Source organism: Oncorhynchus tshawytscha, linkage group LG10 (assembly GCF_018296145.1).
Source record: "Oncorhynchus tshawytscha isolate Ot180627B linkage group LG10, Otsh_v2.0, whole genome shotgun sequence".
Classification (NCBI taxonomy): Eukaryota; Metazoa; Chordata; class Actinopteri; order Salmoniformes; family Salmonidae; genus Oncorhynchus; species Oncorhynchus tshawytscha.
This window is the reverse complement of record NC_056438.1, coordinates 42,111,951-42,184,039: the sequence shown is the minus strand read 5'-3', so window position 1 is coordinate 42,184,039 and position 72,089 is coordinate 42,111,951. Positions and strand designations below refer to the sequence as shown.

General features: G+C 41.5%; 2 protein-coding genes across 4 annotated transcripts; one reads left to right on the top strand and one right to left on the bottom strand.

Annotated features, from left to right (window-relative positions):
- Positions 1–16,215: 16,215 nt before the first annotated feature.
- On the bottom strand, positions 16,216–65,798 carry LOC112260243 (ATP-dependent zinc metalloprotease YME1L1). Of its 3 annotated transcripts, none has more exons than XM_024435181.2 (18): positions 65,505–65,798; positions 50,250–50,381; positions 49,807–49,987; positions 40,475–40,573; positions 36,170–36,276; positions 35,825–35,975; positions 35,324–35,407; positions 34,430–34,600; positions 30,337–30,489; positions 29,995–30,127; positions 28,833–28,895; positions 28,584–28,696; positions 27,488–27,643; positions 23,979–24,130; positions 23,550–23,676; positions 22,149–22,222; positions 20,408–20,494; positions 16,216–18,237 (listed from the first exon to the last, which is right to left on the bottom strand). In XM_024435181.2, exons 1-18 carry the CDS (start codon positions 65,535–65,537, stop codon positions 18,094–18,096), a joined length of 2,160 nt encoding a protein of 719 aa, XP_024290949.1. In that variant the 5' UTR covers positions 65,538–65,798; the 3' UTR covers positions 16,216–18,093. The 3 variants fall into 3 exon arrangements, with proteins under 3 accessions (XP_024290949.1, XP_024290950.1, XP_024290951.1); XM_024435182.2 differs by having other exon boundaries at positions 34,430–34,579; XM_024435183.2 differs by lacking the exon at positions 65,505–65,798 and adding an exon at positions 50,668–50,765.
- On the top strand, positions 52,344–57,310 carry LOC112260244 (early nodulin-11). Its single transcript, XM_024435184.2, has 2 exons — positions 52,344–52,490; positions 53,440–57,310. The coding sequence occupies exon 2, from the start codon at positions 53,497–53,499 to the stop codon at positions 54,373–54,375; it is 879 nt and encodes a 292-aa protein (XP_024290952.1). The 5' UTR covers positions 52,344–52,490; positions 53,440–53,496; the 3' UTR covers positions 54,376–57,310.
- Positions 65,799–72,089: the final 6,291 nt, after the last annotated feature.

Genomic DNA, 72,089 nt, shown 5'->3' with positions numbered 1-72,089 from the left:
AAGGCACCACAACAAACCTGCCAAGAGAGGGCTGCCCACCAAAACTCACGGACCAGGCAAGGAGGGAATTAATCAGACAGGCAACAAAGAGACCAAAGATAACCCTGAAGGAGCTGCAAAGCTCCACAGCGGAGATTGGAGTATCTGTCCATAGGACCACTTTAAGCCGTACACTCCACAGAGCTGGGCTTTATGGAAGAGTGTCCAGAAAAAAAGCCATTGCTTAAAGAAAAAATAAGCAAACACGTTTGGTGTTCGCCGAAAGACATGTGGGAGACTCCCCAAACATATGGAAAAGGATACTCTGGCCAGATGTGACTGAAATTGAGAGTTTTGGCCATCAAGGAAAACACTATGTCTGGCGCATACTCAACACCTTCCATCACCCGAGAACACCATCCCCCCAGTGAAGCATGGTGGTGGCAGCATCATGTTGTGCGGATGTTTTTCATCGGCAGGACTGGGACACTGGTCAGAATTGAAGGAATGATGGATGGAGCTAAATACAGGGCCATTCTTGAGGAAAGCCTGTTTCAGTCTTCCAGAGATTTGAGACTGGGATGGGGGTTCACCTTCCAGCAGAACAATGACCCTAAGCATACTGCTAAAGCAACACTTGAGTGGTTTAAGGGGAAAGATGTAAATGTCTTGGAATGGCCTAGTCAAAGCCAGACCTCAATCCAACTGTGAATCTGTGGTATGATTTAAAGATTGCTGTACACCAGCGGAACCCATCCAACTTGAAAGAGCTGGAGCAGTTTTGCCTTGAAGAATGAGGAAAAATCCCAGTGGCTAGATGTGCCAAGCTTATAGCGACACTTGCAACTGTAATTGCTGCAAAAAGTGGCTCTACAAAGTATTGAATTTGGGGGCGGGCGGGGGAGGTGAAAACTTGAGCGTGCATAACTAATCTTATTTTTTGTTTGTTTCACAATAAAACATATTTTGCATCTTCAAAGTGGTAGGTATGTTGTGTAGATCAAATGATACAAACGCCCCCCCAAAATCGATTTTAATTCCAGGTTGTAAGGCACAAAAATGCCATACTTACCCACCCTCCTCTCCGTTGTAACTATTCCCCAGGTTGCTGCTGTGATCTCAGTCAACTTACCTGGTAAAATAAGGGTTAAAAAATACCTAAACTTAGCTTTCAGTTGAACTAACTTTGATTTTGGGGTAAACTGTCACTTTTTAAGGGTTCTATCAACCAGTGATCAATGCAGAAAATATAAGTGTTCATTGAAACACATACTTTGCTTAACAACAACAGCTAAGATAATATCACAGTGTGTCTTTATCAGTTAAATATTTACCTAGAGTCCATAAACCAATGTCCAAATGCCCACGTTGTAACAAACATATCAATTGCTAGTATACTGCTTAAAAATATCACCTCCTATCCACATTCATCTTAAGTATCAGTCAGTTATTGGATGTTTATATTACCTGTGTGTGTGTGTATATATATATATATATATATATATATATATATATATATATAGTGGTCTCTCTAGCTCCCTACTCTTTTACGATCCTATGTTATTTATTCTGGCGAAATGTTCACATGCTATATGAAAAAGCAATCATTTCTTGTATTTTTCTGTTTGCTTTTGTATATAATCTAGATCATACATTCGATTGTACTAGGTACTGATTTATTGATTTTCTGATGTATTTTCTTGCTTGACAAATCTAATTGTTCTTGAAATAGAAGCCAGGTGTGTGTGCTGACCATTTACACTGAGGATGGCCTGAGATCTTTTATTTATGCACTGTCTTGCACTATGATTCTTTGGGCCCCATGATGTCCAAATAAGCATCTTTATTTTGCATTCAAGCCTCAGTTATAGATGTATTCTTTTTTTCCTCTCCATCTTCGCCTGTATATATAAACACGCAATAAATGGCTTATGCTTAGAATTAAGCAGTTTTACACACAAAAGGTAATACACACACAACGATATACACACAAAATAACCTGAAGCTCCACTGACCTAGCATGGCTGATTACACAGACAAAACAAAGCTACCTTAATCCCATAAAGATAAGAGACTCATTCCAAGATGTGGGGATGATGATATATTGATGAAATACTCACAACAGACATAATAGGGATCAATTCTTCAAAGATAGAGGGATCTGTCAAGGCAAAGTGGTGACTGGTGAAGCAGAAGGGAGAAGAAGAGATCATGTATGAATAAATAGGTATTACATGACACAATAATAATAAACATCTATTAATTTATCGCTGTAACTAGATATAAGGGAGAGGAGGGGAGAACAAATAGACCATATGTGATTGAAACTTCTTCTTCTTCTTTTTGGATTCTAACTGCCATTGTGTGGCTTTTTCTACATGACTGACTTATGACTGACTGCATTCTTGACGGGGGCATCATGTGAGTCATGTGACCAGTATCATGTGACTCACCAGTGTTCAGTACTTTGGGGAGGATGGAGAAAGGCAGAAAGCAGAGGAATTCACTCCAGCACACACACAGTAAGTAAACAAACATTCATTGCTTCTCTATTAGAAAAAATTTGAATTGTAATTTCAGTTTACTTCCTTGATTGACCTAATTGAAATGCAATGACCTTACCCTGATACACAGTAATTAAACTGGCATTAGAGTAGTCCATGGCATGGACTAAATCTGGAATTGTATAGAGAAGAGGTACAAATGTATTTGACAGGGACTCCAATGGTAGAGCATGGCGCTTGCTACACCAGGATAGTGGGTTTGATTCCCGGGACCACCCATACTTAATGTATGCATGCATGACTTTAAGTTGCTTTGGATAAAAACATCTGCTAAATTGCATATATTATATTATACAGTATATTACTATATATTTTAACATACATGGCACCAGATGTTAACTAAAAAGGTTGTTTTCATCTGCAACATTGTCCAATAACGTTCTCTTTCATAATTTGCTCATATTCCCTCTTTACTGTTTTGCAGCGTGCCTGAGGAATTTCAGAAGAAACAATGATGAATCAATAGGATTGACAAAACTGTGTGTGTAGTAGACTAAGATTAAGCTAAACCTTGTGAAAATGAATAATTAACATGGTAACACACACTGACATGTTGACAATCTTAACACATACTATTGTTTTAAAGATACGGATTTGGAGTTGAGTGCTTGACAATAGCGAAATTGCTGGGATCTGGCTTCTGTTTGGTTAAGATTTAGACTTAAAAATAAATAAAAGACAGAAAATATGTGAATTTCCCTGGAGTGTGTGCCACCGTTCTTATCATAAATAAAGCTTAAAGATACACACACAATTCATACGTTACGAGATATGCAGTGCCTTGCATAAGTATTTAGAGCCCTTGCATTTCTTCACATTTTATTGTGTTACAAAGTGGGATTAAAATAGATTTAATTTCAATCTTAATTAAAATAGGCTTGCCACCTGGAAGCACTTATTTCTGGACATGAAGTACAAACAACAACAAATACAAATCAATGTTTTAACGTAATGTTATTTGCTTTGGTAGTTACAACATTTTTGGGGGCTTAGCACATTTAGTTTGGGTTAGCAAAATCAAAGAAAGTCTATTTATTGTTATCATTACTAATAATCAAAGTCCAAAGATAGAGGCCACTCAACTGTATTATCATAATTAGAGCTAGGGTCTGCTAAACTACTGTATGACCCCAGTGACCCCAGACCGACCCATCATGGTGCAGTTGTTCCAGGACCTCATCAGTTCTGCTGCGCTCAGCTTCTGCCAGCTGATGAAGTTGTGAAAGGGAACTCCCGTTTTCGTGTGTGTGTGTGTGTGTGTGTAAGAGAGATGTAGAAAAAGAAAGAGAGAGGTGTGGGGTGGGATATCAACAGGTACACGCATACTGTAATTATTCAGTCCTGGTGATCAACAAGGGCCTGTGTGAGTGCAGGCTTTTTTTCCAGCCAAGCAGTAGCACACTTGATTCTACTACTCAACTAACTGTAGTCTGGGTATTGCCTGTGCTGGAACACTACTAAATACTGCATATAATACTCATAAACCAGCCCTTGCAGGGTGAGACAGCCCACCACTGCTGTACAGTACATGCAAAGTGTACATCTTCTGTACTACCTACATTGTACATTATTCTCAGCCTACCTGTCCCATGTGGTGAAGGTGCATCTCTAGGTGCGTCTCCACGACTGCGTGGCCATGCACACCTCCAGCTCAATCATCAAGTTTGCGGACGACACTACAGTGGAAGGCTTGATTACCAACAACGACGAGACGGCCTACAGGGAGGAGGTGAGGGCCCTCGGAGTGTGGTGTCAGGAAAATAAACTCACACTCAAAGTCAACAAAACTAAGGAGATGATTGTGAACTTCAGGAAACAGCAGAGGGAGCACCCCTCTATCCACATCAATGGGACAGTAGTGGAGAGGGTAGTACAGTTAAGTTCCTCGGCGTACACATCACAGACAAACTGAATAGGTCCACCCACACAGACAGCATCGTAAAGAAGGCGCAGCAGCGCCTCTTCAACCTCAGGAGGCTGAAGAAATTCGGCTTGTCACCAAAAGCACTCACAAACTTCTACAGATGCACAATCGAGAGCATCCTGTCGGGCTGTATCACCGCCTGGTACGGCAACTACTCCGCCCACAACTGTAAGGCTCTCCAGAGGGTAGTGAGGTCTGCACAACGCATCACCGGGGGCAAACTACCTGCCCTCCAGGACACCTGCACCACCCGATGTCACAGGAAGGCCATAAAGATCATCAAGGACAACAACCACCCGAGCCACTGCCTGTTCACCCCGCTATCATCCAGAAGGCGAGGTCCGTACAAGTGCATCAAAGCAGGGACCAAGAGACTGAAAAACAGCTTCTATCTCAAGGCCATCAGACTGTTAAACAGCCACCACTAACATTGAGTGGCTGCTGCCAACACACTGACTCAACTCCAGCCACTTTAATAATGGGAATTGATGGAAATTGATGTAAAAATGTATCACTAGCCACTTTAAACAATGCTACTTAATGTAATGTTTACATACCCTACATTACTCATCTCATATGTATATACTGTACTCTATATCATCTCATGCATTTTTATGTAATACATGTATCACTAGCCACTTTAAACTATGCCACTTTGTTTACATACCCTACATTACTCATCTCATATGTAGAAACTGTACTCGATACCATCTACTGCATCTTGCCTATGCCGTTCTGTACCATCACTCATTCATATATCTTTACGTACATATTCTTTATCCCTTTACACTTGTGTGTATAAGGTAGTAGTTTTGGAATTGTTAGGTTAGATTACTCGTTGGTTATTACTGCATTGTCGGAACTAGAAGCACAACCATTTCGCTACACTCGCATTAACATATGCTAACCATGTGTATGTGACAAATAAATTTGATTTGAAGGTGCATCTCTAGGTGGAGATGCACAGGGCCTCCATCTGACACATATTTAAACCTGAAACAACAACAACAACCAGGGAGAGACAGAGAGAGAGAACATACACATTATTTACATCAGTAAGTGTGCATTTATGTGTTTATGGCAGAAGTGACACAGAGAAATAGGGATTCCCAGCCCAAAATCAACCCCTGGCCCACCAACCTCAACAAAAATCTGTACACCTTGCAACTCTCCAGAGCCCGAATTGGCTACCCTGCCCTAGCCCAACCTCCACAGAAACACACACATAAACACCCCAAGGGTTTGGAAGCCACGGTCAACCACATTGCGGTGCCCCTGGAGCAATTTTAGGGGCCTAGCTCAAGGGTAAACATGAGTACAACGTCTAGAATCCCACCAAATTTGTTTCTGTCAGAACTGATAAACTGGTTGCTTTCATATCCAATGCAGTGACCCTGCCTATAGAAATACTGTACCTATCTGGTTCCTTGTCACCACCGAAAAGGGTATAGAACCTAGGATGATTTTAGGACCAGGGCCAGGCCATAAATAGGATTAGGAAAATCGTCCCATCAGCAGTGCTTGAATTCACACCGGAACTGAGTTCCGAAACCTCACATTTTCTACTGCTTGAGTTCCTAAATATAAAACGGTACCGGCACCCAATATGAGAACTGGCACCTATTTCAGTCCACTGCCTATCAGCAGTGTGTGTGAGAGACTGAAACACTAACTGACATTTGTATGTCTAAATGGTCAGTATTGAAGAGAAAAGATTAGGCTTAGTTCTCTTTTACGGGCCCTTTATCACAGTTGAACAACTTCAATCCATGTTTCTTCCTCACTCTTATACCGGACTTACACTGTAAAGCCTACCCAAACCAAACTGTCCTGGCTCAGATGTTTTCTTTTTTACGTTGTTGTTTCTAGTACGGTTCCAGCAACTATGGTGGATCTGTAACCTGGCCAGCCCAGTAGAGCTCGACTTGTCTCCATTTGGCCCAGTAGTGTAAAAAGGGTGTAGTTGATCATTTAATGTCAACGATTGGCTAGGGAGATCTCAAACACCTCTATAACTCAGTGTCTCATTCGCCTATTAGCCAAGAAAAAACAGAGACAGTGCAGCCCTAGAGGACTGGAACTATATCAGTCAGTGCATTCAGAAAGTATTCAGACACCTTGACTTTTTCCACATTTTGTTACATTACAGCCTTATTCTAAAATGGATTCAATTGGATTAATACCCACAATAGCCCATTTTTTGGTTGTCCTTCTGGAACGTTTTCCCATTCCCACAGAGGAACTCTGGAGCTCTGTCAGAGTGACTATCGGGTTCTTGGTCACCTCCCTGACCAAGGCCCTTCTCCCTCGATTGCTCAGTTTGGCTGGGCGGCCAGCTCTAGGAAGAGTCTTGGTGGTTCAAAACTTCTTAAATTTAAGAATGATGGAGGCCACTGTGTTCTTGAGGACCTTCAATGCTGCAGACATTTTTTGGGAGCTCATTAGTACACCCTTGTGGTTGAATATCTTATGATACAACAATTAATAATGTTGAACAAATACCATCAAGGGATATGTAACAATTTACAATAACGAACACCTTATGAAACATCTGTGAAAACCAATCCAGCAATATTTTAGATTGAAATACATTAAACATATATATTGTTGGTACATGTGTGTCAACATACTTTCTGATTTTCTTGTACACTCACATGGCAATCAAAGACTGAAATACTGAATTCTGGTGTGTGGAATAGAGAGGAGGTGGGTGCTGTGCGGATGGGAGCCTGTCACTTGTTTTCAACATGTAGTCAGTCTTGGAAGGTGGACTCGAAGAGGGAAACTGCAAAGTCCAGGCGCTGCTGCCCTCTTTGTTCTGAGGGTTTACAGTGCTAGTGTTTTTATCTAATCTGTGCAGCTCACATTATGTGGCCAGTATGATATTTGTCTTGCTCTTTCTTAGCCGATATTGACAACATGACAATAACAGTAGCTGATGTAATGAAAAGTTGGAGGGTGGTTGGTAATGGAGGACATCAGGTGGATCCAGGTCTGGGTGTTAGGCAGAACCCCTAGGTGCTGGAAAACAGGAGCAGAGTAAAGGGAACCGGATAGGAGACAGACGTAAACAAGCAAACACACAGGTTAAAGGATTATCAGGTATGTAAAAATACAGTTATTGAATGATTAAATTTAAATGTTTGATTAGACATGAAATAATGTTAATGGAAGACAGAAAAGAAAGGATACCCGTCAAATTGTTTATGTCAGTGGGGTTGGTAAGGGATGGTCCTTACCAATCCAGGGTGGTGTCATGACGACTGGAGTCCTACACCTTAAAAGTACCTACCTGGAAGTGGCGGTTACTTAATGTGACCCAGTGGTTAGCCTTGAGATTGACTATTTGGAGAAACCACTGGGCCACTGTTGGTACTGCTGACAGCATGGTGATGCCACCCACCATGAGGCAGCAAATACAAATAGTAATCATCTGAGATTTTATATTCACCTTAACGGATGGTGACCCCAGCGAGGAGCAAAAGAGCATCAAGCTTTCCCAGGTATCGTCTTCCTTTCTTCCAAGCCAAGTAATTCGCCTGGATGTCAAAGCACTTGGTCCCCTTGATTCTCCTCGGGTGGCTCTCCTTTTTCTCAAGAGCCTTGTCCATGTTCAGTCTCACCTTGATTGATAAAATAAATAAATGCAATTTTATTTCATGTTATTACAAATACATCTCTTATATATCTCTTGGAAGGCCAGAAAATAAACAGCAGACAATAATTTTGACCTGGTCAAAAACCTCCACATCCTTCTCAGTCCGTGCCTGAAGGTGGTCCTCGAAGGCGTTCTGATCTGGTTCGACAACTTCCATCACACCAGGTGGAGTAGCTGCGGCTCCCGTCCGTACAGCAGGCGATAGAGTGAGTACTCTGGAGGCCTGGACGATGCTGTTGTGTACAAAGATAATTACCTTCAGGTTGTCCTCCCACCATTCCTATAACCCGTCAAGGGACTTGCCCATGGCAGTCTTGAGCAGTCTTGAGGGTGTGGTTGGTCCTTTCATCCAAACCTGGAGGAGGGGGTAGGAAAGGGATGTCTATTGACAATGGAACATATTGACAAGTCTGATTATGTACCATGGAAAAACAAAAACTAATTGTAAAAAAAACTCCAAACTATTGGTGACAGAATATAACCTATTACATCCGTACCTTGTTCCAGAGTTCACAACCTCGGTCACTCAAGATGACCTCAGGAGGTGGCGGGCCGGGCGCAGTGCACGCTAACCAAGGTTGCCAGGTGCACAGTGTTTCCTCCGACACATTGGTGCGGCTGGCTTCCGGGTTGGATAGCGCTGTGTTAAGAAGCAGTGCGGCTTGGTTGGGTTGTGTATCGGAGGACGCATGACTTTCAACCTTCGTCTCTCCAGAGCCCGTACGGGAGTTGTAGCGATGAGACAAGATAGTAGCTATTAAAACAATTGGATACCATGAAATTGGGGAGAAAAAGGGGAAGAAAAAAAGGAGAAAAAAAAGATGAACTCAGGAGAACCATGGGTGTTGAAGATGTCCATCATCGCCTTGGAGGTGGCCTTGCCAGTCTGGTCATTGATGGGTATCATACAAAATAAAATACATTTTTGGTTCCAAGCATCCTTTTCATATGGGTTACAGAAGGGAATTTAGAGTTAAGCACTTTATCTTCCTTTACAGACCTTAATGAGTATTGCCTCCACCCACTTGGTAAAATAATCGGTCACCATCAGGCTAGACAGGTATTCACCTTCAAGCACAATGTGACAAATTGAAACATTGTTTTCTCTCTGATATGACATTCATTGAAATCATAATAATTTCAGATATAATAGAATGTGATCGATAAACAAACTGTTATTTCACTTGCACAGCTGTCCATATCCTTGACAATCCCATGCTAAAAGAAGTGTATGTTGATTTTGGCAATCATGTGCTTCACTCTGAAATGGCCAACATGCATCTCGGCATGGTCAGCATGGTCTCCTTCTCCTCAGTGAAAATCCCCTTCCTGTGTGGCTGACAATCCTTCCCCCGGAGGTACATGTGATTGCCTGACAAGTTTGAAGACAAGAGTTGTTGAAATACTCAAGTCTAAGTCATTTTGCACTAATGACTTTCTATGTTTCTCTCCTCCATGTCTCTCGGTCTTTCACGCTTTTCCCACCTCTCTCTTTCACTCTCACCTTTTATTTCTCCCTCTTCCCCCCTCTTTCTTTGTCTGTGTGTCTGTCTAGCAAAGATACCTAGTTAAGGGCAGTTGGAATGACCATAATTGCTTAGACCTATCCATTTGATTGATCAGAGTTAACTTATAGCTAGATACCTCAAAATGACAGACATATAACTAAATGTATAACTAGCAACTTATAGATGACCAACTACCTAGATGGAAAACTGTTGTTGAAAAATGGTTGTTCATGCGGTGCCTTCATAGTACTTCACCTGGTTGGAAAGATAAAATAGCATCTCCTCAAGGAGATTGAAGTGCAGCTAACGTTACATACAAACTGAATTGCTACAAAAACAATTAGCTAGCTAGCTAATGTTAGCTAAACAAAACTTTATGGCTAGCTAGCTGATGTAAGCAAACAAGTAACGTTAGCTAGCAATTTAAATCCCAAAACATCTTTGGATAGTGTTCTTTGCAATGTTTCGGTAGTCCTGGGAACCCCAAAAACTTTTTTTGCAGGGGGACACTATTTGACATGACAGGCTCTTTGATTTTTCATTTGTTATCCATAAATGACTGCTGTAGTGGAAGGATGAGACGGTGATAATACTCCTCACTGGCTGGCGTTCCCATAGAAGTCCTGGGGTCACTGACGCCAGGAGAGGTGTGAAGACAGATTAAATTAATGTTACTGTGTGAATAAAATTGCCGTGTTTTGATTGTTCAAGAGTTTGTAAAGAGCTATGAATTTTGATATATTTTATTGCACTGTTCAGAGGGAGAGACACAAGGGTGCACTCCTATCATTTAAATATAGTTGATTAGATTATAATCTGGTTGTGTTTTCCAGGCATCGGTAAAAACAGCAACAACAAAAAGTTTTGATGCTCTGCATAGGCCCTTTGATTTTTAATTTGTTTTCCATGAATGACGGCTGTAGTGTAAGAATGAGAGAAGGTGACTGGCTGGCATGCAAAGCCCAGTATGATGACTGAATGACAATTTATTACATTGTCTGGATGGCAGACAATCTGTGGGCTATCACAAGGTTCAAACATACCATATCTGTGGCAATCTCTAAGAAGATGATGTTCTCATGGAAGTCCAAAATTAATGTTACTGTGTGAATAAAATTGCCGTGTTTTGATTGTTCAAGAGTTTGTAAAGAGTTATGAATTTTGATATATTTTATTGTAAAAACAGCAACAACAAAAAGTTTTGATGCTCTGCATAGGCCCTTTGATTTTTAATTTGTTTTCCATGAATGACGGCTGTAGTGTAAGAATGAGAGAAGGTGACTGGCTGGCATGCAAAGCCCAGTATGATGACTGAATGACAATTTATTACATTGTCTGGATGGCAGACAATCTGTGGGCTATCACAAGGTTCAAACATACCATATCTGTGGCAATCTCTAAGAAGAGATGTTCTCATGGAAGTCCTTAAGTCACTGACGCCAGGGGAGGTGTGAAGACAGATGAAAACGTGAATAAACAAAATTAATGTTACTGTGTGAATTAAATTGTCATATTTTAATTTTTCAAGAGTTCACAAAGAGCTGTGAATTTGTATATATTTTATTGTGCTGTAAGTGCTATGGATTTATTGTTACACAGAATGTTATTTTGTTAATCGGGCAGCCGATAGTTCAAAGAGGGAGCGACACAAGGATGCACTCCTATCATTTACAGTTGAAGTCGGAAGTTTACATACACTTAGGTTGGAGACATTAAAACTCCTTTTTCAACCACTCCACAAATTTCTTGTTAAACAAACTATAGCTTTGGCAAGTCGGTTAGGACATCTACCTTGTGCATGACACAAGTCATGTTTCCAATAATTGATTACAGACAGATTATTTCACTTATAATTCACTGTTGGTCCGAAGTTTACATACACTAAATTGACTGTACCTTTAAACAGCTTTGGCGACACGTGTTGACAATCAAAAGACACATTGTGATCTGAATGTTTCCACACAGACTTACATGCAGTCTGTGAGGAAATATTCCTCTCCTACCTGGGAATGTGCTGCCAGTTCACAGATCAGCCCAACATGAAAGTGGCTCTCAAACATGTAGTATTTAGATAACAGCTCCCATCGGGTGGTAGTTGGTCTGACACAGATTGTCTATCCTGTCAGACAGAGGACTGATTTTCCTTTACAAGACACTCAAGCCTATCCAAAAGGCAATAGGATTGCATCTGTCAGTTACTGTGTCATGACCAGGTTCAACAACGATGTATGGTTAATAATGAAGTACCACAATTACAACTGGTTAATAAGGGAGATCCCCTTGTGATCTGATTTAAGTAGTTTATATATCCTCATTGTTATTGTCTTGATAACTCCTAACTCCTCTGGGAAGTTATTGTAAGTCTAGCATGCACGTTCTGCATGTGTAGTCTACATTATACAAATACCTTGCATTAACTACAGTTGATGTCGGAAGTTTACATACACTTAGGTTGGAATCATTAAAACTCGTTTTTCAACCACTCCACAAATGTATTGTTAGCAAACTATAGTTTTGGCAAGTCGGTTAGGACATCTACTTTGTGCATGACACAAGTCATTTTTCCAACAATTGTTTACATACAGTGAGTTATAAGTGAAATAATCTGTATCACAATTGCAGTGAGTCAGAAGTTTACATTACACTAAATTGACAGTGCAGTTAAACAGCTTGGAAAATTCCAGAAAATGATGTCATGGCTTTAAAAGCTTCTGATAGGCTAACTGACATCATTTGAGTCAATTGGAGGTGTACCTGTGGATGTATTTCAAGGCCTACCTTCAAACTCAGTGACTCTTTGCTTGACATCATGGGAAAATCAAAAGAAATCAGCCAAAACCTCAGAAAAACAATTGTAGACCTCCACAAGTCTAGTTCATCCTTGGGAGCAATTTCCAAATACCTGAAGGTACCACGTTCATCTGTACAAACAATAGTACGCAAGTATAAACACCATGGGACCACGCAGCCGTCATACCGCTCAGGAAGGAGATGCGTTCTGTTTCCTAGAGATTAGCGTACTTTGGTGAGAAAAGTGCAAATCAATCCCAGAACAACAGCAAAGGACCTTGTGAAGATGCAGGAGGAAACAGGTACAAAGGTATCTATATCCACAGTAAAACGAGTCATATATCGACATAACCTGAAAGGCCGCTCAGCAAGGAAGAAGCCACTATTCCAAAACCGCCAGAAAAAAGACAGACTACAGTTTGCAACTGCACATGGGGACAAAGATTGTACTTTTTTGAGAAATGTCCTCTGGTATGATGAAACAAAAACAGAACTGTTTGGCCATAATGACCATCGTTAAGTTTGGAGGAAAAAGGGAGTCTTGCAGGAAGTTAAAGCTTGGTTGCAAATGGGTCTTCCAAATGAACAATGACCCCAAGCATACTTCCAAAGTTGTGGCATAATGGCTTCCCTGACCTCAATCCTATAGAACATTTGTGGGCAGAAATGAAAAAGCATGTGCGAGCAAGGAGGCCTACAAACCTGACTCATTTACACCAGCTCTGTCAGGAGGAATGGGCCAAAATCCACCTAACTTATTGTGGGAAGGTTGTGGAAGGCTACCCGAAATGTTTGACCCAAGTTAAACAATGTAAAGGCAATGCTCCCAAATACTAATTGAGTGTATGTACATTTCTGACCCAATGGGAATGTGATGAAAGAAATAATAGCTGAAATAAATCAATCATTCTCTCTACTATTATTCTGACCTAAAACAGGGAATTTTTACTCAGATTAAATGTCAGGAATTGTGAAAAACAGAGTTTAATGTATTTGGCTAAGGTGTATGTAAACTTCCGACTTCACATGTATATATCTCCAAAATAAGTTGCCGGTAGTAAGATTCTCTTTAAAAAGTTTTTTGTTTAGGAAACAAACACCACTTAACTGCCATTTAAATATATCAACATTAAAAAGAGTAGAGGGGTATATTATTGTCCCCTAGGGGCAATTAATTTTGCAGCAAGTAATAAAAACATGAACACATGACAAAAAAAAAACGTTTTTTACAGCTATATGTAGACAGCACACATTGCTACTACAGGTTATTGACAAAGATGGTAGCATCTGTAGTGAAGGACAGTATAGACCTGTTCATTTTAAACTTGGGGAGTGTGTATCTGTGCTCTGAGGGAAGTATGATAAATTCAATAAACAAGGCTGCTGGGAGTCTCTCAGAATGGATTACACCTTGTGTATAAATCGTGTTGATATTATCCAATATAAATTAAAATGTAAATAATGAACTGTGTCATTTGAGTCAAAGGTGATATTCTGCCTAATATAAAAAATTTGATTACAAATCCATAATGCTGGAGTATACTGTAGAGCCAAATTAAATGTTTTTGTTTCACTATCCAAATAAACATTAAACAAAAAATAATGGGCATACTGTATTAAAAATACAGAGGCTACGTTACCTAAAATTCTGATTCTATCAGTTTATTTACACCGGTGCAAATGTTTGCACTGACTAGTTAGTACATTGGGACATTTAGTTAAAGTTATGCTCATTTTCAGAATTTTTATTTTAATATAAAGTTAAAAAGAAAATCTAGTTTAGCTGATTTCCGACTTACCTTGGGTGCTGTCGTTTTACTTAAACCGTTAGTTAGCTGGTTATGTATCAACGTTCAGAATCTCCTGGCAAGCATTTTTTGAGCATGTAGCAACTACACTGAAGTTGAACATGCATAATTCTGGTGTCAGGAAAGGTGTGTAAATCAAACAGATAACCAACCACAAACCACAGTTAATATTATAGTAGGGTTTTGTTTATTACATTTCTGTTCATTTATTTATTTGAGCTGCACAAAAAATTCCTCCAACGTCTGTCATATCATTGAGAGCTCGAAATGTGTTACTTTGGCAAGAAAAACTAAAAATGTACGTATTGGCCTACACATAATGATACTGGTTATACACTTGGGAATGGGGTACACAGTAGATACAGTGCCTTGCAAAAGTTAAGACCCCTCTGATTTCTTCACATTTTTGGTGGGGTGTAAAATAAATTGGAATTTCTGCTCAACAATCTACTCTGTAATGTCAAAGTGGAAGATTTTATATATATGTCATTTTTTTTAAAGATAAATAAAAATGAGAACAAAAATATATTCATTGCATCAGCCCCTTTGTTTAGGCAAGCCTAAATTAGTTCAGGAGTAAAATGTGGCTTAACAAATCACATAATAAAGTTACATGGACTCACTGTGTGAAATAAAAGGAGTTGACCAGATTTTTGGATGACTAACCCTTCCATTGTACCCGATACATACAACATCTGTAAGGTCCCTAAGTCAAGTATTGAATTTCAAGCAACAGATTCAACTTCAAAGACCAGGGAGCTTTTTGAAAGCTTCATAAAGAAGGGCAGCGATTGGAAGATGGGTAACAATAACAAATCAGACATTGAATATCTCTGTCCTTTGCCTGCCTCCTGTGGTTTAATAAACTACTCTGTGTATTGTACCTTCCGTCTCCTTTGTCTGCATCTGGGTCATATCCTGAGCCGAGATAATTGGTGATTTTAAAACAGTTACAGAGTTCAATGGCTGTGATGGGAGAAAACTGAGGATGGATCAGCAACATTGTAATGACTTAAACGACAGAGTCAAAAGAAGAATACAAATATACAGAATAAAGTATGACTGAAAAGAAAAAAAAACGGCAAAGGAACACACTTTTTGGCCTAAATGCAAAGCCTTATGTTCGGGGCAAATCCAACACATCACTGAGTTAACTGCCTTCTTATTTTCCAGCATGGTGGTGGCTGCATCATGGTATGGCTCATCATGGTAAGCTTGACGTCGGCAAATCGTTTTTTTCAGGATAAAAAGAAATGGGATGGTGCTAAGCACAGGTAAAATCCTAGAGGAAAACCTGCTCCAGTCTGCTTTACAGCAGTCACTGGGAGAAGAAGTCACCATTAAGCAGGAAAATAACCTACAACACAAATCTACACTGGAGTTGCCTACCAAGAAGACAGGGAATGTACCTGAGTGGCCAAGTTACAGTTTTCAATTAAATCTGATTTCAAATCTATGGCAAGACTAACATTTTTGTCTAGCCATGAGTCCCAACATCTTGACAGAGCTTTAAGAATTATAAAAATAATTGGCGAATATTGCACAATCCAGATGTGTAAAGCTCTTAGAGACTTACCCAAGAAGGCTCACAGCTGTAGTCACTGCCAAATGTGTTTCTAACATACACCGAGTGTACAAATTATTAAGGACACCTTTGAACAAATGTCAATTCGTCGGGGCATGGACTCTACAAGGTGTCGAAAGCGTTCCACAGGGATGCTGGCCAATGTTGGCTCAAATGCTTCCAACAGTTGTGTCAAGTTAGCTGGATGTCCTTTGGGTGGTGGACCATTCTTGGTACCACGGGAAACTGTTGAGTGTAAAAACCCAGCAGTGGTGCAGTTCTTGACACAAACCAGTGTGCCTGGCACCTACTACCATACCCCGTTCAACGGAAATATTTTGTCTTGCCCATTCACCCTCTGAATAGCACACATGCTTAAAAATCCTTCTTTAACCAGTCTCCTCCACTTCATCTACACTGACTGAAGTGGATTTAACAACTGACATCAATAAGGGATCATATCTTTCACCTGGTCAGTCTGTCATGGAAAGAGCCGGTGTCCTTAATGTTTGGTATACTCAATGTGTATATTGACTGAATACATTTTAGTTATTTAATTTCTATCAATCTTAAATATATATTCTTCCACTTGACATTTTACTATTTCGTGTAGATTGTTGACAAAAAATTACAATTAAAAACATTTTAATCCCACTTTGTAACACAAAATGTGAAGAAAACCAAGGAGTATGAATACTTTTGCAAGACATTGTAATAAACTTTGCCTCTAAAAGAACATTATTACATCCTAAAAGGTATGGCTTTCAACCTCCATTGTATCACAATCTTAACGCTTCCAACTCAACATTATTTCAAAAAGAGTTCAATATTCTTGCCTAAAGCATTCTGTAAAAACTGTTAATTCTCACCAAAGATGGAGATACTGCATTGTTGAAGCGATTGAGTCGATTGTCTACAGATGCATTTGACCGTTTTCCTTATAGGCCTACACGTCAGCAAATTAGTACGACGGTCCTTGCTTACACTGTGAGGTTCTGAGCTACTGTGCTTAAAACCATTCAAAGTGAGGAAATGTAAAAAAAAAAAAACAGATTCACAGATCTACTCAAGTAATGCTAGAGAGACAGCTGTGCTCAGATGTGAATAGAGAGTACACAGCAGTAGTGGGGAGTGAACCAGGATATGAGGAGTTGTAGGGTCTCTTAGGTTTAACTGTTACAATTGTTTAGACCTAGAAACCAGATAACTTTAAGGTATTTCATAGTAAATAGATGGACTAATCTGATCCAAAAACAGAGAATCCAATGGCCTGTCGCAGCTTAATTTGCCAACGTTGAGTATGAAGTGAATAAAAGCATAATTTCAAAGCACAGCAGCACTCCCTTCCATCTATATATACACACAGCATTGACATATTTGATAACATAAATACATAGAGTAAGTGTTCAGACTGACCAAAGTGCTAAGACACATTTGAATTGTGGCTCAAGTCCATAAGAGTCCCTACTCCGGGTACATGTACATTCCCAAAAGGCCATCTTCGAAACGGCAACTAGCACACACGGCTCAGACAAACCTGGGAATATTGGTAAACCTGGGAAAAGTTGTTCGACTATTTAGGGGGAATCAGATTCCTTACTACAAATACATGATCGACAGTCTCAGGTAGAGACAATTCTGAGGAGCCAGGGCATGGACTCACTGGACTTGGACTTACTAGCCATAGAACATTCAACACACACACACACACACACACGACAGGGTACATTGAATAAGAGGTCATATGACAATGGGATACATTCAAACTAAAAACTAAATGTGTAAATCTGGCAATTTTTAGGCTTTACAGTGTTTGTTTACATTTAGTTTGTTTACAAACATTGGACGTAATACAAGCTTATATTTTGGGTTCTGATGGGGTACGACAGTTGAACTAAACTCATGAGGCATTTACAAGTTATTTTCTTCAAGAATCAAATGGGTACATATCATTAATTTATAAATCCAAAAATGGATGCAGCAACTGCTGATTGCCCCTACCAATTTGAAGGGAAATCCCACAATCCTCCTTTTTATCAACAATAAGGATCCTAACAACTATCCAGACATAACAGGAAGATAAGACTGTGTGCGTAGTTTGCGTACATATTTTACATCAAAAAATGATCCTATCTTGAAACCTTGATTTTCATATATTTACGTTCCAACACCTTCCAAAAAGCCAGTCCCAACAGTTCCTACGCTTCCCTACCCTAATCCACAGCCATATTTTGTCTCCACTCCCCACCCCATCCCGATCTGCCCAATAAACAGAGTGACGCCTCCACCCTTGAGGTCTCATCTGATCTCTAGGGCCTTGCCCTCCAGTACCATCTTGATCTCTTTGGCATCCAGCGTCTCGTACTGCAGCAGGGCGGTGGCCAGGTTCTTGTGCTCCTTGGCGTGAGACTTGAGGAGCGCCCTGGCCCGCTCGTACGAATCCTGGAGGACCACACAAACCACCAGAAAAGTCAGGAAATTATTTTGACACAGCTAGGGGCATTGTCTCACATCAGCTGTCTGCACTAATAGTTCACAAACATTCATGGGACAGCTAAAAATACATTTGACCACAATATGCTGCTCTAACATTCGAAAATGTTACCAAGGTGACATCGTCCACTGAACCTCCTTTCATCCTCAAATGAGTCAGAGTTAAAACACTATAAACCTGTATCTAATATTTAAGCGATAAGGCATAAGAGGCTGTACTATGTGATTAATAGTCACAGGTAAATGGCGCCCGACACAAAACGAAGAGCCAGTCAACCCATTTACCTGTGACTGTATTCATCACATAGCGATCTTGCATGCCTTGTTGGTTTTATAAAACAGTTAACATATTAAACTAACAATGAATTACATATTTTAATTGATTTTGATAAGAAAATTCTTACAATTCCATTCTTCTACCAATATCATTCTACCACCAGTCTGGTCAAATATCGGTTTGTTCTTTTGGGCATGTTGCCACAGATGCAACCAGTTGTTAATTCTGTTGTTATGCAAAAGGTCTGTTCGTCCGTTCTAACAAAAATGTTTGCTATGCAGGCTGACTAACCTTCTTGTCACTTGCTAGCTAGCCAACTTCAGCTAACAGTCACGTCAAACATAGCACATGGAATAACAGTAAACTAGCCACATTTTAGTTTGCTTTCTATTGGCATTTACTTGGATATGCAAATGATAATGACACTGATGAGTGATTTTGCCTGGCTCAGAAATAGTGAATTCCTCATCTGGACACCGTTCATTCTGTAGGGTACAGGAGAGATGCCATTCCAAAAGTTTAAAAAAAATTGAATCTGATTTCAGACAGGCATATTAACCCCTGCTGTTAAAGCCAACCAGCCAGCAAGCTCTGTCAGGAGGAATGGGCCAAAATTCACCCAACTTATTGTGGGAAGCTTGTGGAAGGCTACCCAAAACGTTTGACCCAAGTTCAACAATTTAAAGGCAATGCTACCAAATACTAATTGAGTGTATGTAAACTTTTGACCCACTGGGAATGTGATGAAAGAAATAAAAGCTGAAATAAAATCACTTATTATTATTATTCTGACATTTCACATTCTTAAAATAAAGTGGTGATCCTAAATGACCTAAGACAGGGAATTTTTATTAGGATTAAATGTCAGGAATTGTGAAAAACTGAGTTGAAATGAATTTGGCTAAGGTGTATGTAAAATTCCGACTTCAAATGTATGTTATGTTAGCTGTGATTAGTGCGCCGAGTTCTTCAGCACAGCTGACTGCTCTAGCTGCAATGTTATTGCGCTGGCCAAATGTTACAAAGTACTAGCAAGGCACAGTGCCAGCTGTCATAGTCCAATACATACTTATTTATGAGAAAAGACCCATAACTTTATCAACAACCTGTCAAACTCGCTACCGTAAAGGCCATTCAAACAAGCTAGCACTAGGATGCTAGCTGGAGCACGTTTGCGCATCTGATCGAGCATGGTTTACTGTAATAACCAGTGCGTCATAGCTACGAAGAGCAGAATGATTTTCAGAATTAGGAACTAGTGTTAAGCGGGTAAGCAACATCTACATTTTTAGAGATGAGTTCCACTATAGATGTCTCATGGCAACTGCGTGTCCTGTTAGAATGATGCCATCTGACAGAAGATAATGGACGTGGGATTGAATTAATTTCTGTAAATCAAATCAGTGACTATGCATAGATAATAAACAGCGAGTAGCAGCATCATGAAAAGAGGGAGGGGGGTGTCAATGAAAATAGTCTGGGTAGCCATTTGATTAACTGTTCAGCAGTCTTATGGCTTGAGGGAAGACGCTGTTAAGGAGCCTTTTGGACCTAGACTTTTACGCTCCAGTAGCATTTGCTGTAGGGTAGCAGAGAAAACAGTCTATGACTACGGTGGCTGGAGTCTTTGACAATTTTTAGGGCCTTCCTCTGACACCGCCTGGTATAGAGGTCCTGGACAGTAGGAAGCTTGGCCCCAGTGATGTACTGGGCCGTACGCACTACCCTCTGTAGCGCCTTGCGATCAGATGCCGAGCAGTTGCCATACCAGGCGGTGATGCAACCACAAGCCAAAGAGCACCAAATCAGAGCCTTGGAAGGACGATGTATGTGGAAACTTACCTTTAAAAGTATCCTGACTTCATGTTCGATGGCAGCCTGTGTCTCCGGGCTCTGTTTGGTTTGGTCGGCATAGGTCATGACACCCAGCTACAACACAGGTGAGAGAGAGTGTGAGTGAGTGAGTGAGAAAGATATACTGGCCTCCCGGGTGGCGCAGTGGTCTAGGGCACTGCATCGCAGTGCTAGCTGTGCCACTAGAGACTCTGGGTTTGCGCCTCTCTGGGTTCGCGCCCAGGCTCTGTCGCAGCCGGCTGCAACTGGGAGGTCCGTGGGGCGACGCACAATTGGCCTAGCGTCATCCGGGTTGGGGAGGGTTTGGCCGGTAGGCATATCCTTGTCTCATCGCGCACCAGCGACTCCTGTGGCGGGCCGGGCGCAGTGCTCGCTAACCAAGGTAGCCAGGTGCACCTTGTTTCCTCCGACACATTGGCTTCCGGGTTGGAGGCGCGCTGTGTTAAGAAGCAGTGCGGCTTGGTTGGGTTTGTGTTTCGGAGGACGCAAGGCTTTCGACCTTCGCCTCTCCCGAGCCCGTACGGGAGTTGTAGCGATGAGACAAGACAGTAATTACTAACAATTGGATACCACGAAATTGGGGAGAAAAGGGGGTAAAAGAAAGATATACTGTCACAATATATACAGTGCATTTGGAAAGTAGACCCCTTGACTTTTTCCACATTTTGTTACGTTACAGCCTTATTCTAAAATGAATCAAATAGTCCCCCCTCCCCCATCAACCTACACACAATACCCCATAACGACAAAGCAAGAACAGGTTTAGACATTTTTGCAAATGTATAAATAAAAAAATTTAAAACAGAAATATCACATTTACATAAAAGTATTCAGACCCTTTACTCAGTACTTTGTTGAAGCACCTTTTGCAGCGATTACAGCCTCGAATCTTCTTGGGTATGGTGCAACAAGCTTGGCACATCTGTATTGTCTTGTCTGTGTGCTCTCCCCCAATTGCTCGGTTTGGCCAGGAGGCCAGCTCTAGGAACCGTCTTGGTGGTTCTAAACGTATTCCATTTAAGAATGATGGAGACCACTGTGTTATTGGGGACCTTCAATGCTGCAGATATGTTTTATGTACCCTTCCCCAGATCTGTGCCTCGACACAATTCTGTCTCGGGGGGCTACGGATAATTCCTTCGCCCTCGTGGCTTGGTTTTTGATCTGACATGAACTGAAGTTGTACACACATCTCAAGGATGATTAATGGAAACCGGATGCATCTGATCTCAATTTTGAGTCTCATAGCAAAGGGTCTGAATACTTATGTAAATAAGGTATTTAAAAATATATAATTTTATATATATAAAAAAAAATGATGTGTGTGTGTGTGTGTGTGTGTGTGTGTGTGTGTGTGTGTGTATATATATATATATATATATATATATACACACACACACACATTTGCAAACATTTCTAAAAACGTGTTTTCACTTTGTCATTATGGGTTATTGTGTGTAGATTGATAAGGACATTTAAGGACATTCCACAAAATGTGGAAAAGGGGAAGGGGTCAGAATACTTTCCGAATGCACTGTATGTAGTGCTGCAACATAGGGTGGTTACCATTTATGCCAATGAAGCTCATTGAATTGAGAAACAGAGATCTTTGTGAAGGTTCCACACTAGGTAGTAAGTATTACCGGGCATACAACACAAACAGCAGGCCTTTGCTCATGCAGTATAAGACATTAATTAATTTCCTCTTTCCCAAACAAACATAACTTACCCTCTCACACATTCCAAATCTGGTCACCATCATTCTTGCAATTTTGGTGGCAGCATCAAAGTCACTTGATGCCCCTAAAAAAAAAACAAGATGAACATGTATTTCATATATTTTGTTTAGTCTTGGACTCTTGGAAGATTATTAACGGGATAAAAGATACCAATGGCTCAGTAAGTCAGAGCATGGTGCTGGCAACAGTAAGGACCTGGGTTCGATTCCTGCATGGGTCACATATACTGAAAACATACGTGTCACTGTCAATGTTCCACAATTCTGTAAGTCACTTTGGATAAAAGTGTAAAATAAATAACATTGGATGTATAACATTGATGACCATACCATCAATCACTAAAAATTGAATGTAATTTATTTTACATTGGGATGCCAGGATTACCCCTACCCTACTGAGGTTACATTTGCAAAACCCTTGGTTAACATAGAGATTCTGGGAACATCCGTAGGTGGGGGGAAATTAACTATACTCTGGTAATCCGAACAATTGAACATATGCGGTGGTACTTAATGAATATGATGTCAGTTCGGTTGTCATCTGAGACATTCTCATCAATGATAAGATGACAAACTCTACAGTGGAAAGTCTACACATCAGAGTTATCAGATTCACATGGAATTGTTGTTCAATTCAAATGTTTGAATATTAAATTATTTGTGATGGGATGAAATGTGATTTTAGCTTCTAAAATGGGAGATGTGGGTTTTCATAAGATAGGGCTGCTCACTCAGTGGCCCGCCCACGTGAAGAGACAGAGGTTGTAACTATGAAACACCCCTGTTCTCCCTTCCTATATAAAGCCTTGACGACAATAGAACTTTCTGTTCCGGGGATGTAGGACGGTCCTATGTCAGAATGGTTCAGATAATAACTACAGAACCGTCATATCTGTTCTGCTAGGGACGTTTTCCTTAATGACGTAATTTGTAATCAAGCTATGATTTAATTATGTGTTTGTGTAATTAGTTATGTATTTAGTAAATAAATAATTAAACCCAATTTTGTATTGCTGATTCAAATTGTTAGCCAGGGTTTGCGCAGATAACTAAGAATTTACAACTTTCAGATGAGACTGAATTAAGGTGACGATTAATATTGACTGCTATTGATGTAAAATATTACTAGGACTTTAAGAGTTTATACGGAAGATAACAGCTCTATAAATATTATTTTGTGGTGCCCGACTCTAGTTAATTACATTTACATGATTAGCTCAATCAGGTGATATTAATTACGGAGAAATTATTTTATAGAATAGCATGTCATATTACTTAATCCGGCATAGCACGACACCGGGATGCACCATCCCGTTTTCTGGAAAATGTGTGTATACTGTAACTCTGTACTCTAATTGCCCTCCTACACCAACTCTACATCCCCCTGCATACCAGTGGTAATGAACTCATTGCCAAATATGATTTCCTCTGCCACGCGGCCTCCCATGCTGACATCCATCTGGGCCAGCAGCTGAGCACGCGTCTCGCTCCAGCGGTCATCCTCCGGGAGCATAGACACCTAGGATGGACAGTGGGGGAAGAGGAGTGAGGCCTGGCAGCGAACGGAACCAACCACTTCAATTTGACGATTCTAAAAACATAAAAAAACAATGATTTCATTTGCAAGACATAAACCCAGGGGGAATTAAGCAATATTATATTGGCATGCTCAGCAGAACAGATTCCTGAAAAAAACGTGGTTTATTTTGGTGTCATAGCCTTCATATAAGAAACCAGTATAAAATTAGTCTAACCATGTTGTGTTCCCTACCCATCTTGTTTCCTGTATATTTCAATTTCCCTATTTCCAGTCCTACTTACATGACCCAGGGAAGGACCTCTGGGCATGATGGTGGCCTTATTGATGGGCATGGCGTCCTTGGTGTAGTACGCCACGATAGCGTGGCCAGACTCATGGTACGCTGTGATCTCCTTGTTCTTCTTGTCAATTTCCACACTCCTCCTCTCTGGGCCTGTGGGAGGGAAGAGATGGATAAGAGATAAATCACTTGATTTCCTGCTCGAAGCCATTCGGTCCCTGAATGCCAAATAAACCCATAGGAAGGTCCGAGAGGATTGTATAGGTGTATGTAGTCCCATCTCGTTCACTCAACTATTGGAAGTCTGGGCACAATTCAGGTTTGGATTTATATTTTGAATGGGAGTGGTCAGAGTCAGTGGCATCCAGCGCTCACATTTGATTGGCTCTATGTAGAAATGCTTTCCAATTAGGAGCGGCAATTCCTTCTGTTCACTTTAGTTTTCTTTGGTCCGTGTCTCGCTTTTAATAGGCTATGCGGAATTCATTTTGTATCTTACAGGGTTGTTTCTACATAGAAAAGTATTTGACGGGCCGCCTAAGTGTTTTTTCGGGGGCCTATGTCCAAACAGTAAAAAAATATATAATAATAGTAACAATAAATGGGATGGAAAAAATGTTTTCAGTGTAAACTTAGGACGACTAAAAGAGATAAAGTATGTAGATTTTGGACACATATACAGTGCATTCGGAAAGTATTCAGACCCCTTGACTTATTCCACATTTTGTTACGTTGCAGCTTTATTCTAAAATACTAAGTACTTTGTTGAAGAACCTTTGGCAGCGGTAACAGCCGAGTCTTCTTGGGTATAATGCTACAAGCTCGGCACACCTGTAATTGGGGAGTTTCTCTGCATAGCCTCGCAAGGTTTGTCAGGTTGGATGGGTAGCGTCGCTGCACAGCTATTTTCAGGTCTCTCCAGAGATGTTTGATCAGGTTCAAGTCCGGGCCCTAGCTGGGCCACTCAAGGATATTCAGAGACTTGTCCCGAAGCCACTCCTGCATCATCTTGGCTGTGTGCTTAGGGTCGTTGTCCTGTTGGAAGGTGAACCTTTTCCCCAGTCTGAGGTCCTGAGCGCTCTGATGCAGGTTTTCATCAAGGATCTCTGTATTTTGCTCCGTTCATCTTTCCCTTGATCCGGACATGTCTCCCAGTCCCTGCTGCTGAAAAACATCCCCACAGCATGATGGTGCCACACCCACGCTTTACCGTAGGGATGGTGCAGGGTTTCCTCCAGACGTGACGCTTGGCATTCAAGCCAAAGAGTTCAATCTTGGTTTCATCAGACCAGAGAAACTTGTTTTTCATGGTCTGAGAGTCTTTCAGTGCTTTTTGACAAACTCCAAGCGGACTGTCATGTGCCTTTTACTTAGGAGTGGCTTCCGTCTGGCCACTCTACCATAAAGGCCTGATTGGTGGAGTGCTGCAGAGATGGTTGTCTTTCTGGAAGATGCTCCCTCCTCCACAGAGGAACGCTGGTGCTCTATCAGAGTGACCATCGGGTTCTTGGTCACCTCCCTGACCAAGGCCCTTCTCCCTCAATTTCTCAGTTTGGCTGGGCGGCCAGCTTTAGGAAGAGTCTTGGTGGTTCCAAACTTCTTTCATTTAAGAATGATGGAGGCCACTGTGTTCTTGGATCTTCAATGCTGCAGACATGTTTTATGTACCCTTCCCCAGATCTGTGCCTCGACACAATCTTGTCTTGGAGCTCTACAGACAATTCCTTCGATCTCATGGCTTGGTTTTTGTTCTGACATGCACTGTCAACTGTGGCACCTTATATAGACAGGTGTGTGCTTTTCCAAATCAAGTGGTAGAAACAGGATGCACCTGAGCTCAATTTCGAGTCTGATAGCAAAGGGTCTGAATACTTATGTAAATAAGGTATTTCGGATGATGTGGCAAAATGGCTTAAGGACAACAAAGTCAAGGTATTGGAGTGGCCATCACAAAGCCCTGACCTCAATCCTATAGAAAATTTGTGGACAGAACTGAAAAAGTGTGTACGAGCAAGGAGGCCCCAAACCTGACTCAGTTACACCAGCTCTGTTAGGAGGAATGGGACAAAATTCACCCAACTTATTGTGGAAGGCTACTCGAAACGTTTGACACAAGTTACAGAATTTAAAGGCAATGCTACCAAATACTAATTGAGTGCATGTAAACTTGTTACCCACTGGGAATGTGATGAAAGAAATAATAGCTGAAATAAATTATTCTCTCTTACTATTATTCTGACATTTCACCTTCTTAAAATAAAGTGGTGATCCTAACTGACCTAAAACAAGGAATTTTTACTTGGATTAAATGTCAGGAATTGTAAAAAACTGAGTTTAAATGTATTTGGCTAAGGTGTATGTAAACTTCCAACTTCAACTGTATAGTCTTTTGACTGTGCATAGAGTCTGTGCAAGATAGGGTCAACGTAAATAGTCAGTGTAACCATTTAATTAACTATTTAGCAGTCTTATGGCTATTTAGCAGTCTTTTGGCATGGAGTTAGATGCTGTTTCAGAGCCTGCTGGTCCGAGAACCGAGGATCCGGTACCATTTGCCGGACAGTAGCAGAGTGAGTCTATGGCTTGGGTGGTTGAAGACTTTGAAAACAATTTCGGACCTTCCTCTGAGAAGCCTGGGTTTCCGAGGCCAACAGGCTGACTACACCGCTCGTGTCACGTGCGCGAGTTTTGCAAAATAAATGTAGAAATCTATGTTATTCAATTATTGCACCCACACTGCTCGAGTGCGCCAACGAGCGTCTGCGTTGCCAAGGGAAAAAATAGAAGTCAGTTCTATTTCTGACGCGGATCGCGCTGCAAGTCCTGCCTCTGCCATCTCCTCATTAGTTTATAGAAGCAGGTACCTACGTGCCATCTCCTCATTGGTTATACCAAGGTGGGTGACTGAAAGACGAACGAGGTCGGTGGCGGTAATGCACCTCATTTATGAAATTTTCCAATCGCAATATAAAGTCAAGAGAAGAAAAAGCCTAGGAGAAGAGATGTCTAGAAACGATTTGGTTGACTGTTTTATGTGTGGATTAATTATCGGAGTAGAGGACCTTGTGCATTTCAGGTAAAATAACAACTCAATGTTTATATCCCAGGACAAATTAGCAAGCAACAGCAAGCTAGCTAAAGAGGACAAATTAGCTAGCAAGTGCAAGCTAGCTGAATTGCCATAAGGTTTAATGCTTTTTGACCTGTCCCCAAATTAATGTAATTGGTTCAGAGTTTGTTTTGATATTTTAACCTGCGTGTCGTGATCGCATTTGGTGTGGGAGGACAAAATACATTTATGCACGATGGCACTTGCGCGCAGCCGGTTTTGGTTCCATGTAAGGTGTAGGCAATACGGTGCCAATTCCACTTGGCCTAAGACGGGCTATCACCATATAGATTACACTTATCTAATCCTCTCAGATCTAAACAAGTGCCTAGGGGTAAGGGCAGATTTGTGATTAAGGGGGTATATTTCTATTTTCTCCCTATTCCTACAGAAGTGCTCACCCATGAGGATCTTGTCCTTGGCAAACTCCAGCTCTTTGAGGGTCACCATGTTTTTGCCATCCACCGCCGCTTTCAGAGCTGCCTGGTTCACCAGGTTCTCCAGGTCGGCCCCGGAGAAGCCCACTGTGCCCCTGGCGATGATCCCAGCCTCGATGTCTGCATGAGGAAGCCAGGTCGTTAGCAGGAACAGTGACAGCTAAGGTAGGTCAACTACAGTGTGACTTACTAGCATGTTACCACTGCAGATTCTCATATAGCAATCTATTAGCATGTAGCCATAGTCTATTTAGCATGTTGCCAGTGCAGATTATTTTATAACCATTGTCTTTTAGTTGGTAGCCTTTAGCTTGTAGCCATATTCTATTAGCATGTATCCAAATGACATGTCACCATAGTCTATTTAAAAATGTAGCCATAGTCTATTTTTAGTTTTTTATTTAACCTTTATTTAACTAGGCAAGCCAGTTAAGAATAAATTCTTATTTACAAAGACGGCCTACCCTGGCCAAACCCTAACGACGCTGGGCCAATTGTGCGCCGCCCTATGGGACTCCCAATCACGGCCGGTTGTGATACAGCCTGGAATTAAACCTGGGTCTGTAGTGACGCCTCTAGCACTGAGATGCAGTGCCTTAGACCGCTGTGCCACTCGGGAGCACAAAACAACAATATAATCTATTAGCATGTTACCACTACAGATTCTCATATAGCCATAGTCTATTTGCATTTACAGTATCTATTAGCATTTAGCCAAGCAGATTCACTTGTGTGAAGCAGGTGCTCATTAGCAATAGACTCAAGCTATGGCCAACACAGATCACACATATATTTGCTCCCAAGTGGTGCAGCGGTCTATGGCACTGCATCTCAGTGCAAGGGGCGTTACTACAGTTCCTGGTTTGATTCCAGGCTGTATCACGTCTGGTCGTGATTGGGAGTCCAATAGGGCGGCGCACAATTGGCCCAGCGCCGTCCGGGTTTGGCCGGTGTAGGCCGTCATTGTAAATAAGAATCTGTTCTTAACTGATTTGCCTACTTAAATAAAAGGTTCAATAAATTAAAAAAAATATTTAAAAAATGGATGTTGCTCGCGTACCAGGGTCTACTTTGATCTTCCTTAAATACCAGTTGAGGATTTCTGTGCGTCCTTTCACGTCTGGTTTGGAGACAGTGACCTGCATGTCAAAACGTCCCGGCCTAATCAGAGCGCTAGAGAGGGGGCGACAGTTAGGAGGGAGAGCCTAGGTTTGTTTTAACATGGCAAGCCATTCTGTACTTATGTAAACTAATACAACACAGGCCCTGTGATTGTGTAACATTATGAGATGAACAAAGCTTAACATACTTATCCAAAGCCTCGGGGAAGTTTGTCGCCCCGATGATGATGACCCCTTCATTTGGTTTGAACCTGCGGGCGACAAACTTGACAAGGTTAAGGGAAGTCAGGTTTCTCCCCACAGAAAGTAACAGCGGTGCTACACCACGTTAGTGTTCAGTATGGCACAACAGTGCAATACATTTTGCAACGAAGAATCTGTGTTCTTATTGGACAAATTCAGGTAGAAGATCTCTATTTCACTCCGTTTTAAAGATGTGACCCCAAAATGTGGTGTGTGTGTATTTATTAATTTCCTTGTTTTTGAAAGAAAAGCTATTTTTTTGTCCATTAAAATAACATCAAATTGATCAGAAATACAGTGTAGACATTGACTATTGTAGCTGGAAACAGCTGATGTTTTATGGAATTTGTGGGTACTAGTTAATGAAGCTGCCAGGTGAGGACGTGTGAGGCGTCTGTTTCTCCAACTAGACAGTCTAATGTACTTGTCCTCTTGCTCAGTTGTGCACCGGCGCCTCCCACCCCTCTTTCTATTCTGGTTAGAGCCAGTTTGCGCTGTTCTGTAAAGGGACTAGTACACAGCGTTGTACGAGATCTTCAGTTTCTTCGCAATTTCTCGTATGGAATAGCCTTCATTTCGCATAACAAGAATAGACTTACGAGTTACAGAAGAAAGGTCTTTGTTTCTGGCGATTTTTAGCCTGCAATCGAACCCACAAATAGTGATGCTCCAGATACTGAACTAGTGTAACGAAGGCGAGTGTTATTGCTTCTTTAAATCAGGACAACAGTTTTCAGCTGTGCCAAAATAATTGCAAAAGGGTTTTAATGATCAATTAGCCTTTTAAAATGATAAACTTGGATTAGCTAACACAACGTGCCATTGGAACACAAGAGTGATGGTTGCTGATAATGGGCCTCTTTACGCATACGTAGATATTCCATAAAAATATATTTTTTTTAAAAATCTGCCGTTTCCAGCTACAATAGTCATTTACAACATTAACATGTCTACACTGTATTTCTGATCAATTTGATGTTATTTTAATGGACAAAAAAAAATGTGCTTTTCTTTCAAAAACAAGGACATTTCTAAGTGACCCCAAACTTTGAATGGTAGTGTATACTGTCATTGAACACAACCCAGAAGAACACATTGAAAACATACCCGTCCATCTCAGCCAGTAGCTGGTTGATGGTCTGTCTGGAGTAAGGGTGCATGGGAGACTCGATTCTCTTCCCTCCGACGCTGTCCAACTCGTCAATGAAGATCACGCATGGGGCGTTGGCTTTAGCTTCCCCTGCAGATGTATAGAGAGAGATTGGGTTGTCTAGGGCAGGGTCTCAAACGTATGGTTGATCAATTATGACACAATATCATCTAGCTTGTAAACATTTTCGCAACCAGGTTTGGGTAAAAAAAAAAAATTAAACTGGGAAAAGTACATTATTAGGTTCAGGGTTGGAAGCCAGGAATTAGGGTGAGACTTGAAGATGAGATGGGACTCACTGAAGAGGTTCCTGATGCGACTGGCTCCAACCCCCACAAACATCTCATCAAATTCCGAACCGGTGGCGTAATAGAAGGGGACGTCGGCCTCTCCAGCTACGGCTCTGGCCAACAGAGTCTTCCCAGTGCCAGGGGGGCCAACCAGCAAGATCCCTACAGAGAGAGTGCACAAGCTATAAACAACTATAAATGATTCATATTGTATTACTGTATAAAAGACTGAAATCCAATGTGGAAGTAAACAATAAGATATGTAACTAGCTGTGAGATAAAGTGACTAGCCATCAGAATAGATAAGAGTAAGAATAAATAACAGAGTAGCAGCAGCATATGATGAGAGTGTGTGTGTGTATGCATGTACGTACAGTGGGGAGAACATATATTTGGTACACTGCCGATTTTGCAGGTTTTCCTACTTACAAAGCATGTAGAGGTCTGTAATTTTTATCATAGGTACACATCAACTGTGAGAGGCAGAATCTAAAACAAAAATACAGAAAAATCACATTGTATGATTTCTAAGTAATTAATTTGCATTTTATTGCATGACATAAGTATTTGGTACATCAGGAAAGCAGAACTTAATATTTGGTACAGAAACCTTTGTTTGCAATTACAGAGATCATACGTTTCCTGAAGTTCTTGACCAGGTTTGCACACACTGCAGCAGGGATTTTGGACCACTCCTCCATACAGACCTTCTCCATACCCTTCAGGTTTCGAGGCTGTCGCTGGGCAATATGGACTTTCAGCTCCCTCCAAAGATTTTCTATTGGGTTCAGGTCTGGAGACGGGCTAGGCCACTCCAGGACCTTGAGATGCTTCTTACGGAGCCACTCCTTATAGTTGCCCTGGCTGTGTGTTTCGGGTCGTTGTCATGCTGGAAGACCCAGCCACGACCCATCTTCAATGCTCTTACTGAGGGAAGGAGGTTGTTGGCCATGATCTCGCGAAACATGGCCCCATCCATCCTTCCCTCAATACGGTGCAGTCGTCCTGTCCCCTTTGCAGAAAAGCATCCCCAAAGAATGATGTTTCAACCTCCATGCTTCATGGTTGGGATGGTGTTCTTGGGGTTGTACTCATCTTTCTTCTTCCTCCAAACATGGCGAGTGGAGTTTAGACCAAAAAGCTCTATTTTTGTCTCATCAGACCACATGACCTTCTCCCATTCCTTCTCTGGATCATTCAGATGGTCATTGGCAAACTTCAGACGGGCCTGGACATGCGCTGGCTTGAGCAGGGGGACCTTGCGTGCGCTGCATGATTTTAATCCATGACGGTGTAGTGTGTTACTAATGGTTTTCTTTGAGACTGTGGTCCCAGCTCTCTTCAGGTCATTGACCAGGTCCTGCTGTGTAGTTCTGGGCTGATCCCTCACCTTCCTCATGATCATTGATGCCCCACGAGGTGAGATCTTGCATGGAGCCCTAGACCGAGGGTGATTGACCGTCATCTTGAACTTCTTCCATTTTCTAATAATTGCACCAACAGTTGTTGCCTTCTCACCAAGCTGCTTGCCTATTGTCCTGTAGCCCATCCCAGCCTTGTGCAGGTCTACAATTTTATCCCTGATGTCCTTACACAGCTCTCTGGTCTTGGCCATTGTGGAGAGGTTGGAGTCTGTTTGATTGAGTGTGTTGACAGGTGTCTTTTATACAGGTAACGAGTTCAAACAGGTGCAGTTAATACAGGTAATGAGTGGAGAACAGGAAGGCTTCTTAAAGAAAAACTAACAGGTCTGTGAGAGCCAGAATTCTTACTGGTTGGTAGGTGATCAAATACTTATGTCGGCAGGGTAGCTTAGTGGTTAGAGTGGCGGACTAGCAACCGGAAGGTTGCAAGTTCAAACCCCTGAGCTGACAAGGTACAAATCTGTTGTTCTGCCCCTGAACAGGCAGTTAACCCACTGTTCCCAGGCCATCATTGAAAATAAGAATTTGTTCTTAACTGACTTGCCTGGTTAAATAAATAAAAATAAAATGCTAATTACTTAAAAATCATACAATGTGATTTTCTGGATTTTTGTTTTAGATTCCGCCTCTCACAGTTGAAGTGTACCTATGATAAAAATTACAGAGCTATACATGCATTGTAAGTAGGAAAACCTGCAAAATCGTCAGTGTATAAAATACTTGGTCTCCCCACTGTATGTATGTATGTATGTATGTACGCACGCACATATGTATGTATGTACAGTACCAGTCAAAAGTTTGGACACAACTACTCATTCAAGGGTTGTTCTTTATTTTTACTATTTTCTACATTGTAGAATAATAGTGAAGACATCAGAGCTATGAAATAACACATATGCCATCATGTAGTAACCAAAAAGATCAAAATATATTTTAGATTCTTCAAAGTAGCCACCCGTGCCTTGATGACAGCTTTGCACACTCTTGGCATTCTCTCAACCAGCTTCACCTGGAATGCTTTTCCAACTATCTTGAAGGAGTTCCCACATATGCTCAGCACTTGTTGGCTGCTTTTCCTTCACTCTGCAGTCCAACTCATCCCAATTGGTTTGAGGTTGGGAGAATGGCGGTCAGGTCATCTGATGCAGCACTCCATCACTCTCCTTCTTGGTCAAATAGCCCTTACACAGCCTGGAGGTGTGGTGGGTCATTGTCCTGTTGAAAAACAAATTATAGTCCCACTAAGCACAATCCAGATGGGATGGCGTATCGCTGGAGAATGTTGTGGTAGCCATGCTGGTTAAGTGTGCCTTGAATTCTAAATAAATCATCAAGTGTCACCAGCAAAGCACCCACACACCATCACACCTCCTCCTCCATGCTTCACAGTGGGAACCACATATGTAGAGATCATCCGTTCACCTACTCTGTATCTCACAAAGACACAGCGGTTGGAACCAAAAATCTCAAATTTGGACTGAGACCAAAGGACAAATTTCCATCATCACCACGTCCATTGCTCATGTTTCTTGGCCCAAGCAAGTCTCTTCTTCTTATTGGTGTCCTTTAGTAGTGGTTTCTTTGCAAAGTGTGCAAAGTAGTCATCAAGGCAAAGGGTGGCTACTTTGAAGAATCTCAAATATGAAATATATTTTGATTTGTTTAACAATGTTGTGGTTACTACATGATTCCATATGTGTTATTTCATAGTTTTGATGGTCTAAATTATGGGTGCTCATTCTCAGACAAGATCACTTTCTCAGGCTAGACAAGATGACGCCTCATCCCTAGCAAGAAATGTATGTGCTTCTGTCTAACTATTATTAATAATAGTTAAAATAGTTGATTTTAATCTAATGTCTTGAAACATGTACACATTTAAGAGGAGGGGTTGAAAATGTGTAATGATAAACAAGAGAAGTGCATTGCATTCTGTTGGCTACTCTTTAATGTAATGTCAACACGGATGAGAGAAATGATAAGTTGTCTATTTGGTTTTCCAGAGTCCTTTTCACCTGTCCCCTATCACTGTGGTGTTTGCTACTGGCTGGCCTTTGTTCGCTCATTGGCTGGTTCAGATTTACCTAAAACAAAAGAGGAGGTGAGTGTCCTATACTGTAGTATGTCATCCGTGCCCTGTGAATCAGTCATATATAAATATATAGAAAATCTAACTCTGTATATACCTCAGCACTTTCAATGCTTTCAATGGGGATTCTCCATTAAACATGCTTTTTGGTCCAGGTTACTACATGATTCCATATGTGTTATTTCATAGTTTTGATGTCTTCACTATTATTCTACAATGTAGAAAAACCCTACCTCTTCATTTTCATCTTCCATCAGAGGAAGATAGTGTGCCTGGCTGCCTGCCTAAGCAACTTCTTGAATTCAGCATTGTTCAGTCAGTCTAAACCTGGGTCTTGTTCATTAGGACACAGAACAATTTTTTTCCGAAATGTTTTGCAACGGAAAACAAATGTGAGCGTTTCTTATTGAACAAATCCAGGTAGTCCTTTCTGTAAATGTTTTTCTTGTTTGGTGCCTAAAGAACACGATCCGGATCAACTAAAGAACATAACATGTATGCAAGGATGACTAACTAAGTTGCTTTGGATAAAAGAGTCTGCTAAATGGAATATATTCTTATTATAAAACAGCTCAGTGGTCTGCTGCACCTTTCGGCAGTCTCCCTCCGAGGATGGTGAACTTCTCTGGGCTCCGGAGGAACTCCACCACCTCCTGCAGCTCGTTCTTGGCCTCCTCCACCCCCTTGACGTGCTCAAATGTCACGTTCTTCATCTGGACAGGGTCCACCGAGTCCAGGCCTGATGTGGTTCGGAATCGCACTGTCCGGAATGGTTAGATTAAGGTTCGAAATCACACTGCTCGGATGCAAACACATTCTTAGCTATGGTTAGTTTTTTTTTTGCCAACAAATCACTGTTTTTTAAAAAGAATTCGGTAAAGTAAATTGACGGAAACAATTAGCATCAATATCACAACATCAAGTTCTCGATTACTCATCATCAGAATTGACACACAAAAAGAATGCTCAGCAAATTTGAATGCATCAGCAAAAAGTTGAGGCTCAATCTGGGAGGCTGTTCAATTGCCATTTAAATACATTATATAGGCTGGCCATTTATTTATGAAGAATGGAACTTTAAACAGACAATAATACAGCTTCATAAACCATCATGTCACTCTCATGGACTGCATATGAAGTTGACAGTGGTTACACTTCTCCAGGCCCATCCCTCTGCAGTGAGGAGTGCAGTTGGGCAAAAACGCAATCTCCAGATTGTGGCTTTAAAGTAAAATTCCACCCCAAAACTTTTCGTATTTGTTTCATTCGTCCATTGTTGACATAGGCCCAAAATATTTTGCTTGTCTGCAATCAAGTTTCAAGATATGTAACTTTTAAAATAAATCATCCCTGTATGATGCATTTTGCATCATTTGATGCATTTTGCATCATATGGGGTTATTTCTGTATACCAATAGTTTTTGGGTGGAGTTTTCCTTGATTAGAGAGATGCATATGGATAAAATGAAAAAGGAGCCTTTACCCGATAGGAAGGGGGTCTTGGAGAGGCCGTAGAGTCCCACCAGCAGCAGGACTAGCAGTATAAACCTCGTCCTCCTCAGAGAATCTGCAGAGAAGGGGAGAGAATGTGTGTTTCAATCCGCTTTCAAGAAAAATGTAAGTCGACAACACTTATCTCTTGCTGCAGTGAGCATTTAATTATCAATACAGGCCTTCGAGGCCTGCGGGCTGAAACGTTGGTAATTTAATGCTCACTGCAAGGAGAGTAGACTTTCATTTTCTGAATCCGCTAACAGCCAACATTATGGGAGGCAACGCAGACCTAGTTCATATTTAGAAGGAAAGAAACAAGAGACAATGTTGTGAAACGAAAGAGATACTACCTGAGCTTGTCCACTGAGAACTGCGTTTTGGTATTCCATCTCAAAATGTTTAGCCATGTTGTGTCTCAGTGTGCATGGCCCTGGTCTTATTGTGTAGTGTGGTGTTCTGTAGCGTTGTGCGTGTGTGTGTATACACTTGCCTTGTTTGCGCTGTGTCAGCGCTTGGGATTTTAGAAATCCCTCGGCAAACCCAGTCTTAAAAGAATCTTGCTGCCCATCTGGAATGTTCTTGCTCTTCAGGAGCTTGTCCAAGGTTTCCACCTCCATCCCCTTATCACGCGTCAGGAGGCCCTCCATGAGACAACAGAGTCATAGATGTTTACAATGCATGGAAGGTACGATCCTTCCTTGTCTAATGAGGAAATGCTTGTTTTTGTTTTCTGTTGTAAAACATTTGAACACATTTTGGTATGGTGTGACATAAAGAACATGACCCAAGTACTCTTTCCATAGAGTGACAGAGTACAGACAAACCGGGGTCTCACCTTCATAAAAGATGGGGTAAAGCCATCTGGTTCCATGGGACGCTCAAAGCCTGCCTGCAGTCGCTTGTGTTTCCTTAGAGTTTTAAAGCCTCGGCTTTGGACCCACACTGGAAACAAGGGCACACATATGTTTAACATATAGAAAATCAAACTACACATTTATAAGATGTTTGGTAAATTTGAATGCACTTCAGGCGTTCACTCATATGGGAGAGTGATTGTAAAACAATATAACAAACATCCTGCCCTCCAACATTTCATTGCATGAACTATTCCTCTAATATATTCCAATAGCAAGGAGTAGAATAGGCTCCCATGCAGGTTTCTATCTGTTCTCACAAGCTTGCCACTGTTGACATTGAATTGCATTTACAGGAGTACTAAGCTGTGACTTTTGCTCAGTATTTATTAGTCACTTAATTGCAATACAATAAAATAGACTATTGAGGTGACAGACGTTTTGCACTGTTTTGCTATAGCTGTGTTCATCAATCTAGAAAGAAGGGAATATTTTGAATAATGTCGTAGTGTTCCCCCCTGAAAGCTATGAACTTTGGCTTTCACCTGGAATTGTTTATTTATGTCTGAGGAAAAAAAACAACTTTTCAAACCATATGATCTAGTACATAATAAAAGTTTAATCTATCAAATACAAATATGACAACCTGGTCTCAGAGCGATTTGTATGGTACAGTGCCTTGTGAAAGTATTCGGCCCCCTTGAACTTTGCGACCTTTTGCCACATTTCAGGCTTCAAACATAAAGATATAAAACTGTATTTTTTGTGAAGAATCAACAACAAGTGGGACACAATCATGAAGTGGAACGACATTTATTGGATATTTCAAACTTTTTTAACAAATCAAAAACTGAAAAATTGGGCGTGCAAAATTATTCAGCCCCCTTTAAGTTAATACTTTGTAGCGCCACCTTTTGCTGCGATTACAGCTGTAAGTCGCTTGGGGTATGTCTCTATCAGTTTTGCACATCGAGAGACTGACATTTTTTCCCATTCCTCCTTGCAAAACAGCTCGAGCTCAGTGAGGTTGGATGGAGAGCATTTGTGAACAGCAGTTTTCAGTTCTTTCCACAGATTCTCGATTGGATTCAGGTCTGGACTTTGACTTGGCCATTCTAACACCTGGATATGTTTATTTTTGAACCATTCCATTGTAGATTTTGCTTTATGTTTTGGATCATTGTCTTGTTGGAAGACAAATCTCCGTCCCAGTCTCAGGTCTTTTGCAGACTCCATCAGGTTTTCTTCCAGAATGGTCCTGTATTTGGCTCCATCCATCTTCCCATCAATTTTAACCATCTTCCCTGTCCCTGCTGAAGAAAAGCAGGCCCAAACCATGATGCTGCCACCACCATGTTTGACAGTGGGGATGGTGTGTTCAGGGTGATGAGCTGTGTTGCTTTTACGCCAAACATAACGTTTTGCATTGTTGCCAAAAAGTTCAATTTTGGTTTCATCTGACCAGAGCACCTTCTTCCACATGTTTGGTGTGTCTCCCAGGTGGCTTGTGGCAAACTTTAAACAACACTTTTTATGGATATCTTTAAGAAATGGCTTTCTTCTTGCCACTCTTCCATAAAGGCCAGATTTGTGCAATATACGACTGATTGTTGTCCTATGGACAGTCTCCCACCTCAGCTGTAGATCTCTGCAGTTCATCCAGAGTGATCATGGGCCTCTTGGCTGCATCTCTGATCAGTCTTCTCCTTGTATGAGCTGAAAGTTTAGAGGGACGGCCAGGTCTTGGTAGATTTGCAGTGGTCTGATACTCCTTCCATTTCAATATTATCGCTTGCACAGTGCTCCTTGGGATGTTTAAAGCTTGGGAAATCTTTTTGTATCCAAATCCGGCTTTAAACTTCTTCACAACAGTATCTCGGACCTGCCTGGTGTGTTCCTTGTTTTTCATGATGCTCTCTGCGCTTTTAACAGACCTCTGAGACTATCACAGTGCAGGTGCATTTATACGGAGACTTGATTACACACAGGTGGATTGTATTTATCATCATTAGTCATTTAGGTCAACATTGGATCATTCAGAGATCCTCACTGAACTTCTGGAGAGAGTTTGCTGCACTGAAAGTAAAGGGGCTGAATAATTTTGCATGCCCAATTTTTCAGTTTTTGATTTGTTAAAAAAGTTTGAAATATCCAATAAATGTCGTTCCACTTCATGATTGTGTCCCACTTCTTGTTGATTCTTCACAAAAAAATACAGTTTTATATCTTTATGTTTGAAGCCTGAAATGTGGCAAAAGGTCGCAAAGTTCAAGGGGGCCGAATACTTTCGCAAGGCACTGTATGTATTAATTTGTGGATGTCCATCACCCATTATGTATTTTTTATTTTACCTTTATTTAACTAGGCAAGTCAGTTAAGAACAAATTATTATTTTCAATAACGGCCTAGGAACAGTGGGTTAACTGCCTTGTTCAGGGGCAGAACGACATATTTTTAGCTTGTCAGCTCGGGGATTTGATTTTGCAACCTTTCGGTTACAAGTCCAACGCTATGACAACTAGGCTACCTGCCCCCCCAATAAAGAATTCATAAAATATGATATAGTATGAGATGTTACGAATTACAATTCGTATTACACAGTATGTTACGAATTTGCAAAACGTACAATGTTACAAATTTGAAAAATGTACAATATGTTATGAATTTGCAAAACATATGATATCTTATGAATTCTAGCTTGCTGGCTAACGTTAGCTAGACTAGGGGTTAGGGTTAAGGTTAAGCTTAGGAGTTAGGTTAAAGGGGTTGCAGATAGGGGTAGGGTTAGCTAAAAGGGTTAAGGTTAGGGGAAGGGTTAGCTAACATGCTAAGTCTTTTCAAAGTAGCTAAGTAGCTGCAAAGTAGAAAAAGTAGTAAGTAGTTAAAGTTTCTAATTAGCCACAATGCTAAAGTTGTCCATCCATTATATGTCCACCCACCAACCCCGATCAACCAAACTACTTTGCATTAAGTAACCATCTGTCTTATCATTATGTTTTTATTTATTTAACTAGGAAAGTCAGTTAAGAACAAATTCTTATTTACAATGACAACCAAACCCTAACCCGGACGATGCAGGGCCAATTGTGCGCTGCCCTATGGGACTCCCAATCACATGCGGATGTGATACAGCCTGGAATCGAACCAGGGTCTGTAGTGATGCCTCTAACACTGAGGTGCAGTGCCTTAGACCGCTGTGCCACTCGGGAGCCCACCAAAGCCCACCAAAGTAACCATAACATAACGTACTAATTTCAGTGTCCCGGATTTACATTTACTATGTGACATCTAATCTATGAGACCAGGCTGAATAATTCATGACATGTGAATTAACAAGCCTTCCCCAACTAACTGGCAGATATCTATATAAAATTATTATTATTTTGCTCAGAAAACATTTTTTAATTGAAATTATTTGTAAACAAAAATTGCCCTGCGAGTGATTTTATTTGGCCCCCCAAAGTTTTCTGAGAAAAACAAATGGAACTGTTTTATTATTATTATTTGGATTGTTGGACATATAAGACTGTAAAAACACCAGCAAATCAGCTCCAAATGATTTCAATTTTGGAAATCTGTCCTAAAGTATTCTCACATATAATAGAGAGATATACAGTATGTGATGATACACAAAATGTATGAAAGATTTGAAATGATTATGCTTAGTCAAATGTTGTATCTGTTTGGGCTTCTTGGAGTCTACAAATTATTCATAATTAAGTTCCCCCCCTGACCATCCTCTCAATAATAAAAAATAAAAAAAATCGGTCCACTAGTTGATGAACCCTGCTTTATATGTCTAGTTTTTAGGAACATCTAGCCAAAATATCATGACATAAGTGATAGTCAAAATGTGTGAAATTTGTGAAAGTCTAAATCAACATTTTGGCCATTTAAACAGCGTGTATCCACCTTATCAACAAGGGGAGATGCACTCTGAACATTTAACTTTTTTCTTGGTTCTACTGATGTGCTTGTCTGTCTCCGACATTAAAAAAAAATATATGTACTTTTTGACTTCCACACAAAATTACTTATTTACTTTTCAGTTTGAGTGTGTAGGTCACATTCTTTATCATACAGCTATGAATAGGAATCGGGAGGTTTGGACCAGAAGAGCAGCTTTTCTAAGGACCGCCCCCTTGACGTGAGGTGGCAAAGTGGAGACAAAATGTGATGTAATGACGCAGATGACCATAAGTAATAAGCATATTATCAGTCAGCAAGTAACTGCATCGGGCACTTTAAGCTTAAATAGATTATAGAATAGAATGAATTTCTGTTACCTGGCCAGTAGTGGAGCTCTGTGAAAATGGATTGAAGAGGTGAGGGGATCTGTCTGCAGAAAACAGGGGAGTCAATGCCAATTTTGCCACCAAAGAACCCTAGAAAGACAGTATAAGGAGAGTTGGATGTACATATTCAACCCAAATGGTCTTCTTCACTTCAGACAATCCTCTTAGGATTTAGTTACATTTCTAACCACATATTCGTGATTCTCCGTCTTAAAATAAACGTGTTCATATAAACGATACACAATTAATTCCATAAAATACAGCAAATCGGTGCTATGCAAAAACATGTATTTTTGGTATTTTATATTTTATTAGGATCCCCAATTACAGGGGGCCCAAACAGTAATCAAAACACACCCACAAAAAATATATATATACACAAAACACTACATAATACAACAATGCAAATTTCATTAGAATTTATATATACACACATATACTGAACAAAAATATAAACTCAGCATGCAACAATGTCAAAGATTTTACTGAGTTACAGTTCATATAAGAAAATTAATAAATTGAAATAAATTCATTAGGCCCTAATCTATGGATTTCACATGACTGGGAACACAGATATACAGCTGTTGGTCACAGATACCTTAAAAAACGTAGGGGTGTGGATCCGAAAACTAGTCCGTATCTGGTGTGGACGCTATTTGCCTCATACAGTGTGACATCTCCTAAGCATAGAGTTGATCTGGCTATTGATTGTGGCCTGCAGAATGTTGTCCCACTCCCCTTCAATGGCTGTGTGAATTTGCTGGATATTGGTGGCAACTGGAACACACTGTCGTACACATCAATCCAGAGCATCCCAAACGTGCTCAATGGATGACATGTCTGGTCAGTATGCAGGCCATGGTAGAACTGGGACATTTTTGCTTGATTACCAACAGCGACGAGACGGCCGACAAGGAGGAGGTGAGGGCCATCGAAGAGTGGTGTCTGGGAAATAACCTCACACTCAACGTCAACTAAAGAAAGAAGATGATCTTGGATTTCAGGAAACAGCAGAGGGAGCACCCCCTTATCCACTTCGACAGAAGAGTATTGGAGAAGGTGAAAAGTTTTAAGTTCCTCGGCGTACACATCACAGAAATACTGAAATGGTCCACCCACACAGACAGCGCCATCCTGAGCGGTATGGCAGCTGTGTGTTCCCATGGTGTTTATACCTGCGTACTATTGCTTGTACAGGCGTTTGGAAATTGCTCCCAAGGATGAACCAGACTTGTGGAGGTCTACAACTTTTTTTCTGAAGTCTTGGCTGATTTCTATTGATTTTCCCATGATGTCAAGCAAAGAGGCACTGAGTTTGAAGGTAGGCCTTGAAATATATCCACAGGTACACCTCCAGTTGACTCAAATTATATCAAATAGCCTATCAGAAGCTTCTAAAGCCATGACATAATTTTCTGGAATTTTCCAAGCTGTTTAAAGGCACAATCAACTTAGTGTATGTAAACTTCTGACCCACTGGAATTATGATACAGTGAATTATAAGTGAAATAATCTGTCTTTAAACAATTGTTGGAAACATTACTTGTGTCATGCACAAAGTAGATGCCTAACCGACTTGCCAAAACTATACTTTGTTAACTCCATTTGTGGAGTGGTTGAAAAACTACTTTTAATGACTCCAACCTAAGTGTATGTAAACTTCTCACTTCAGCTGTACATATTCTTATTTATTCCTTTACACTTGTGTGTATAAGGTAGTTGTTGTGAAATTGTTAGATTACTTGTTAGATATTACTGCAAGGTCAGAACTAGAGGCACAAGCATTTCACTACACTCGCATTAACATTTGCTAACCATATGTATGTAACCAATAAAGTTTGATTTGATTTGAATGGTGGCGGATGAATGGCACGACAATGAGCCTCAGGATCTTGTCACGGTATCGCTGTGCATTCAAATTGCCATAGATAAAATGCAATTGTGTTCGTTGTCCGTAGATTACGCCTGCCCATACAATAACCCCACCGCCACCATGGGGCACTCTGTTCACAATGTTGACATCAGCAAACCACTCGCCCGCGCAACGCCGTCTGGCCGTTAATGTTGACACCGGGATTCATTTATGAAGAGCACACTTCTCCAGCGTGCCAGTGAGCACGCAGATGAGCTTCCCTGAAACAGTTTCTGACAGTTTGGGCAGAAATTCTTCGGTTGTGCAAACCCACAGTTTCATCAGCTGTCCGGATGGCCATTCTCAGACCATTCCGCAGGTGAAAAAGCTGGATGTGGAGATCCTGGACTGGCGTGGATACACATGGTCTGCGGTTGTGAGGCTGGGTGGACGTACTGGAGACGGCTTATGGTATAGAAATTAACATTAAATTATCTGGCAACAGCTCTGGTCAGCATGCCAATTGCACGCTCCCACAAAACATGCGACATCTGTGGCATTGTGTTTTGCGACAGAACTGTACATTTTAGAGTGGCCTTTTATTGTCCCCAGCACAGGGTGCACATGTGTAATTATCATGCTGTTTAATCAGCTTCTTGATATGCCAAATGTGTCAGGTGGATTTTTGTGAAGAATCAACAACAAGTGGGACACAATCATGAAGTGGAACGACATTTATTGGATGTTTCAAACTTTTTTAACAAATTAAAAACTGAAAAATTGGGCGTGCAAAATTATTCAGCCCCCTTAAGTTAATACTTTGTAGCGCCACCTTTTGCTGCGATTACAGCTGTAAGTCGCTTGGAGTATGTCTCTATCAGTTTTGCACATCGAGGGACTGAAATTTTTTCCCATTCATCCTTGCAAAACAGCTCGAGCTCAGTGAGGTTGGATGGAGAGCATTTGTGAACAGCAGTTTTCAGTTCTTTCCACAGATTCTCGATTGGATTCAGGTCTGGACTTTGACTTGGCCATTCTAACACCTGGATATGTTTATTTTTGAACCATTCCATTGTAGATTTTGCTTTATGTTTTGGATCATTGTCTTGTTGGAAGACAAATCTCCGTCCCAGTCTCAGGTCTTTTGCAGACTCCATCAGGTTTTCTTCCAGAATGGTCCTGTATTTGGCTCCATCCATCTTCAGTTGCTTGGTTTTAGATGTCAAGAATAACAATCCTGTATTTGGTCCATCTTCTAACCATCAATTTGAACCATCTTCCTGTCCCTGCTGAAGAAAAGCAGGCCCAAACCATGATGCTGCCACCACCATGTTTGACAGTGGGGATGTGGTCAGGGTGATGAGCTGTGTTGCTTTTACGCCAAACATAACGTTTTGCATTGTTGCCAAAAAGTTCAATTTTGGTTTCATCTGACCAGAGCACCTTCTTCCACATGTTTGGTGTGTCTCCCAGGTGGCTTGTGGCAAACTTTAAACTACACTTTTTATGGATATCTTTAAGAAATGGCTTTCTTCTTGCCACTCTTCCTAAAATGCCAGATTTGTGCAATATACGACTGATTGTTGTCCTATGGACAGAGTCTCCCACCTCAGCTGTAGATCTCTGCAGTTCATCCAGAGTGATCATGGGCCTCTTGGCTGCATCTCTGATCAGTCTTCTCCTTGTATGAGCTGAAAGTTTAGAGGGACGGCCAGGTCTTGGTAGATTTGCAGTGGTCTGATACTCCTTCCATTTCAATATTATCGCTTGCACAGTGCTCCTTGGGATGTTTAAAGCTTGGGAAATCTTTTTGTATCCAAATCCGGCTTTAAACTTCTTCACAACAGTATCTCGGACCTGCCTGGTGTGTTCCTTGTTCTTCATGATGCTCTCTGCGCTTTTAACGGACCTCGTAGACTATCACAGTGCAGGTGCATTTATACGGAGACTTGATTACACACAGGTGGATTGTATTTATCATCATTAGTCATTTAGGTCAACATTGGATCATTCAGAGATCCTCACTGAACTTCTGGAGAGAGTTTGCTGCACTGAAAGTAAAGGGGCTGAATAATTTTGCACGCCCAATTTTTCAGTTTTTGATTTGTTAAAAAAGTTTGAAATATCCAATAAATGTCGTTCCACTTCCTGATTGCGTCCCACTTGTTGTTGATTCTTCACAAAAAAATACAGTTTTATATCTTTATGTTTGAAGCCTGAAATGTGGCAAAAGGTCGCAAAGTTCAAGGGGGCCGAATACTTTCGCAAGGCACTGTATATACAAAAATCTGAGTTTACATTGGCGCGTTATGTTTAGTAGTTCCAAAACCTCCGGTGATTTTGCAGAGCCACATCAATTTACAGAAATTCTCATAATAAACATTGATAAAAGATACAACTATTATGAATGGAATTAAAGATACACTTCTACTTAATGCAACCACTGTGTCAGATTTCAAAAAAGCTTTACCGAAAAAGCACACCATGCAATAATCTGAGTACAGCGCTCAGACAACAAATCAAGCCATACAGATATCCGCCATGTTGTGGAGTCAACAGAAGTCAGAAATAACATTATAAATATTCACTTACCTTTGATGACCTTCATCAAAATGCACTCCTAGGAATCCCAGTTTCACAATAAATGTTTGATTTGCTCGATAAAGTCCATCATTTATGTCTAAATACCTCCTTTTTGTTCGCGCGTTTAGCCCAGTAAACCAAATTCATTACACGCGAGCAGACGAAAAGTCAAGAAGTTCCATAACAGTCCGTAGAAACATGTCAAAAAAGAAGTATAGAGTCCATCTTTAGGATGTTTTTACCATAAACCTTCAATAATGTTCCAACCGGCGAATTCCTTTGTCTTCATAAATGCAAAGGAACTCAAGCTAAATCTCACGTGAATACGCGTGACCAGCTCATGCCACTCTGCCAGACCACTGATTCATTCAGCTCCCATTCCCCCCCTCCTTCACAGTAGAAGCATCAAACAAGGTTCTAAAGACTGCTGACATCTAGTGGAAGCCTTAGGAAGTGCAATTTGACCCCATAGACACTGTATATTCGATAGGCAAAGAGTTGAAAAACTACAAACCTCAGATTTCCCACTTCCTGGTTGTATTTTTTCTCAGGTTTTTGCCTGCCATATGAGTTTTGTTATACTCACAGACATCATTCAAACAGTTTTAGAAACTTCAGTGTGTTTTCTATTAAAATCTCCCAAATCTAATATACATATATTAGCAACTGGGCCTGAGTAGCAGGCAGTTTACTCCTAGGCATCTTATTCATCCAAGCTACGTAATACTGCCCCCAGCCATAAGAAGTTAAAAAAAGAAGGAAAAAAAAGAAAAGTGGTGCGTGCATATGTATTCACCCCCTTTGCTATGAAGCCCCTAAATAAAATCTGGTGCAACCAATTACCTTCAGAAGTCACATAATTAGTTAAATAAAGTCCATCTGTGCGCAATCTAAGTGTCACATGATCTGTAACATGATCTCAGTATATATACACACCTGTTCTGAAAGGCCCCAGAGTCTGCAACATAAATATCTGAAACTTTGAACATCCCACGGAGCACCATTAAATCCATTATTAAAAAATTTAAAGAATATGGTACCACAACAAACCTGCCAAGAGAGGGCCAGGCAAGGAGGGCATTAATCAGAGAGAAAACAAAGAGACCAAAGATGACCCTGAAGGAGCTGCAAAGCGCCGCCGGGAGATTGGAGTATCTGTCCATAGGACCACTTTAAGCCGTACACTCCACAGAGCTGGGCTTTACGGAAGAGTGTTCAGAAAAAAATGCCTTTGCTTCAAGAAAAAAAATAAGCAAACACGTTTGGTGTTCGCCAAAAGGCATTTGAGAGACTCCCGAAACATATGGAAGAAGGTACCCTGGTCAGATAAGACAAAAATTTAGCTTTTTGGCCATCAAGGAAAACGCTATGGTCTGGCGCAAATCAAACACCTCTCATCAACCTGAGAATACCATCCCCACAGTGAAGCATGGTGCTGGCAGCATCATGCTGTGAGGATATATTTCCATCGGCAGGGACTGGGAAACTGGTCAGAATTGAAGGAACGATGGATGGCGCTAAATACAGGGAAATTCTTGAGGGAAACCTGTTTCAGTATTCCAGAGATTTGAGACTGGGACGGAGGTTCACCTTCCAGCAGGACAATGACCCTAACCATACTGCTAAAGAAACACGAGTGGTTTAAGGGGAAACATTTAAATGTCTTTGAATGACCTAGTCAAAGCCCAGACCTTAATCCAACTGTGAATCTGTGGTATGACTTAAAGATTGCTGTACACCAGCGGAACCCATCCAACTTGAAGGAACTGGAGCAGTTTTGCCTTGAAGAGTGAGCAAAAATCACAATGGCTCGATGTGCCAAGCTTATAGAGACATACCCCAAGAGACTTGCAGCTGTAATTGCTGCAAAAGGTTGCTCTACAAAGTATTGACTTTGGGGGGGTGAATAGTTATGCATGCTCGAGTTCTGTTTTATAATGTCTTATTTCTTGTTTGTTTCACAATAAAAAAATATTTTGCATCTTCAAAGTGGTAGGCATGTTGTGTATATCAAATGATACAAACGCCCCAAAATAACATTTTAATTCCAGGTTGTAAGGCAACAAAATAGGAAAAATACCATGTGTGGTGAATACCTTCGCAAGCCACTGTATTACAGGGTAATTAGGGATGTAATGATTCACCGACACGCATCGGTCCCCAATTCGAATGTTTAAGATAAAGTCCATCGGTCCGCGGACCCCAAACCGATACAAATGTAGCATGCATCGGACATAAAATCTATTCAAATTGGAGGTTAACTCAAATGTTTTTCTCAAATTACATTCTTTCTACATTCCCGTTTGTGGCCCACCTGTTAGCTTGCACGATTCTTGCTATTCTCCTGCGATCTCTCATCAACAAGCTTTTTTTCGCCCACTAGACTGCTGCTGACTGGATGTTTTTTTGTTTGTCGCTCCATTCTCGGGAAACCCTACACACTCTCATGCGTGAAAAGCCCAGGAGGCCGGCCATTTCTGTGATACTAGAACCGGCGAGCATGGCACCGATGATCATACCACGTTCAGTCTCTTGGGTCACTCAATTTGCCCATTCTAACGTTCGCAATCAAACAGGAACTCAATGCCTCTATGCCTGTCTGCCTGCTTTATATAGCAAGCCACAGCCACGTGACTCATTGTCTGTACGAGCTAACCATTATCGTGAACGGAGTGTTGCATCTAATAAACTGGCCTCTAAGTGTACAGTGGGGCAAAAAAAGTATTTAGTCAGCCACCAATTGTGCAAGTTCTCCCACTTAAAAATATGAGAGAGGCCTGTAATTTTCATCATACTTACACTTCAACTATGAGGGAAAAAAAATCCAGAAAATCACATTGTAAGATTTTTAATGAATTTATTTGCAGATTATGGTGGAATATAAGTATTTGGTCAATAACAAAAGTTTATCTCAATACTTTGTTTATATACCCTTTGTTGGCAATGACAGAGGTCAAACGTTTTCGGTAAGTCTTCACAAGGTTTTCACACACTGTTGCTGGTATTTTGGCCCATTCCTCCATGCAGATCTTCTCAAGAGCAGTGATGTTTTGGGGCTGTTGCTGGGCAACACGGACTTTCAACTCCCTCCAAAGATTTTCTATGGGGTTGAGATCTGGAGACTGGCTAGGCTACTCCAGGACCTTGAAATGCTTCTTACAAAGCCACTCCTTCGTTGCCCGGGCGGTGTGTTTGGGATCATTGTCATGCTGAAAGACCCAGCCACGTTTCATCTTCAATGCCCTTGCTGATTGTAGGAGGTTTTCACTCAAAATCTCACAATACATGGCCCCATTCATTCTTTCCTTTATACGGATCAGTCGACCTGGTCCCTTTGCAGAAAAACAGCCCCAAAGCATGATGTTTCCACCCCCATGCTTCACAGTAAGTATGGTGTTCTTTGGATGCAACTCAGCATTCTTTGTCCTCCAAACACGACGAGTTGAGTTTTTACCAAAAAGTTATATTTTGGTTTCATCTGACCATATGACATTCTCCCAATCTTCTTCTGGATCATCCAAATGCTCTCTATCAAACTTCAGACCGGCCTGGACATGTACTGGCTTAAGCAGGGGGACACGTCTGGCACTGCAGGATTTGAGTCCCTGGCGGCGTAGTGTGTTGCTGATGATAGGCTTGGTTACTTTGGTCCCAGCTCTCTGCATGTCATTCACTAGGTGGGGATTTTTGCTCACCGTTCTTGTGATCATTTTGACCCCACGGGGTGAGATCTTGCATGGAGCCCCCGATCGAGGGAGATTATCAGTGGTCTGTAAGTCTTCCATTTCCTAATAATTGCTCCCACAGTTGATTTCTTCAAACCAAGCTGCTTACCTATTGCAGATTCAGTCTTCCCAGCCTGGTGCAGGTCTACAATTTTGTTTCTGGTGTCCTTTGACAGCTCTTTGGTCTTGGCCATAGTGGAGTTTGGAGTGTGACTGTTTGAGGTTGTCCACAACCACAAGGTGTCTTTTATACTGATAACAAGTTCAAACAGGTGCCATTAATACAGGTAATGAGTGGAGGACAGAGGAGCCTCTTAAAGAAGAAGTTACAGGTCTGTGAGAGCCAGAAATCTTGCTTGTTTGTTGGTGACCAAATACTTATTATCCACCATAATTTGCAAATAAATTCATTAAAAATCCTACAATGTGATTTTCTGGATTTTTTCCCCTCATTTTGTCTGTCATAGTTGAAGTGTACCTATGATGAAAATTACAGGCCTCTCTCATATTTTTAAGTGGGAGAACTTGCACAATTGGTGGCTGACTATATACTCTTTTGCCCCACTGTATATTCATGTCATAGCTAATTTGTCAATGATAAATATTGATACATTACTAGCTGAAACACTTATATCCCCCAAAATAAGTGAATTAGTGAGTGATGGGGATTTCAGAACCAAACAGGCTACATTGTCCCCCATAATCTGATAGTGGTAGTGGGGTGGTAGATGCCTAATCTCCCTTATGGCTCAGCTCAGGTGCCAACATATTACATACACCGTAGACATACAGTACATAATTTACACACACACAGGTCCAGCTCAGAGGCCCAGCTCATGGGCTCAATCAGCCGCAGATTTTAATTTAGAATGTAAAATGAATGTGTTTATGCAACAAATGTTAGTGCATCCTATCAAACTGAAAATGCATCGATTCGTTCTCTAAAACGTATCATTCCTGCATCGTATTTGAGCCCATGCATCTAGATACCTATTGAATCCTCTTGAAAGGAAAATATGCACATCCCTATGGTAACATTAAGGTCAGCATTCGTCTAAGATTATCTTAGTGCTAAACATAACCTTTATGTTTTTGTAATAATCACCAACCAGCAGTAAAGTTCCAATTGTCTTCCTTATCAATAGGCATGTCCTTAGCCTCACCATGCTTGTTGTGAAAGAATGACTGTGAGGACAGGTGGGAGGTCCTCCAGGCTTTTTGGCTGGGGCTGGATGAGGACGGCACACCCTGTTGACTCAGACGTGGTAACACACCGCTCACTATCTCGTCCAGCTGCCGCATGCCCAGGTCAGACAGGCCCAGGTCCCTCAGGCTCCACGTGGGCTACGCATACGAGCACAAACAGGGATGGACACACACACACACACACACTTTAAATGCTTTATTTGAATCCACAAATCATATTACATATCAAAAAGATTCAAACATTTCAAAGGTTACAGATACATGGACACTTGTAGATACAGAAAGCACCTTCACCATATCTACTAAGCTGCCCATGACCGCTGACACAGAGCAGTATTTGCAAGCTGCTTTGCCTTGGTTCTTGGCAGGCCTATAATCTGTATGTCACGTGTGTTTTTACCTCGTTACTATGCAAGTCCTGTTCTGAGGCATGCTGTTTCTGCGGAGGTTTAGCAGTGGCACTGCTGCTGCTTCCCACTGAGCTCTTCAGGGAGTGGAGGGCGTTGATCAGGTGACTCAGGGGGACAGTGACCTGCCAGGAAGCACAGAACAGGATGACATCAGTTCAAAGACACTAATTCCTGTTGAGTATAAAACTACAAAATGGGCAAGACCAATTTAAACCTTTGTCCACACAACACGAACGCTGTCATGAACAAAGTGAGTCTGTTCCAAAAGTATTGTATCTTACTATATAAAAAGAAAGTAAAGAAACAAGGAAGGATGGAAGTAAACAAGGAAGGAGAAGCAGAAAGCATTTATGAGTGAAGATACATTCTGGGTGTTTTTTGTTATTATTATGGAGTAAAATTACATACATGAACAATGGCCAGTATATGCTATGCTATAGTAAATACTATGAGCAGAAAAAATTATGCCAACTGCCATCATAGCCCACAGAAGAAAAATAAGAACAAAGTAGAATTTTGCAAAAGCAGAATCCTTAGTTAAATGAACTTTGGTTGACCGGAAGCAGTTGCATATTTAAATACAGCTGCAAAGATTTGATTACCTTATTGGCAGCAACAATAAGACTTTCGGTTTTGCCTTCAAAATAAAAGTCTGCATTAAAACGCTATGTGTATGATACGAAATCGATATTTTTTTGCTGCTTTACATAGTCATGGTGCATAATGTTCAAATTGTTACAAAATGATAACTACTAAACTAAAGAGAATGACTACTTTATAGAAGATAAATAATATTATAAAAAGTGGAGCACAATGAAAAATGGCTGTTTTTAAAATGTAATTTTATGATATGTGTATGACTGGTGCTATGCTTAAATGTATGTCTTGGTTCTTACAGATCCTATCACGGTTATAATTTATTTCCAGTTTGCTTGAGTTGTATTCCTGGATGATAATATGTCCTAGTCACTAGTGTCTTAAAGCCTCATGCATTTTATCCTAGCTCTGTGAAACCATAACACTATGTGCTGTGCCCAGGAGTTGTCTCTTGCTAATAAATACAAATAATTTGATCATTCAGAGTTTGTGACTATTTATCCATGCAACAGGACATAGCCGCCAATGCAGTTCACTGTATAAGGAATACATATTGAACTGTAGAGGAAAACGTTTACTACACCTCTCAGCTAAAGTGAGGTGCAAGACTCAATAGGGTCTCCACCAACCAAATATGTTTAGGGGATGGTGTCGTACGGACTGTTGCTGGATTTTTACTCCACCGCCTCCATAGTCCCCAATGCAATACACTGTATTGGACTCCACTACCGGTCTCAGCTAAAGTGGGGTGAAAAAGGCTCAGTAGGGTGAGTTTGAACAAAAAGCGAAGTCATAGGAACGCTGGTCTTTTACTGTGGTCAAACAGCTTAAAATGGGGTGACAGGTCCCTATACGGTTCAAGTATAGCACTGTGTCATAGGACACATATATTGTCATACCAAAATACTTTAGAATTTAAAAAGACATATCTTAGAATCTTCCATCTGGTGGACACTTTGGAAAAAAATACAACACACAATATTTTTTTTCAAAAAGTCAAGAGAGATGCAAGTAGTTGGTCCAAGAAAGCAAATTTGATTGATAACAAATATCACAATGAAGTTAATTAATCAAATTGATCATCAACAGTTACACAGAAGTTTCAAATTAGGTTTCAAGTTTTATTGTCACATGCACAAGTACAATGGGTGGACTAAAAGGCCAGCAACACAGTAGTATTCAATGCACTATGAAATGACACCTTATATACATTCTACAGATCCTACTGAGTATTCCCTACAACATTTTTACTGCTGCACATAGAATAACATTTGCTATATTCGCCAATATGTATTTCATACAGTGATTTCCATTGGGGGCATTTATTTGACCTTGGAACATGTTTTAAAACCCCACATTTATGCAAATGTAACTTAAATATTAACACATGAATCATTGTTAATGTTTAGACAATTATTATTAATATATCATGAACAAATACAGGTTATTGACACTAGTGTACTATTACGTGGGGGACCTTTATTTAGAAAAATTTCGAAATTCTGTGACCGGAAATGTTTTATTATTGTTGCTGACGAAACGCTGATAAAGATTTGTTACTTATTATTCTCAGACGGGGTAGCTACAAACAACGACATAGAAACCATCGTGGTGAAAATAAGGTTTCCCCCAAGGTAATGCATGAATACCGTGTATTTTTATTCAACTAGACGTCAACTAGCAATAAGGCTAACAGCATGCGTCTCTAGCTAGTTGGCTAGCTAGAATAATTGATTACCCAACCCAGTTTGCGTCATTGCCGTGTATGCTTTTCTTTGTTTAGCCTAAAATGTTGTCGGCACTGTTGTGGCTAGTTAGTAACGTTATGAACGAGCTTGCTGTGTAATGTGGGTTAAAATGTAGTTATTAGACTAACTTCTTGGTAGCTAGCTAATATCAGTAGCGCTAGATAACGTTAGCTAACTGAAGATAAACGTGCGTTAGAAGACCCTGTCTTCTGCCATAATCCTTTTCTCATCATGCTGTTGCTTGTGGAAAAAGTGTCCTTGTGTGGGGTGGGATTACACAAAGTGGACAAATGCAAACGCATTTGAAGCCATTTAAAAACGTACATTGTCATAACTAATATCAATTGTTTGTATTAGCGTCACTGCAGTCGTAGCCCATTTCATATGACTGGTGTCTTTTACATTGATCTCGACAATTAATTTTCGTTCGGTGGTTGCAATAAGTAGGCTTTTCTTTTCGCTGACGGTTTTTATTGAAGTCAATTCGGCCCATGTCTCATCAGGGTAACGTGGTTCTGGGCTGGAAACGTTATATTACAATAAATTGCCATTGCATGCCACTAAATTCAGCATTACGTTTAAATGCCTGACTAGCTCCCCTCGATAAAACGGAGTAATTATGTCCTGCGGTGGAACAGGAATTTCAACTGACACAATGTAGGCCTAAACAAAATCACACATTTAGGGTAAAATTTCTGCTCACTTGATCTATTCTTGACCATTTTGTTTGTCTTAATTATACAACCTGTTGAATTTAGGTTTTCAATGCAATGGATGGAGCCATGAAGAATATTTGTTTTAAGTAACCATGTGAATGTATTTTGCGCCCCTGAAGATCACAGGTCCATCTGAAAAGAGCCAGGTTGAGAGAATAGAAGGAAAGGAGATTAAAATGGAGGTGGAAGAGGCAACCAAGTCTGAAGAAGTGCAGGTGGATGCGGCTGGCAGCGAAGAGAAGTCAGATGAAGCTTTGTCTAATGGTAGCCACACAACCCCTAAGAGAAGCAGGGGTAGGCCCCCCAAAAACCGACCCGTCTCTGAATCAGATCAAGCCTTATCCAACGGTAGCTCCACAACACCTAAGAGGGAACAGGGTAGGCCCAAAAGATCAGTCACTGAGAAGGGAAGAGGTAGGCCAAGTGGAGCCTTGTCTAATAGTAGCACCACAACACCTAAAAAAGGTCAGCCAAAAGGCTCAATCTCCAGGTTAGGTGCTAGCCGCATAACACCTAAGAGGGGAAGGGCCAAAGGATCAGTGTTCACAAAACCCAAGATGCTGAAGGTTATGGGCAAGCCGTCGCAAGGCCAACCCAGTAAAGTGGTTGACCCCCCCCCTAAGAAGTGTGGCCGGCCCTTTAAAGTTAAATCAAAAAGGGGTAGGCCAAAGAAGATCCTAACACCTGAGGAAGAAGAGGAGAGAAAGAAACTGGAAAGTCAGCCAAAAGTGTTGAAGCCACTTGGAAGGCCACGCATCTATCCCCGCAATGACCCACCAGTCACTGAGCCTAGAGGAAGAGGCCGCCCATGCAAGTCTGAGGACAAAAGGGGTGCTCACTTGCGGAAACCCCCCAATCCCAAACCCCCCATCTATGATGGTCCCCCACGGAAAAGGGGCCGTCCCCCTAGTGCAGCAAACAAAGATAAGATCGAGGCAGAGCAAGATGAGGCCAACAGTGAACCTCCAGTCAAACGATCCTGCAACTCCAACGAAAAAAGCGAGGAAGGATTTCCTCCAGTCGAAGAGGACAGTGAAACGGGAAAGGTGAACTGAGGAAAGTGAAACCAGAAAGGGGAATGGGGGAAAGTGGATGAATATACAGAAGACACCAAGAAGCCAGTTACCCCCAGTGACTGCAGTAGCTTTCTTGGCCATAAGCAGGATGTTTGGCGACAGCCCGACCAGAGCAAGTACTCCCCACTTCATAGCTGCCCTGTTTTTTTGGGGGGGGGTTCCAGTATAATTGCTGATATGAGATCATCTGATAATGCAGTTTTATATTGGGGTGATCTCAGTTATGAATATAGATAATGCACCTTCGGTTGTCTAATTCCATTCTTCACCTTTATGGGGTTAAAATGGTTAGCCTTATTGTTGACCTGGACCATGCAACTTCCAATTCTTTCTCTGCATTGTTGGGAAGGGCCCACAAGTAAGTATTTCACTGTTAGTCTACGCCTGTTTATGAAGCGTGTGACAAATACATTTGATTTGAACCCAACATCTCTCAAATTTCTACATTAAAATGTACAGTTTCACAACTTGAGGGGTTTGTTCACCAATTGAATCCTTGTAGTTTGCTTATCAATGTTACTCCTCAGATCATTTTATGATTTAGACTTAAGTAGTTTTTTTTTGACTGTCAGTCCTGATCACTAGGCCTACTTTGACATAACCAGTGGAGTAACATTTAAAACAGGACAGCTTGTGAGATTTTTTTAGATTTTAGTCTGTTTTCAATAATTTTCTTTTGACATTTTAATGTGTTCATTGTCATAAAATCTGGTTGATTACAAAATGTTAGTTGTGGATGACTTAGTTTCACAGACCCTGGATAAATGTTATACACGTTTATGTAGGCTACATGTATTGGGCTATGTCATGAACTCTTGACCATTTGAAATTTGAGTATAAATGCATTCCTTTATGTATCCACCTGTCAATTTAAACTCTGCCACTGACCGACTGCATTATACAGTGGCAAGAAAGTATGTGAACCCTTTGGAATTACCTGGATTTCTGCATAAATTGGTCATAAAATGTGATCTGATCTTCATCCAAGTTATAACAATAGACTGCTTAAAACACAATTTCTCATTACTTTATTTTCACACACCATGTAAACATTCACAGTGCAGGGTGGGAAAAGTATGTGAACCCTTGGATTTAATAACTGGTTGACTCCTTTGGCAGCAATAACCTTGACCAAATGGTTTCTGTAGTTGTGGATCAGACCTGCACAACGGTCAGGAGGAATTATGGATCATTCCTCTTTAAAAAACTGCTTCAGTTCAGCAATATTCTTGGGTGTGAACCGCTCTTGAGATCATGGCACAGCATCTCAATCGGGTTGAGGTCAGGGCGCATTTTTTTTCTGTTTTAAACAATTCTGTTGATTTACTTGTTTTGGGCCGTTGTCCTTTTGCATTACCAAACTTCTGTTGGCGGACCTTACATTCTCTATCAAAATGTCCAACTTGGGAATACATTTTTTCATCAATGATAGCAAGCTGTCCAGGCCCTGAGGCAGGAAAGCAGCCCCAAACCATGATGCTCCCTCCACCATACTTTACAGTTGGGATGAGGTTTGATGTTGGTTGTGTTGTGCCTTTTTCTCCACATAGTGTTATGTTCCGTCCGTCCAAACAACTCAACTTTAGTTTAATCTGTTCACCGAATATTTAGCCAGTAGCGCTGTGGAACATCCAAGTGCTCTTTTGCTAACTTCAGACATGTTGCAATTTTTTGGGGGACAGCAGTGGCTTCCATGGTATCCACCCATGAACACCATTTTAGTTTAGTGTTTCACGGCTTGTAGACTCTGCAGAGTTGTTAGCATGTTCCAGGGATTTCTGTAAGTATTTAGCTGACACTAGTATTCTTCTTAACCTCATTGAGTATTCTGCACTGTGCTCTTGCAGTCATCTTTGCAGGACTGCCACTCCTAGGGAGAGTAGTAAGTGCTGAACTTTCTCCATTTATAGACAATTTGTCTTACCTTGGACTGATGATCAAGGCTCTGAGATACTTTTGTAACCAATTCCAGCTTTATGCAAGTCAACGATTCTTAATCTTTTGAGAGCTCTATTGTTCAAGCTATGGTTAACATCAGTCAATTCTTGTAAATAGCAAAACTCCAATTGTGAGGTTAATTTTTAATAGGGCAGCTCTAACCAACATCTCCAATCTCGTCTCATTGATTGGACTCCAGTTTAGCTGACGCCTGACTCCAATTAGCTTTAAGTCTTTAGCCTGGGGGTTCACTCACATACTTTTTCCAACCTACACTGAATGTTTAAATGTATTTTTCTTGTCTATATTGAATACAATATTTTGTGTTAGTTTAAGCACTTTGTCTTGACTTAAAATTTATGCAGAAATCCTGGTAATTCCAAAGGGTTCACATACTTTTTCTTGCCACTGTATAGCCTAGAGTATATCTATTGAGATACTGTATTTTCCCATATTGTACATCAATCCACTGTACATTTCACATTTGTTTATTCATCCTTTTTACTATGTTTTTGCTTATAGCTGTATTAATTTACTTTAGTTCGCTCCTCAATTCATACACCTTGGTTGGAGTGAGTTCCCTTCATATTGCAATACTGTACCAAAAGTGACAGTTGGGTAGTGCAATCTGCCATGTTCTGAATTGGGCTAATTCTTGTCACGGAGTTTTAATCAAGTAGGCCTAATTTTAGTAGGGCAATGCATTTGTTTTTAATTTGGTCTTTTCTCATACAGCTTTGTAGCTTGAGCCCATCATTCAAATCCTAAATGACCCATGTCAGCAGTTCTGGTAGGTCCGTGATTGTCTAGGTTGAGGGGAATTTCTGATTAATCCAGAACAAGGTCTGTGAAACCACTGAAGGTAACATGAATGAGTTGTTTTCAGAGTGTGTAAATTGTAAGTTTACTGCAATAAAATGTCAAACTTTATTACAAGTGGTTTTTAAATGTCAATAAAGCTTAGTCTTATTTAGTATCTCTGGCTTTCGAGTGTATCGAATTACATGTTAAATTGTGAGCCAAGTCAGCGTCCCTGGAGCTGTTTAATTTGACCTTTTTAACTAGGCAAGTCAGTTAAGAACAAACACTTATTTACAATGACGGCCTACCCCGGCCAAACCTGGACGACGCTGGGACAATTATGCGCCGCCCTATGTAGGGGTAAATGCATACCGGCAGGAGACGTACCTGTGATGTCACATCAGCAGCCCCCTGTGCATGGGTTCACTTCATGCTGCTCACAGCGTGGTAGCCACAGGACCAAAACAAAAAGTTTAGCCTTCCGCTTTAACGCTCTTCGTTGTGGAAATTAACCCACTTTCTGCATCTACGTCCTATTGCCGAGTCTACCTTTTATTTAAACTTACTGTGCCGGTGGGCAGGACGGTTAGTCTCAAATTACCCCTGTTAACACCTTTTAGATGGTCATTAAAAGACTTCCCAACCAGGTCTGTTGTAGACCCACTTACTCTGCTAACCATGTCAAAATAAAAGTCCCCCACAAATTATTCCTTTTGCCCACATATGGTGCGTGAGGTGCTGGACTTTTACGTGTAAGCAGAGGAAGTGGGTTGGAAACACATTCCTTCAGATACGGTCTCAAATTCACCATTTTAAAATGACCCACCGGCACAGTAACTTTCAATTAAATTTGATTTCACTTCTGGCTTCCCACAGGCTTTTTGTGCAACCCAATACAATAGGCCAAATACCGTCAGTCCCCGTGTACCGGTTCGTACATAACATTCTCCATTCAGACTGCAAAGGCGACGATTTCCTCAACCCGATTAAATGTCGAGAAGGTGAAAATTAAAACGGGGGGAATATGCATACATTCTTTATGAAACCACCATGCTAGAGTGGCTAATACCTAGGAATGCTAGTTTACCCGTCAATGCGGAGCGCAACATTAGGATTAGCCATTAGTGTGATGGTGGAAAAAAAAGGGGTTTCATAATGAAAGTATGCGTTTTTCGTCCCCGTCTTCTCACCATTAAATCAAGCTGAATAAATTGGAGCCTTTATGTACGACCGGGTCCACGAGTGTATAGCTGGCTGCCAGGGTTTCCGTTATACAAATGTGCCGGACATTTGACCAGTTGCATTTTAAATTTACCGGACCCATATGCATTGGGTGTGTAACCTGATTAGGACATTGTTGGGTTCTGAGAATATGAAATGTTACTTCTTCATGCCACTGATGGAGTGATAAGGATGGGGGTCTACAACAGAAGTTAAGGGTTATAGGAGGAAGGTATATAGTGGGTGCAACTAAGCTTGGAATGTGTTGATTGCAGGGAAGCGATTACATGTGGAAGGCATTGATAAGGAGAGAGGGTAATGTATAACGTTTACATTATGTCAGGATATGTTAATTGTTAGCCATCAGGGATCCTCTGGGAGGAGAAGGGACAGTCTGGTATCAATAACCATGACAGCCTAGAGTTGGGGAGGAGTGAGCACTTTGGGGTAGAGGTCAGATGAAGTGAGGAAGAACCGATATCACTAAGGAGTGATCGAGACTGGAGGAGGAGACTCAGCCTAGGAGAAAGGGTTAAATATCAGTGCTTGTGTGAAATCGTCTAAATTACAGCTGTAACGACCCTTTGGGAAGAATTAAACTAGTGTCCGAGAGTTATTTACTCTGAAAAATAAGAACATAACGTCCACCCACGGTGCTCATAATGACAAATCACATTTAGATTATGGTAATTAATCTTAACCGAACATGCAAGTCAACAATGCTTTAATGCGTGTCCATACTGCGCACTGTGAAGATGTTAGAATAAGGCCTTGTCTAGACTTGACAAGCAATTCTACTACACTTTATATGACTGGTAGACATGAGCCAAATCTTTTTTTAATATGACAATTTACAGGGTAGCCTAATCTGCTGACACTGACAAACAGATCATATAATAGGCCTACGAGAAATGGAGGAAAATATTGTCTAAAAACAAACTTAAGTGGCACTGACCTAACAATGATAGAGTGAACATGCGCAGTGCGCACTCACCGGGGGCTACGGCTGATGCTCTTCGCTGGTGCCAATAAGATAGGCCTACTGTTCACTCAATTAAGTTGAGTTAGCTTCGTATTTTAAAATGGTCTTAACTTTACAGCAATAACATTGTTTGGCTTTCCCACAATTACTTTTTTTTATTATATTGCGATATGCCTGGCTGGCTGGGCCTCTACTTTTCACGGAGTCTCAACTCAACAATTATCTATTAAGTATTTGCTGCGCGCGCTGCCTTTCCTTCCGGACTGTAGGCCATGTGATTTAAAACAATCCACAGCTTATTTTTGTTTAAGGCTAGGGGAAGCTAATGATCCCCTGTGCCCAAATCATGCTTTAGTAGCCTATTTTATTTATTTATGTATAGACAGGAGTACTGTAGGCTAAATTAGGCTATATCAGTTTGGCAATTTACTTAGGGAAAGCTTCCCCTAGCCTTATGGACGCGGCGCCTATGTCAATCGGTCAGCTTGTCGTGAAAGAGACAGCCCAAACAGACTCTGGGGACAGCTGTGAGAAGATAGATCCCAAATTCATATTCATACAACCAGTAGGCCAAGGTACATAATTAAAAAAAAAATTTAAAGCAAAGAATCTGACGTAACAGCTCAGAACGTTTAAGCTTAAAATGTTGATAAACTATTATTGTTGCAGCAAAGCACACAAGGCAGTATGGAACATGCAAGTGTGCATTTGGCTACAGGACAATGAACGTTGAAAACCAATAGAACATGAGAGAAATAGCCTAGTGGTTTCAATGGCATATGGGAATATATAAAATAATTGCATTCCCTGATATGGTCGGATTTTGCCTAGGCTACTTTGATAGCAAGGTAAAACATGCCTCATAATATGTAGTAAAACGTTCAAGTTTCAAAAAATTTGTTAAGTAGCTATATGTTTTCAAACGGCATACTGCCTCCAGCTCATTGCAAAGTGGTGTGTTGTGCTGATGAAGCCGGTCTTCTTAATTAAAAAGCTATTTTTAATCGTGGCCAAAACTTTTTTAAACACAATTGCATTTACACTTTACAAAAATTAATGCAACAATTTCAAAGATTTTACTGAGTTACAGTTCATATAAGGAAATCAGTCAATTTAAATAAATTCATTAGGCCCTAATCTATGGATTTCACATGACTGGGAATACAGATATGCAGCTGTTGGTCACAGATACCTTAAAAAAAAGTTATGTATGGGTGTGGACAAGAAAACCAGTCAGTATCTGGTGTGACCACTTGCCTCGCATAGAGTTGATTGTGGAATGTTGTCCCACTCTTCAATTGCTGTGCGAAGATGCTGGATATTGGCGGGAACTGGAACACGTTGTCGTACATGTCGATCCAGAGCATCCCACACTTGCTTAATGGGTGACATGTCTGGTGAGTATGCAGGTCATGGAAGAACTGGGCCATTTTCAGCTTCCAGGAATTGTGTACAGATCCTTGTGACATGGGGCCATGCATTATCATGCTGAAACATGAGGTGATGGCAGCAGATGGCACGACAATGGGCCTCAGGATCTCGTAACGGTATCTCTGTGCCTTCAATTTCCCATTGATAAAATGCAAGTGTGTTCATTGTCTGTAGTTTATGCCATAACCCCACCATAGGGCATCATGGTGACATCAGAAAACCGCTAGCCCACACGACGCCATACATGCCGTCTGCCCGTTATGGTTGAAACCGAGATTCATCCATGAAGAGCACACTTCTCCAGTGTGCCAGTGGCCATCGAAGGTGAGCATTTGCCCAATGAAGTCAGTTATGACACCAAACTGCAGTCAGGTCAAGCCCTGGTGAGGATGACGAGCATGTATTTGTGCTTCCCTGAGATTGGGTTCAAGTCTGAACTCTGGCTGGACCACAAAGACAATCGGAGACTTGTCCCGAAGCCACTACTGCGTTGTCCTGGCTGTGTGCTTAGGGTCGTTGTACTGGCTGTGTGCTTAGGGTCGTTGTCCTGTTGGAAGGTGAACAATCACCCCAGCCTGAGGTCCTGAGTGCTCTGGAGCAGGTTCTCATCAAGGATCTCTCTGTACTTTGCCCCATTTATCTTTCCCTCATTCCTGACTAGTCTCCCAGTCCCTGTCGCTGAAAAACAGCCCCACAGCATGATGCTGTCACCACCATGCCTCACCGTAGAGATGGTGTCATGTTTACTCCAGATGTGATGCTTGGCATTCAGGCCAAAGAGTTAATTCTTGGTTTGATCAGACAAGAGCATTTTGTTTCTCATGGTCAATCCTTTAAGTGCTTTTTTGGCAAAACCAAGCAGGCTATCATGTGCCTTTTACTGAAGAGTGGCTTCGGTCTGGCCACTCTACCATAAAGGCCTGATTGGTGGAGTGCTGCAAAGATGATTGTCCTACTACATGAAGATTCTCCCATCAACACAGAGGACTCTGGAGCTCTGTCAGAGTGACCATCGGGTTCTTGGGTCACCTCCCTTACCAAGGTCCTTCTTCCCCGTTTGCCCAGTTTGGCCGGGGGGCCCAGCTCTTCCATTTAAGAATAATGGAGGCCACTGTTCAATGCTGCAGACAATTTTTGGTATCTTTCACCAGACCTGTGCCTCGACACAATCCTGTCTCGGAGCTCTACAGACAATTCCTTCAACCTCATGGCTTGGTTTTTGCTCTGACATGCACTGTCAACTGTGAGACCTTATATAGACAGGTGTGTGCCTTTCCAAATAATGTTCAATCAATCACATTTACCACAGGTCGACTCGAATCAAGTTGCAGAAACATCTCAAGGATGATCAACGGCAACAGGATGCACCTGAGCTCAATTTCAAGTCTCATAGCAAAGGCTCTGAATAATTAGATATATTTTTTATACAATTTGTAAAGCTTTCTAAACCTGTTTCACTTTGTCATTATGGGGTATTGATGAGGATTTATGTTTTTAAATCCATGTTAGAATAAGGCTGTAATGTAACAAAATGTGGAAAAAGTAATGGGGTCTGAATATTCCAAATGCACTGTAACAGAGGGATGTCTCCTTTCATATCTGGAAAAGGACAAATTAGTAAAGGAGAAACTGATGCTGCAGCATTGCTCATCTTCGTAGATGAATCCAGTCAACATGGGTGTCTTGAGAGGTCAGCTGGTGAACCTACAGTAAAACAAATAAAAAGCATACCTGATGTTAGACTATCACTTCTTTTTGAGAATGAAACAAATATTAAATTCAAAGTCTGCTACCTCAGTTTGTATTTGCCATGCAAATGAACTGAATCCCCCCCAAAACATTTCCACTGCATTTCAGCCCTGCCACAAAAGGACCAGCTAACATCATGTCAGTGATTCTCTCGTTAACACAGGTGTGAGTGTTGACAAGGACAAGGCTGGAGATCACTCTGTCATGCTGATTGAGTTCGAATAACAGACTGAAAGCTTCAAAAGGAGCGTGGTGCTTGGAATCATTGTTCTTCCTCTGTCAACCATGGTTACCTGGAAGGAAACACGTGCCGTCATTATTGCGTACTTCAAGGAGAGCGGTTCAATTGTTGTGAAGAAGGCTTCAGGGGGCCCAAGAAAGTCCAGCAAGTGCCAGGACCGTCTCCTAAAGTTGATTCAGCTGCGGAATCCGGGCACCACCAGTACAGAGCTTGCTCAGGAATGGCAGCAGGCAGGTGTGAGTGCATCTGCACGCAGTGAGGGAAAGACTTTTGGAGGATGGCCCGGTGTCAAGAAGGGCAGCAAAGAAGCCACTTCTCTCCAGGAAAAACATCAGGGACAGACTGATATTCTGCAAAAGGTACAAAAGGATTGGACTGCTGAGGACTGGTGTAAAGTCATTTTCTCTGAATCCCCTTTCCGATCGTTTGGGGCATCCGGAAAAAAGCTTGTCCGGAGAAGACAAGGTGAGCGCTACCATCAGTCCTGTATCATTCCAACAGTAAAGCATCCTGAGACCATTCATGTGTGGGGTTGCTTCTCAGCCAAGGGAGTGGGCTCACTTACAATTTTGCCATGAATAAAGAATGGTAACACATCCTCTGAGTTTGGTGATGAACAATTCCTTTTCCAGCATGATGGAGCACCTTGCCATAAGGCAAAAGTGATAACTAAGAGGCTCTGGGAACAAAACATCACTATTTTGGGTCAATGGCCAGGAAACTCCCCAGACCTTAATCCCATTGAGAACTTGTGGTCAATCCTCAAGAGGAAGGTGGACAAACAAAAACCCACAAATTCTGACAAACTCCAAGCATTGATTATGCAAGAATGGGCTGCCATCAGTCAGGATGTGGCCCAGAAGTTAATTGACAGCATGCCAGGGCGGATTGCAGAGGTCTTGAAAAGAAGGGTCAACACTGCAAATATTGACTTTTTGCATCAACTTCATGTAATTGTCAATAAAAGCCTTTGACACTTAGGAAATGCTTGTAATTATACCTCAGTATTCCATAGTAATATCTGACAAAAATATCTAAAGACACTAAAGCAGCAAACTTTGTGGAAATTAATATTTTTGTCATTCTCAAAACTTTTGGCCACAACTCTATATGGTAGTCATATTGTACAATTTGTGTCTCCCCTTTTTCATGGTCATGGCTAGAAGGGATCCAGCTTTTGTAAAATTAATGTCAAATTTAACTTTTCATAGTAGGTTAAGGTTAGGAAAAGGGTAAGTTAAAATGCCATAACAATATATATGTTTTGAAGATAATTTGCTGGATCCCTTCTAGCCATGACCCCTTTTCAAAGGCCAAGATTACATGGTTGCATTCAAGACAAGGTCGTTTTTATTTATCTGTTTACAGAGCCAGGCTATACTGATTCTGCTAATGTTTCCAGTCAGTGTAGTGGAATTGCATTTAAAGTTTAACAAAATACACATTTTTTGCAATGGAAATAAACTCCTCTGATATAGCCTATAGGCCTACGCGCTCATTAATAGCCTAAATTATGACTAGCCAATCTACTCATCACATTAGGAATAGTAGGCTTACATCAGACTGCAAATGCAATGATAAATGCATGCAATCAATCCTTTGTTACAAAGGGGAATTTTTATGGGGGGGGTCCCCAAAAACTTGAAACTCACGCGCTGCCTATGTAAGAGAGACTACAAGCTATCTAGCTAGCTAATGTTGGCTGACTTAATAGTATTGGGGTGAACACCTTGTTAGCAGCGGAACTCGAAATCGGACTTACCAGTTGGTTCAGGTCTTGACGGGCAAAAAGGTTTCTTCGCTTTTCTGACAGTTCTTGAGTCTTATCTCGTTGTATTTTCCCGTTGTCTTTTCTACCTTGTTAGAGCAACCAAATACAGCACAGAAATAGACTGTGGTGATGAATCAACTAGTTTTAGGAACCGTTAGCACGCAGCTTGGGGTAGCTTCTCTGATGTGGTCGAAAGAATTGATTGTGTGGTTTTACAACATAGCCGCAAGGAGGCGTCATGTCAACTCCCTGGCCACACTAAAGCAATTTTGGGCTGAAGAATCCGTCTATCGTCTGCACAAGGGCTTGGAAACCACCGCACTAGTTTAAGCACCGCCTTTGCCAAATCCTGATTCGTCCAAAATAATGGAAGAAAACCACAAACTACTACTGCTCATAATTACACAATTATACGTCGTGAGCGTTGACAGATTCTCGCCGTTTCATCTGTCCACCAGAGATTAATAGCAGCACCAAAATAATAACTCGTGATACTGTTCTGCAGACCACTGACCTTAATGTAACAAGCTATCCACCTGGTATTATAATAATAGCATAAACTAGCTACAATTGAAGAGTTGCTTCTGTTTCTGGGTCTGCAGAAGTATGCAACTCTTGGCTTGTATATACAACTTTGACTTCTAGCTGTGCTAGCTGGATTGTTGCTATTACCCAGGAAGAGAGCAGTGCCTGACTGGCTGAGTTTCTAGCATTTCTGCTTTGCTGCAGCGGCAGACACATTAGCCTAGGCTAGCTAACGTTTGCCGGTGAAAGTATATTTTAAAACCCTGGTGAAATTGACAACATATCCCTTACAAACTGCTCAATAACTATCTCATGAGAAGAAACGACTGACAGAGATAAGGTTAGCTTTGCACAACTATGGCTAGCTAACGTTAACTGGTAAACATTCAACACTCAATGTCAATGGCTAGCTAGTTACTCTATTACATTAATGCTAGCTACTTTCTTACCTGTGGTTGGACTGTTGTTGACAAGGAAAACATTTCCAATGTCGCTCTTATAGACAGGCCAACAAATATGTTTCAACGTTCCTTTCCGAATTCTCCTGGTTTCTCTGTCTGTGTTCCTTTAGCTAATGTTACTGAAACTCCTGTTCAATGTGTTAATTTAGCTTGTGAAGTTCGCAAGAGGAAAGCTGCTCATTTTAAAGGTCAACCGGATATTTTTCTTTTTGACAACCGGAGTAAATTCGCTGGCTAAAGGGCTTAAAGAAACAACCCTTAAGGGATAGTTCACCCAAATTAAGGCATCTTATCATAAAGTGTGGGTCATGACCAATGACGTATACCAGACTGTAAAAACATATAAACCTTGGATTGCTGATGCTATGTATTGGCCATTGAGAGGCTGTCCTCCATACGAATGAATGAAATTCTAAAGTATTTCAATTAAATACAACATTATATAGTATCTCCTCCTTGTCAAGAAAAGCACATGAGCTAATTATAATACACAAAGTAAGCAAAACAATCAAGTCATTCCAACATAGCCTAAAATGATTAATAAGATACTAATGAGATAGACCTATATAAGCAATAGGCCTATAAAAATTTAGAAGTATAAACTATGGCATAAGGGAATGATGAGCGGATAAGAGGCAATCCGTAATTTCTATTAAGACATTAATGAGCGAGCAAAGATGGACGTAGTCAATGTAACTATTTGTTCAGCACTTTTGAAATGTACAGCGACAGAATTCCGAACACGGGTCGTTTTTACAGTATTCTCCCTGTACACCAAGTCAGAACGGTAGGATAAATAAAGGGGGTATATAAGCAGACAAAGAAAGCTCTTGCAATATTAAATGACATTACTCTAAAACAGGCTATAGGCTACATGTGCACCACAAAGTCAGAACAGTAGACTAAGTTCTGAGGGGGAAAGGGACCAAATTATTAGGGTAAGTCACATGGGCTACTAAAAGCTTACTACACAACATACACTTAGTATTACTTTCTTAGCTACAGTATACAGTACCAGTCAAAAAGTTGGACCCTGCTACTATACTCATTCAAGGGTTTTTCTTTATTTTTTACTATTTTCTACATTGTAGAATAATAGTGAAGACATCAAACTATGAAATCATGTAGTAACCAAAAAAAGTGTTGAACAAATCAAAATATATATTATATTACAGATTCTTCAAAGTAGCCACCCCTTGATGACAGCTTTGCACACTCTTGGCATTCTCTCAACCAGCTTCACCTGGAATGCTTTTCCAACAGTCTTGAAGGAGTTCCAGCATAGGCTGAGCACTTGTTGACTGCTTTTCCTTCACTCTATGGTCCAACTCATCCCAAACCATCTCAATTGGGTAGAGGTAGGGTGATTGTGGAGGCCAGGTCATCTGATGCAGCACTACATCACTCTCCTTCTTAGCGGAAACCAGATGGGATGGCGTATCGCTTGCCGAATGCTGTGGTAGCCATGCTGGTTAAGTGTGCCTTGAATTCTAAATAAATCACTGACAGTGTCACGAGAAAAGCATCATCAGTTCCAAGATGGCGTAGCAGTCGGACGTCTTGTCGTGTCGTGTCCCTTGTATATATATATATATCGTATATATCGTATTTTTTAAAACATTTTTCTTCGCATATCTTTTAAAACATTTTGCTAAACCTCAACTTCCAAATACTCTCCTGCAACCCGCCTCACCCAATGTTGCTATTTTTTCTGAAGTATTTATATTTACTTCGGATCCGGATCCCCTCAACTGAAGCTAGCCAGCTAACTACCAGCTATCAGTCAGCAAACCATTGCTAGCGGTCTTCAGCTAACCGGTCATCAGCTAACCTTTAGCTCGGAAAGCTCTCGCCAGTTCGAACAACACGACACTATCCAGAGCATAACGGACCTATTATTATTTTTTATCACCGGATTCCCACCGGATTCCCACCGCAAACGGAACATTTTCAACTGGATCTTCACAACTAGCTAACTAGCTAACCGCAACCCCGGATGATTACTCCTGGCTAGCGTTTCCACCCACTTAGCTTGAAGCTAGCCCGGCCAGAGCTCCTGTGCTACCACCGAAGCATACTCCTGGGCTACAATATCCGGACCCACGACCGGTCTATCGATGTCACCGCATGAAGAGGCATAAACAGACTCACCCCATCGCGATGCCTCCCCAAAGGCTAACTTTCTAGCCCTTGCTATCTCCTTGCTTGCTAATTCGGGCCTGCTAACTGCTAGGTTGTTTAGCCCCGGTCCGCTAACTGCTAGCTTGTTTAGCCCCGGTCCGCTAACTGCTACCTTGTTTAGCCCCGGCCATCTAACTGTTAGCTTGTTAGCACAGGCCTGCTAACCGTCTGAATCGCCGCGTCCCAAACACTCACTGGACCCATATTTACTTTCAATCTCTTTTCGATTTTTAATTAGTTTATACCTTCCGGTAACCTGCCTCACCCAATGTGATACGGAATCGCTATTATTTTTAATTTTTAGAACACACTCAAGAACCTCCAGAAGCTAACCAGCTAACTAGCTACAAGCTATTTAGTCATTGTACTCGCCAGTCCAGCTTCCCTGCCCCATCCACCGCTGCCCCCTGGACACTGATCACTTGGCTACATAGCTGATGCATGCTGGACTGTCCATTAATCACGGTACTCCATTCTGCTTGTTTATGTTTTATCTGTCGGCCCCAGCCGCACTCAGGCTCTGTGTGTAGTTAATCCGACCCTCCCTGCCTAGTCAACGTCATTTTACCTGCTGTTGTTGTGCTAGCTGTTTAGCTGTTGTTGTCTCACCTACTGTTTTAGCTACTGTTTTAGCTAGCTCTCCCAATTCAACACCTGTGATTACTGTATGCCTCGCTGTATGTCTCTCTCAAATGTCAATATGCCTTGTATACTGTTGTTCAGGTTAGTTATAATTGTTTTAGTTTACAATGGAGCCCCTAGTTCCACTCTTCATACCCCTGGTACCTCCTTTGTCCCACCTCCCACACATGCGGTGACCTCACCCATTACAACCAGCATGTCCAGAGATACAACCTCTCTCATCATCACCCAATGCCTGGGCTTACCTCCGCACCCCACCATACCCCTGTCTGCGCATTATGCCCTGAATATATTCTACCATGCCCAGAAATCTGCTCCTTTTATTCTCTGTCCCCAACGCTCTAGGTGACCAGTTTTGATAGCCTTTAGCCGCACCCTCATTCTACTCCTCCTCTGTTCCGCGGGTGATGTGGAGATAAACCCAGGCCCTGCATGTCCCCAGGCACCCTCATTTGTTGACTTCTGTGATCGAAAAAGCCTTGGTTTCATGCATGTCAACATCAGAAGCCTCCTCCCTAAGTTTGTTTTACTCACTGCTTTAGCACACTCTGCTAACCCTGATGTCCTTGCCGTGTCTGAATCCTGGCTCAGGAAGGCCACCAAAAATTCTGAGATTTCCATACCCAACTATAACATTTTCCATCAAGATAGAACTGCCAAAGGGGGAGGAGTTGGAGTTTACTGCAGAGATAGCCTGCAAAGTAATGTCATACTTTCCAGGTCCATACCCAAACAGTTCGAACTACTAATTTTGAAAATTACTCTCTCCAGAAATAAGTCTCTCACTGTTGCTGCCTGCTAAATCAAATCAAATCAAATTGTATTTGTCACATACACATGGTTAGCAGATGTTAATGCGAGTGTAGCGAAATGCTTGTGCTTCTAGTTCCGACAATGCAGTAATAACCAACAAGTAATCTAACTAACAATTCCAAAACTACTGTCTTATACACAGTGTAAGGGGATAAATAATATGTACATAAGGATATATGTATGAGTGATGGTACAGAGCAGCATAGGCAAGATACAGTAGCTGATATCGAGTACAGTATATACATATGAGATGAGTATGTAAACAAAGTGGCATAGTTAAAGTGGCTAGTGATACATGTATTACATAAGGATGCAGTCGATGATATAGAGTACAGTATATACGTATACATATGAGATGAATAATGTAGGGTATGTAAACATTATATAAGGTAGCATTGTTTAAAGTGGCTAGTGATATATTTACATAATTTCCCATCAATTCCCATTATTAAAGTGGCTGGAGTTGAGTCAGTGTCAGTGTGTTGGCAGCAGCCACTCAATGTTAGTGGTGGCTGTTTAACAGTCTGATGGCCTTGAGATAGAAGCTGTTTTTCAGTCTCTCGGTCCCAGCTTTGATGCACCTGTACTGACCTAGCCTTCTGGATGATAGCGGGGTGAACAGGCAGTGGCTCGGGTGGTTGATGTCCTTGATGATCTTTATGGCCTTCCTGTGACATCGGGTGGTGTAGGTGTCCTGGAGGGCAGGTAGTTTGCCCCCGGTGATGCGTTGTGCAGACCTCACTACCCTCTGGAGAGCCTTACGGTTGAGGGCGGAGCAGTTGCCGTACCAGGCGGTGATACAGCCCGCCAGGATGCTCTCGATTGTGCATCTGTAGAAGTTTGTGAGTGCTTTTGGTGACAAGCCGAATTTCTTCAGCCTCCTGAGGTTGAAGAGGCGCTGCTGCGCCTTCTTCACGATGCTGTCTGTGTGAGTGGACCAATTCAGTTTGTCTGTGATGTGTATGCAGAGGAACTTAAAACTTGCTACCCTCTCCACTACTGTTCCATCGATGTGGATAGGGGGGTGTTCCCTCTGCTGTTTCCTGAAGTCCACAATCATCTCCTTAGTTTTGTTGACGTTGAGTGTGAGGTTATTTTCCTGACACCACACTCCGAGAGCCCTCACCTCCTCCCTGTAGGCCGTCTCGTCGTTGTTGGTAATCAAGCCTACCACTGTTGTGTCGTCGCAAACTTGATGATTGAGTTGGAGGCGTGCGTGGCCACGCAGTCGTGGGTGAACAGGGAGTACAGGAGAGGGCTCAGAACGCACCCTTGTGGGGCCCCAGTGTTGAGGATCAGCGGGGAGGAGATGTTGTTGCCTACCCTCACCACCTGGGGGCGGCCCGTCAGGAAGTCCAGTACCCAGTTGCACAGGGCGGGGTCGAGACCCAGGGTCTCGAGCTTGATGACGAGCTTGGAGGGTACTATGGTGTTGAATGCCGAGCTGTAGTCGATGAACAGCATTCTCACATAGGTATTCCTCTTGTCCAGATGGGTTAGGGCAGTGTGCAGTGCGGTTGAGATTGCATCGTCTGTGGACCTATTTGGGCGGTAAGCAAATATGAGTGGGTCTTGGGTGTCAGGTAGGGTGGAGGTGATATGGTCCTTGACTAGTCTCTCAAAGCACTTCATGATGACGGAAGTGAGTGCTACGGGGCGGTAGTCGATTAGCTCAGTTACCTTAGCTTTCTTGGGACCAGGAACAATGGTGGCCCTCTTGAAGCATGTGGGAACAGCAGACTGTTATAGGGATTGATTGAATATGTCCGTAAACACACCGGCCAGCTGGTCTGCGCATGCTCTGAGGGCGCGGCTGGGGATGCCGTCTGGGCCTGCAGCCTTGCGAGGGTTAACACGTTTAAATGTCTTACTCACCTCGGCTGCAGTGAAGGAGAGACCGCATGTTTTCATTGCAGGCCGTGTCAGTGGCACTGTATTGTCCTCAAAGCGGGCAAAAAAGTTATTTAGTCTGCCTGGGAGCAAGACATCCTGGTCCGTGACTGGGCTGGATTTCTTCCTGTAGTCCGTGATTGAGTGTAGACCCTGCCACATGCCTCGTGTCTGAGCCGTTGAATTGAGATTCTACTTTGTCTCTGTACTGACGCTTAGCTTGTTTAATAGCCTTGCGGAGGGAATAGCTGCACTGTTTGTATTCAGTCATGTTACCAGACACCTTGCCCTGATTAAAAGCAGTGGTTCGCGCTTTCAGTTTCACACGAATGCTGCCATCAATCCACGGTTTCTGGTTAGGGAATGTTTTAATCGTTGCTATGGGAACGACATCTTCAACGCACGTTCTAATGAACTCGCACACCGAATCAGTGTATTCGTCAATGTTGTTATCTGACGCAATACGAAACATCTCCCAGTCCACGTGATGGAAGCAGTCTTGGAGTGTGGAGTCAGCTTGGTCGGACCCGCGTTGGACAGACCTCAGCGTGGGAGCCTCTTGTTTTAGTTTCTGTCTGTAGGCAGGGATCAACAAAATGGAGTCGTGGTCAGCTTTTCCGAAAGGGGGGCGGGGCAGGGCCTTATATGCGTCGCGGAAGTTAGAGTAACAATGATCCAAGGTCTTTCCACCCCTGGTTGCGCAATCGATATGCTGGTCCTCTGGCAGTCTCTATGGGGGTGCCACAGGGTTCAATCCTCGGGCCGACTCTTTTCTCTGTATATATCAATGATGTTGCTCTTGCTGCGGGCGATTCCCTGATCCACCTCTACGCAGACGACACCATTCTATATACTTCCGGCCCGTCCTTGGACACTGCGCTATCTAACCTCCAAACGAGCTTCAATGCCATACAACACTCCTTCCGTGACCTCCAACTGCTCTTAAACGCTAGTAAAACCAAATGCATGCTTTTCAACCGTTCGCTGCCTGCACCCGCACGCCTGACCAGCATCACCACCCTGGATGGTTCCGACCTTGAATATGTG

Coding starts and splice junctions, on each gene's coding strand:
- LOC112260244 (XM_024435184.2), top strand. CDS start 53,497: ATGGAGGTGGAAGAGGCAACCAAGTCTGAAGAAGTGCAGGTGGATGCG.
- LOC112260243 (XM_024435181.2), bottom strand. CDS start 65,537: ATGTTTTCCTTGTCAACAACAGTCCAACCACAG. Junction 49,988..50,249: donor AGGACTTGCATAGTAACGAG/GTAAAAACACAC, acceptor TCGTATGCGTAG/CCCACGTGGAGCCTGAGGGA. Junction 24,131..27,487: donor CAAGGACAAGATCCTCATGG/GTGAGCACTTCT, acceptor TCCCTCCCACAG/GCCCAGAGAGGAGGAGTGTG.